Below are 72,089 nucleotides of genomic sequence, written 5' to 3' on the forward strand. Positions count from 1 at the left end.
AGCTTTAGTACTTGCTTATTGAATTTATTATTTAATTTTTTAATTGATAATTGTAGTAAACAAATATATCAACACATTAATAATGCTCAATTATCATAAAATCTATATGTCAATGAGATCAAATTATATTAGAGTAAGAACCATTCATATTATAAATTTCAATAGCTTGATTATTTAAAAAAATAATTTTTTTTAGAAGAACATCTCCATCAAACCTCTTAACTTTTGGATAAATAATTTTATAATAAATATCAAGCATATAATATTTAATATATCTTGAAATTTTTGTTAATAATAATTCTCACAATTTCTTTCATTAAATATAAAATGAAAGTAAAATAAAATGACATAAGTACTTTAAGAGCATATATAAAATTATCTTGTTGAAAATAAGTAAATTCTATGATAATCATATCTTCAAGCTATTATCTATACATATGTAAAAGACTACATATATAATAAAAATAAGAATTTCATTTAGTGTTTTATAACTTATGCAACGTGTCAACTTAGAGGAACTAAAAATATATAACTCTTATATTTTACTAAAAAAATTAAAAACTTAAGAAGCCGTGGCCCTTGCTAGTCTCTCCTTCTCCACCCCTCATTGTAAGCTCATTCTAATTACCTCTAAACATTTCCTAGTCATTATTAAACTTAGTAAAAGATTGGGAATTTAAGAATTTAGATGTTAGACTACCATTAACACTCATTTATGTTAACGCATGGATATACTGGACATAACTTATGAATAATGCGATTTTTTTTTAAATTATGCTATATACTCATGTTGATTTGATCATTCAATTAATTTAAACGGGTTAATTTAAACTTGCTCATATGATTTTTTTTTTGATAAAAAAGTTGAACCCATTTAGATTGATTGAATGATAATTGAGTCAATTTTCTTGTTTGAAAAAAATGTAAAAAAATAGAAATCTAAAATTGTTTGGATGTGGAGTGACGGTAATAAAATAAGAATAAGAATAAAGTGAACGTTTGTTCTTTGCCCTATGTGTTTGCCTTCAATTTCTTTAATACATGCCTCTCAAGCAACAGCTTTTTTCCACTTCCACCGACACGCATGTTTGTGTTTGGACAAAAGTGGCAATATAATACACCCACAGTTTCATCCATCAAATCCAGTTTAAAATATGTTATTTCCAAATCACAATATAAAATATTTTTAAAAAATTTTATTTGATCTAAAATATAGGGTGTTAAATAATTTTTATAATTATTTTTTCAATACTTTTACTGTATTTATTACTATTTTTGAAAAAAATAATACATTAAGACATTTATATAGAATATTAATGAGGATATAATTGAAAATATGTAAAAAAATTTAAGAAATTAATTAAGATTTCACCTAAAATTTTTTAGAACTGTAAATTAATTACCAACATTATGCATTGTTTGAAGTAATAAATAAATATTAAAAAAACAAAAACTATTAGTATCAACCTCAGACATGCTTTTAACTAACTACACAAACTGAAGCTTAAAAAGGCCATAAAACAAAACATGTTTTTATAAAGCAAAAGTGAAAATTAAAGACAATGAAAAGGAGGAAAAAGCAACAAAAGAGGACAAATAAGGATCAAAATGTGATCATGGCTCTATTATTAAGTTTTAGCTTTGACTTGTGATTTGGTCTTCACGGGTCGCCAAACATGGTGGGACAATATTATTCCTTTTTCCTTTTTTTTTATTCATATCGCAACGCCACTTAGTTTTGTCTCTCCTCTTCAAACATTTAATTCCCTTTTACTTTAATTCCTTTTAATTAACTTTCTCATTAACTTTTTCTTGTACATAATGAGTTCAGTCCCGAGATCCACCAAAGCCATAGTATATCTTTAGGCGTAACAAATATTTATAAAAGTACTTATAAATTATATATCAATAAAGTCCTCAATCCTTATATTGATGGTAGAATTTGATTTCATAATTTTATGAGTTATGTCAACTGGATCAATCTTTGTTGACATCTTGCTCATAAACTGATCTATTTCTACAAGATAAGCAACAAACTAACGAGTAACAATTGCCATAAGCAAATAATAATTAGCAGCTAATGATGATTAGATAGAATGAAAGAGGGTTTCATTTGAAACGAAGTCGAATGTTTGAACATTGTGTGAATAAGAATAATCAAGTAAGAAGAGGTTCCCTTAATTAAATCCCACAATAATATTGTTTGAACCTAACTTAATAGTACCACATACAAGATAGTTTGTAAGTGCAAGGAGGAGGAGGAATTCAAGTAGAGAAAGTGAAATTAAACTTGGAAATATTGTTCATGATAGTCCGCGACACGAAGCTCCATGAGTGATTAAAAATTTCCGTAAACTTTTTTTTTTTTTTGGGAATCTATGAACTTTTTTGACCTTACATATGAGCTCGAGTATTATACTGTGCGTGTTATGTATATATATATATATATATATAAAATATATAAATATATGAGCTTAAGTATGCATACACATATTTTTTTGTTGGAAAAAAAAAAAGTGTGTCTGTGTGTCTGTGTGTGTTGGCCAGAAAGCCTGAGTGTCCATTCAATGAACTTTAGTGATTGACTGATAGCTTCATGTAATCATTAACTTGCTGAAATTACTCACGTCACCTTTAAGTCAAAGCAAACCGATATTTTTTTTTAAATTTGAATTAGTTTAAGTACACCCATCAATGAGTTTTTTATGTAACATAATAATAATAATTTAATTTAATTTAATGGTTATTAATAATTTGTCATATAATACTTAAAAAACATCAAATGTTAAATTTTTGGAGGGTACATCATAAATAAAGAACGTTTTGATCATGTTAATTGTTTTAATTTTTTTTAAAAAAATGTCTTGATAATTTTTAAATATTAATGAAATCAAATGGTTATAATTAAAATACTCATTGAATGAATGAATGTATTTAGGACACTCACTGAATATAAATCCTATATTTTTGTGAATAAGAATTAGGTAGATTTTCCCTTTAAATCATGTATGTTTTGTCCACGGGAATGACTCTACTAAGAATAAAGTAGAGGTTATGAAGAAAAAAAAAAAAGGAAAATATCATCTTAGGATCCCTAGGGAGTTTTTATATCTAAGAAGTAGATTAAAAATATGAAATTTCACTACACTCCCTTAATGCATGTATAAAAATAAATTTTATGATAAAAGACCTAATTAACCTTAAAGTTTAATAATTTAATGGGTTGTTGTTGATTATGTATGGTTAGTTATCAAAACCTAATTGGTTGCTTGTTAAAGCATGACCAACACTTGTATAATTAAACATTAATATTAGTTATAGTCCCTTGTTAATCTCGATTGGATTATTGTTAACTACGTACGATTATTTGTCAAAACTTGAGTAAATGTTTACTTATGTAGAACCAACATATGTATAATTAAACATATGCTATTAGTTATGATCACTTGTTAATTCCAAATGTGTTGTTATTAATTATATAAGGTCATTTATCAAAACTTGAATGGATGTTTTTTTTATATAGGACCAACACTTGTACAATTGAACATGTGTTATCAGTTTTTGCAACTTGTTCATTTTGAAACGTTTTTTATTGATTAAGTATGGTTACTTGTCAAAATCTAAATAGATGCTTGTTTATGCATCCATAAAATCTTAGGAGTAATTAATTCTTTTTTCACAAAACCTTTTTTTTTGTCATATAGGTATTTAGAGGATGTAGTGAAATATCATATTTTTAAGGTCCTTCTTATAATCTCCACAACAATTATCTTGTTGATAACACTCATTATCATGGTAATAAAGGCCTTAAGACCACACTAACCATTACCATGACAAATAGAAATACCTAAGGGTGTAATGTCCCTTTTTTCCCTTTTTAAGAAAGCATGTTAGTGACGGCTAACAACATAGAGGGCACAACACCCTCTTTGTGCCATGCTTCATGATGAACGACAAAGTTATGATGGCATTAATGCTGTTATGACAGTATCAAAGGTCCAACTTTTGGGTACATCATTTCACTATCCAATTGTCCTATTAGGGCAGCTCAAGTGCCCACATGAAACTCTTCCCAAGCTTTAATTATTGACCTTAGTTTCAACCCAATATACTAACTTATGAAAAAGTTGGACACCCAAGGCCAAAAGTTCACTTTCATAATTCAAAATAACCCAAGTGCCCATTTTCATAAATATAAGCCAATGATCACACAAGAGCCTCAAACCTCACTCAAAGAATCCAAGCAAACAAAAATCATTCAAAATAATCAACAAATTCAATATAACACATAATTTAACCTCTCAAGTTTTGTCAACATAATTTACCAAGGAAGTCAAATTCCACAATATGGTATGATCCTATCATACTTCTCAATCAATCACATGCCCATAATATCATAATCATACTTAACTCATTAAGAGCATAATATCAAAATGCTCTAGCCTCAACCTAAGCCCAAAAGCTTGCTGCACAAAATATGCTAGAAAAACATACAATCACAATCTATTATAGTTGGCAATATATATATATATATATATATATATAGCCTCTTTTTGTTTTGTGTAGAGGCATTACAATGATTTACCTAATTGCATGCCTCAAGCTTTTTTCCCTTACCACTATAAAAAGTAGTAAATCATTTAACAATGAAAGTGAAATAAACATCTCAGTAACTAATGAATTCTTAAATTATAATGTATACTAACAAAGTATTTAAGGTTGTATAGCAATACATCACGTTTAAACTCATATTATCACGTATATAAGCATGCATGATCATAATAAGACTAAGTCTCTGTTATTGAACTAGCCCAAACTCCAATATTTGAGGGGTGACCTAGCTAAAGACCACCTCACCCAAAGACCATGGACTTTCCTAGTAATTGAATTCTTATAGGGTGTTATATGTAGCCAGTGCTACAAACCTACTCCTAAAGGAGTATCATTGGATAAACTAGAATCACACCTAACTCCTATCAAAGTTGGTGCCACAATTAAGCAACATTAGGTGCTACTCCTATGTTGTCCATGCCACGTGGACTTATATATATACTCTCCAATTCTATGGTAGACTTTCACCCATTCCATTTTGTATTCGTGTCACACATATAATCATGCTCTTTTCAATACTAAATTCATGTTTATCACGATATTCAATTCATACTCATATCATGCCTATAACATGTTCATAGCCATAGTTTATATTTCCATAACAATCATGCTTTCTAAACATCATGCTATTAACATTAGCACATTTTATACCCACTTTCACACATAATCAATCATAAATGCTACATAGGATTTTCGAAACATATTTATTAACTCATTAATCAATAAATGCTTAAATAAAATATAGGAGGGAATTTAAATTTTTGATTACCTTCACCCCTTAGTCAATCAAAGAGGAATTCCCAATTACTCCTCAACTTGAGCTTCCAACTATGATCAAGCAAAATTAGTTGTTAATCTACAATTAACATTACTCAACACATCAATATCTAACCATAGAAATTAATCCATAACTACCCAAGGCCTCACATAGTGTCTAAAACTCATTTCATTAACTAGTTTCAATTCCTATTAGCTTCATTAGACTCCCAAGAGTTTGTCTAAACCAAATCATAAGAATGCTATTTTTTTCCTCTATTCAACTTGCTTATGGTAGTTTTTATCATGGTGTGTTGTGATGGTTACTCACTATGAAATCCACCCATATTCTATCTCATTTTTATTTTTCATTATCTAATTTCAGTGACTAAGGAGAGTTTAATCATGTAGCTTCAATTTTTCCTCCTCTAAGACTAAGCACAGCCTAAATCCTTCTTTGTTATGTGTGTAGCCTTATAGAAACATTTTTAAAAGACAATTGTATCAATAATCTTCTAATCAGAGTCAAGGTGAGTGATAGAGTTGCTCAAATATGGAATTCCAATTCCAAGTAGGTTTATCTATCAAAGCTCGTGCCTATCACATACTTGATTAGATTTTTTTTTTTTGTATGTTGATCCATAATTCCTTAAAAAGCTTAGTATGATCACCTTGATCTCTCTTTTATTGAGAATTAAAAGCTCAAATTTACAAATGAGAAAGGAAGAAGTTGGAAATAAAGTTATTGTCTCTTAACAACAACTTAATGCTACAAATAAAAAGTTTAGCTCTTAATTCAAATCTAATCTAAATTAATGAAAAATATATATAATTATAGTTTGAATATGATAAACTGATATCAAATTTTTGATACAATCTTAAAATTTTAACTTATGCTTAACTAATAATGGGTAAAACTTCAATAATTTTATTATTTTTTGACCAAAAGTAAACCCTTTAATATTTATATAGTTAAATAGAATTAGAGTGAAAAATGAAATTCCTCATGTGAAATAAAATTGCTGATCTTTATAATTAATTCAAATAATATGAATCGCTAAATAATAAATACAGTTATCTTATAAATTATGTGTTTAACTTACTATCTCAAAAGCTATAACCTTATGAAAAAATTATATATAATGATGGATAGATACCAACCATGACTCATGCCTCTTCTTTGAAGACATAGCTTCTAGATTTTCCTTTCCTTTATTGCTACAAACTCTTCATAGTTTATTATTCCATCCTGTGTACACATGATAAATTTTAATTTTTCATTCATACTAAAGCCAATATTTACATATTTATTTATTCATATTTTCTTAATAAGTTATAGTGTTCATAAGTTGTGAAAATTGTTACACAACTTATTTTTATATATTTTGTCCATCTATTTAACACTCAATTATAGCACGGGCCACATATTAGTTTTTTAAAAAAATTACATGTGTATTCTTGTATTTTTATTATTATTAAACTCCGTAATCAAAACAAGATATAACAGCAGGATTCTACACCAATAACAACATAAGTAATATTATGTATCTGACAATCAAAATTATTGAGTAATTTACTAGAATGGACACCGTTACAAGTTTGGGCACGAATAAAATATTTGCTTCATTAATTCAAAAAATGTTGGGGCACGAATATACTTAGCACGAGGTATTTGAGAACAATTTTATAAAATCATATATGAAATTAAATTTTAGTCCCAACACCTTCCAAGATTTAAGGATTATTAATTTTTGAAATGACCAGTAAAATAATTAATTAATTTAGTAGTTGGAATATATCATTTAAGATCACATATTATAAGTTGATGCGAAATTGAGATTCCAAACTTCCAATTAGATAAAAGTCACGAGTTTTAAATAATTTGGATATCCTATATACCAAAACGTTTATGAATGCAAGATAACTTTTATTAAAAAAAAAAAAAGTAAATGTAACTAATGCTTAAACTTTGAACAATTAATTAAAGAATTTTGAACAACACCGTGAAGAAAATGAACAATTAATTAGTAAGAAAATTTTGCCTAATTTTGCTTTATTTTGTTAGGCAATATTTTATATAAAGATTCATTGAAATTGTCATACAAATATATAATATTAGCTCAAGCGTTGACAATGGGGTGAGATATGGTAGAAAATAATCATAAAAAAATATTGCAAGCTTTTTGGCCAAAGGAATATTCTTCACCAATTGTGGAGACTTGATTTTCTTTGAAATACAAAAATTAAAGAACATACTTCAAATAAAATCATTTTATACTTATTAATATCTAATTAGTATTATTAGGCTTTGTAATTATTGATATCTTAATTATTGTTGATTTATTATTTACAATAAATTTTTAAATGTTCAAAATTGTTTTAAATATAAATTTACTGGGGCATATTCTTGAATTATGCGGGTGTCATGCTATTTAATTTAATAACTGAATTATATAATTAAATGATTTCTTAGAAGTGAATATTTTGACGATAAGCATACTTCCATGCAACGAATAGACAACTTAGTTTTGAACAATTAAATGATGAAATAAGTAAAATTATTAAAATTATCATAAATTCAAACATCACAAACTTAATGCCTATATATATAAACCAAGTCAATAATTTTAAAAAAAGCTAGGAAAATAGCTTGTGAATAATGATAAACAATAATGAATGGGGAAAATATATCTTACTAATATATACAATTAATATATTCAAGTGATTGACTTCGTTATAATAATCACAACAATTTTTCTCAATCAAGCAATAAATCACAAAACTTTGAAATATCAAAATTATCCGGAGACATGTTTATGTGGTCATTGGACTTTGCAACTGTTAATTAGATTTGATATAATTAACTCCTGTTCATTATTGATATAGTCATACAATGGCCATGTGACCAAATAACATGTAAGATTCCTGTAACTGACAGGTTGTTGGTTCAATCTTGTCAATAACTTTAGGTCGTTAGTGCCTACCCCTTTAATAAAAAAAATATTGATATAGTCAAGATTACATTTAGACAATTTAGATTGATTTATTATTATTATTATTAAAAAAAAAAATATACTCCCTTTATTAAAAAATATAAGGCATTTTTAACTAAAATTTACTCCAATAAAGTAGTTATTTACTTTCCAATTAACCCTATCTTTTTATATTTATTCTTATTAAACACCTTATAATAAATATAAAGTCATTATCAATAGGGATACTTTTTAAAAAAATAATGATTACACCTCAAAAAATTAAAATATCTTATATTTTTTAACGGAAGAAGCAGTTTTTAGTCTCTGTACTGCTAACATGTTTTGATATTATTCCTTTTTTTTTTATTACCCTTACTCCTTTAAGTTTTATCCATTTGCAACATTACTTTTTATTGTCACTGACAAAGTCTGTTAATTTTGTTATTGACCTGATAAAATTATCATAAGTTAGATATTACATGAGCAAAGAAATTATTAACCTTCCTGTCTTTGAGCGATAGCAGTCGTGCCTTTCACTTTTTCAAACTTCATTCATGATAAATAATAAAGAATCAATTCATAATGAAGATAATCATTGCCTCTCTTTCACAGTATTTTATTATATTATTTTTGTCCTTACAAAAATAGTGTGAATTAGATTTTGTATGCTGGGTTTGTCTTTTTGTTCCTAAGCTAATGCATGTGTGATGTCGGATGCGTCTGTTTTAAAAATTTTATTCTCTCAACTTGCTCGTCTAAAAATTAAAACATTAGCAATAAATTTGGTCTGTTATTATATTCTCTGTCAAAGCTTTTTTTTAATTTTATATTGGAGAAAATACAATTATCAATTTTTTTATTTTTATTAATTTTTAATTTTTTAATATTTTCAATCTATATAATTTTAATAAGATTGTGTGATATTTATTACTCAAATCTCTATAATTTCAGTATTTTCAGTTCTTATACAAATTAAAAAAATTATAAAAACTATAAAAATTAAAAATAAAATTTGAAAAATTGTAGACATCAATTATTATATTTTATTTTGATAGTGTTTTCAATGCTCTAAAATAATAAGCCTGTGAAAGCATGTGTGCTGGATTTTGTACAGATTTTTATTAATTCAAGAACTATCGTACTGACACAATCCATCGACAACTTGTGCTCAGATATTTTTTTAAAAAGATAACAATAAAATTATTTTAAATTATATAAATGATAGTTTGATCATTTAAAATATTATAATTTCACTGAAGCATCTAAAATTTATTTTGTTATTAATAAATTAATATAAATAATTAAATTATTCTTATTTTTTCATAAGTTTTGTTTAAAAAATTATAAATTACATGTTAAATTCCTAATATTATTAAAAGTATTGAAAAAACAAGTGCCAATCATAAATTTTGTTTAAAAAATCATAATTTTTTTAAAATCGCAAGAATGCAAAAATAAATCACAAGTTCACATTTTAAATTTTTGATATTGTTACAGTGATGGAAATAACAAATGCCAATTACAAGTTTTGTTTAAAGAATCATAACTTTTTTTTAAATCACAAAATACAACAATAAATCACAAGTTTACATTTTAAATTTTTGATATTGCTAAAGTGTTGGAAATAACAAGTGCCAATCACAAATTTTGTTTAAAAATTATAATTTTCTTTTTAAAATCACAAGAATACAACAACAAATCAAAGTTCACATGTCAAGGGCATTCTGATCATTTATATCAATTCATTATGATAAAAAAGTCTATGGAGACTTCAGTGAAATTATGACATTTCAAATAACCAATTGTTATTTATATAATTCAAAAAGATTTTATTATCATTTTCCCTTTCTTTTAAGTATGGATAAATTCTTCCTTCCATTTCAAAAATATAAACACTCAAATATATGTCAATAAAATTAAGTGAGATTTTTTATTAAATATTAAAAAATATTGGTCCAAACGTAAATCAATAAACATAATATTTAAACAAAACATTCGGGATTAAAAAAAGTTAATATTAGGATACAATTGGTATTATGTTTCATTTTCAGCTCCCTTATAAAATAAATTTTTAAATGGATTTATGTATTCAGTTTAGACTATAGACTTATGTAACAAGTCATGATTTTATTTTACTTTTATTAAGTTTTACTTTTGAAATTCTTGATGAGCTTTTTTTTCCTTAATTAAATACAAGTTTTTGGTGAAATTGTTTTCACTGAAAGAAATGCATTCATAATCCAAACAGATTACAATGAGTTTGTAGGTCTAACCTAATTGCTTTCATCATCTTTGTCCTTTTGAGAAAGAGATGAAGGATGATTAAAGGTATAAAAGTTACATTTAAATTATGAAAAAAAAATTGTCTAAAACATTAGTGTAAGAATTAGCCTCTATATCAACATGGGTGAATAAGCACACTCCAATCTCTGATTAAGAAGGTGTGTTTCATTTGAAAGATTCTTGAAGGGCTGTGACTCATCAGAACCTTTAGTGATCAACAAAATAGTTTCAATGCAATTGCAAAAAATATCCCTTGTGTGCAAAACCTTGTCCAACATAGGTTAAGGCTCTGAATAATGGCAATAACTTTGCAATGACATGAGGGACATTGACAATCTTACAATTGAATCTCGTATCCCAATTCCCATAGCTATCCCAAATGGCCTCACCACAACCATCACTCCCATTACTCAATATAGAGCCATCCACATCAAGATGAAAAGCTTCAAATATGCTCCTAGAGTTGACATACAAACTTGTGTTCTTGTATGAAAGAGAGGGAGCAAGATAATGAAGATCTAAATCCAAGCAAGCTCTAAGAAAGCTAAAACACTCATTATGATGATCATGATTACTATCAATATTAAGGGCTTTCTTACATCTATCCACCTAATGTCCCAACAAACAACCCATTTCATCTTCTTCATATACCACTTACTGCTTCGTGTTTCAAGTTCTACTTTATCCAATCCAGACTAACCAAGGTAGTAAAAGTATTCCAACATTCCCCTTTGACTACCACTCTCTACCTATTTCACGCATTTGAACAATCTCAGATGAGGTGCATTGAATCTTCAATTGCCTCACAATTAAAGGGACAAGTCGTCTTAGTCATCAATCCTCTCTTCTTTCTCAACTCATAAGTATGCTCTCTCTCATGAGTAAACAGCAACATAAATGATTTTTTTTTCTTTTTTTTTGGATGAGCCACTTCCACGCCATCTTCCAGATACTATCTGCTCTCCTACTTGCACCTGCAAATAAAAAGAAATAGACAAATTTTAACAGTAAAAATTTCATCAGTGGATGGTTTTCAAAAGTGTTTATCTTCTCTTATCTCTTCTAGGTAGATAGGCATGGGTTAGATAAGAGACAATATTATGTTGAAGCCAAGAACTAGGTTTCTTAAACATCCAATTGCCCCCATTGTAAGAGTATGACCAATCTCAAATAAAATTAGAAAATTTAAAGGTTATATATGACAAAAAATATGGTTGACAATATTTAACCATATTATTATTATAAATATCAAATTTATAGTCATTTGTATCAACATTTTAATAAAATTATCAAAATCATTAAGTTTGCGACAATAATTGTCTCATCAAACCAACATAAGCTTTCATTATTAACTAAAATCATTTGTAAATTGTCACACACAAATATATAACAATAAATAAAAACCAACCATAATATAAATAAAAATACAAAATAACATAATTTTAGGTTATAATTTTTTTAAAAATGAAAACCAGTTCTTGACCAATTTCCACTAGTTTTCACCTATTCTTGACCAATTCACATTTTTCCGGTTTTAGGGGGTTGACCAGACCGAACAATAGGTCGGATTGGTTGGATTGGCTGATTCGATCCTCTTTTGACAACTTGGCATTGATAGAAAAATTATAAATTATTTATTAATAAGATAATGATATTAATTAATAATGAAATTTAAATATGTTTTTATGAAATATAAGATTGATTCTCATCAACTTGATCAACTTATAATGGTTGATTGACACAAGAAAATACAATATACACGTGAGCTTTAACCAAGAGTCATGGGTAGAGACAAATTGCATAACTATCCCTAGTTGCTTATAGAAAGACCTTAATATTAATTATTGCCACATTTTTACACTATTGATTATAACATCAATCTTTATGGAAATAAATTATTCAATTAAACATCGCCTCAATTTTGAATACAGTCAACATTTTATCATATATGAGGTTTCGTTTTCTTATTTCTTGGCTGAGGAGGAGAAAACAAGAAGGAAAAATAGTTATTAATTTTAGATAGACAATAATAACTTGGTCATTTGTAAAAATATTTATATATAATCAAATTTAATATTTTAACATATTATATGTATAATAATTTCTATAATATATTATTGATTGAATAAAACATAATTACAAATTATTTTACCCAATACTGACCAAAAACTATTTTATCTAATTTATAATTTTATTTATTAAATTAGTAAATGTATACTAATCTTAAAATTTTGAAACTACAACCAAAAATACTATTTTCCTCTCACTTTTCTCTCTCTCCCTCACTTCTCTCTTCTACTAAGCATAGCATTAGTGTTTTGTCCATCCAAATGCTTATAACATATTTAGTCGAGAAAAGTTTGAAGATTAATTTTTGTTGTTGAAGGAGGATACACTTGGTCTTATCTAAAAAATAAAATAAATAAGTAGTTTTTTTAAGTTGTTATTTTTGCTTAAATGTATTTTTTAAAAAATTCTTAGGTAGGTAAGAACATTTTATTAGAATAATGTCGTCCTTTAATTTATTCATTAAAATAACTTATCCCCTCATTTAATTAATTCAGATAAATATTATTAATTTAGTTAACATGAAAATGACTAAATTGGTTAAGCAAATAATTAAGCGAAATGACATTACTCTAATCAAAACAAGGGAAAAAAACCTATTATTGTTACTAAAAATAATATTTCCATTAAGTCATTTTTTGGTCAAATTGTGCATATCTCTAAAGACTGATTCATACTTTGAGACAACTCTAATTTTTTAATAAAAATTTGCAAAATTAAATCCCAAAAACATGAAATAGCACACTTCACTTCAGATTATGTGTCAGTATTTATCGTTGAATCATTGCAAATTAAGGTGCAAGGTTACTGTTAAGATTCTCAATATTTAAAATCATTTTAGTCATAATTATAATTAGAGTTTTCTCGACCAGAATTATAACTAGAATTTGACCAATACGATGAAGTTGTTGTAACAGATATTTTATCAAACTATTTTTACATTTAAAAAAATAAATCCACATGATTTTGTAAATAATAAATCAATATGTCTTTGTAAAATATAAATTTTTGAATTTGGTGTAACTGAAAATGAGACAAAATAATTGACAGTTATTTTTATCCAAAAAAAAAAGAACTGACTGTTATTTAGACAAAAAAACACCCCAACCTATGTTATCTAAAAAACTATTTTTGATGTTAATAATATAAATTTGAATTATTACTATTAAATTTTTTAAAAATTATTGATCATTAATTAGTTTATCTGATCATATATACATTATTCTTAAGAAACAAATATGAGCCCATTCCAAATTTAATTAAAAAAACATGTTCAATTTTTAATTTAATATATGTTAATACAAACACACACACTCACTAAATTACTACCCCTTTAATTCTATTTATAAGTCATTTCTAACATATTTCATCAAAATCAAAGAACACTTTGAAATTCATTAGCTTTATCTTAAAATTTAATAAATTTTTAATTTTATTTTTATTAAATATATAATTTTAAATATTATATTTTTTATTTTTAATATTTAATAGAGGGTATAAAAATTTAATAAGATGATTTATAAATGAAATAAAAAATATTTTTTCTTTTAACTTTGTAAATAAGATAAGAGGGTGTAATATATACCAAAGCGTTGAAATGTCAGTGGCGCCGTTGCATTGCGTAACACTTTTGTTAATCGATTAATTATGATTTAATTAATTTTCAAAGTTTGAATCGAATCCAATTGACGTCGTAATAAGACAGATGAAAATGAGACATAAATAAATAAACATCGATTTCAATTTTTTACTTTTTATTTTATTTTTTGCTGCATTTGATCTGAATGGATGAAGACGAGGCAAAGCCTCGCTTCATTATATTCCTCCTTTCACAACGGTATAAGCATAATGTAACCCTCAGAACTACACACGCATTCTAGTCGCTTTCACATGGCTTGCAGGATTTGGGGCCCACAACCCGTGTTTTTCTTCTACTTGAGGCCCGAATTTTAGCTTCAGCAACACAGGCGTACGTACTGTCGAAACAGAGTCATAGGAAGGAATAGAGTTTCATTTATGTGCGATTGGAAAATTGAATTCGGGGACTTCGTTGAATTATTCAATTATTTGATAGCTATTTATTTCATGGTTTGAAGCTTGATCGCATCGCGTCTTTTGTCGAGTCAATTCGTTGTTGCAGTCACATGCTTCGATTGAGAATTTTGGAAGTCGATGCTTTGTGGTATCCGCATGCTTGGACATTGCTGTGATTGGCTTAGAGTATATACGGATTGAAGTTGATAGACTTTTCAGTTTAATTTGAGCTTCCTTGATTGTTCTTTATGGTGATCGATTTTGATTCCAAGGTGATCTTTTTGTTTTTTCCCCCGTGTTTTGCTTCAACGGGTCTTGTGATCTGGGTTTCGGTCTGAAGCGGAGTTCCGCGAAACTGAAACGTTTGGGTTTCTGTGAAATTTGATATAGCTTGTTGTAAGAGTTCAGACATTGGTTTCGGTTGGTAGAGTTTGGTACTAGCAGCTTTCATCTTCACCTGAAGTTTTCTACTTAGGTTTAGGCGTTTAGCTTGAGGCCTAAATTTTGCACTCGAGTTTGATTTTTGAAATTCTCAACTCTGGTATGATATGTGAGAGTGACGTCAGAGTTTCCAGAAAGAACGCCATTGTTGAGTATTGTTATTGCTACGATGTCGGTGGCGTCACCAGCTCCTGCGGCCGCCACAGGCCCACCATCACCACCAACACCCTCCACCAACAGTAGTGCAGTGCCGCCCCCCACCGCTCCGCCACCACAATCCTCTTCACCGGCACCACCAGGCAATCCCACTTCGCCGCCGCCTTCGGCACCTCCGCCATCTTCAACCCCTCCCACACAGTCTCCACCTCCGGTGACTCCGTCAGCACCTCCTCCTGTTGTGCCATCGCCTCCGCCGGCACAGTCACCGCCACCTCAGGCATCACCACCCCCTTCATCTGTCACTACACCCCCATTGTCACCTTCTTCAGCTCCTCCTCCTCCTCCACAATCAGTTGCACCTGCGTTACAACCACCACCTCCGCCTAATGCTACCCCGCCTACTTTTCCTGTACTTTCACCTCCACCACCACAAGCACAGGCTCCACCGCCATCTAATTCATCCCAACGACCGCAATCACCTCCTCCAGCAAATTCATCCCAACCACCGCCATCTAACCCATCTCCGGTGCCTTCGCCGCCTACACCATCGGCAAACCCGCCAAGAAACTCACCTCCACCTCGTACACCATCGTCAAACCCTCCCCAAAACTCCCCTCCGCCGCCTTCACCATCGTCAAAACCTCCAGCAAACTCACCACCACCGACATCAAGCCCCCCGCGAAATTCAACTTCACCGCCATCATCTGTGCCACCCCGAGGGACATCTCCATCACCAGCATCAGCACCGCCTGTAAATTCACCTACCCCGGCGGCTAGCCCACCTAGTTCTCAATCAAGTCCATCTCCCTCAAAGTCTACCCCAAATTCATCTCCGCCGCCCCCCATAATTCGAATGGCTCCACCTCCGTCCTCACTTTTGTCACCACCGACTTCTCAAAATTCCTCCCCGCCATCAGAAAGTGGAACAGAGAGTTCAAACGCCAGTCCAAGTGGTGGCAATACTGGTGTTGCAGTGGCTATTGGTGTAGCGGGGGGAATTATAGTGATAACCTTAATTGGAATTCTTATCTGGTACCTGATAAGGAGGCGAAAGAAACGGGGGCCTGAGAGTGGTGGTTATATCATGCCATCCACTTCTGGCTCACTACCCGAGTCAGGTAAACTTGTAAACTTTAAGATCATTATTTCTTTAATATGCTTTCTTGGTGGCTCCTACCATCCTTTCTTTATCTGGTCTTTCTTGATTTGGTAGTTAGGTGATATGGAAATATAATACGAACAGCCCCTCAATAATTGTTCTGTTTTATCATATACTTGAATTGTGAGGCAAGCATCTAAAATAAAGTCTTTTCAGGCTTTAAAACCATTCAATTAACTCAATGCTATAACGTTGTCCAGATTCGTCGTTTTTTAAGACACATTCTTCAGCTCCTTTTGTACAAAGTGGTTCTGGTAGTGACACTGTGTACTCACCATCTGAGCCGGGGGGACTAGGCAACTCGAGGGCATGGTTTACGTATGAAGAACTAGTCAAAGCTACAAATGGTTTTGCGCCTCAAAATCTTTTGGGTGAGGGTGGATTTGGTTCTGTATATAAAGGATGCCTACCTGACGGGAGAGAGGTAGCAGTCAAAGCGCTAAAAATTGGTGGAGGACAGGGTGAGAGGGAATTCAAAGCTGAAGTGGAGATTATTAGTCGCATTCATCATCGCCATTTAGTCTCTTTGGTGGGATACTGCATTTTAGACAGCAGAAGGCTGCTCGTCTATGACTATGTCCCCAACAAAACCCTCTATCATCATCTTCATGGTAACACTACTGATGAGTTGTAAAGGCTGGCTCTAGATGTTATGATTAACTTTAACCTGTGTTAGTTGAAATTTGCAGGGGAAGGTATGCCAGTGGTGAGCTGGGAAAAACGTGTGAGAATTGCTGCTGGTGCAGCTCGAGGAATTGCTTATCTCCATGAAGATTGTAACACACCAATCCCTAGCTTAATATTATTTTTGATTCGCCTTCAACCCTTCATGCATGTACTCTTCCGAACTGTAATTGCCAATCAAGTATTTGGAATTCTCTGGTTGCATTTATTAAATCAGATACTTTGAAACCATTAAAAAATTGGGTGAATGGTCAATTAAGCATTTGACTGTGGTTTCTACCATATATGTAGTGGATAAGTTATATGTATTAGAAAACATAATTGAATTTGCAGTAATCAATGTATAAATCTAAACTTTCTACAGTGAATTATAGGGCAACAGATAGTAATATATCTTCTCTTGCAGTACCGGAAAAGGAAACTTATCTTATGAATAACCCATTAATCTTTTCTGGTCTGCTCATTGAAGCACAATATTAAGTCTATTATGATTTCTTTCTGATACATAAAAGGGAAAAAAAGGAGTGTGAGAGGGGCAACAAAATTATTTATGGAACTATGCGTGGACTCATTCAAACTGTATAAACCAAAGTGTAGTTTTTTGTCCTGCATCTTTGAGAAGACATTCTTTGTTCTTGACTAGAGCTAGCTACTTATGCTGTTGATTGTTATGCATATTTCAGGCAATCCTCGGATTATTCATAGGGATATCAAGTCCTCAAACATTCTTTTAGATTACAACTTTGATGCTCAAGTTTGTTCTACTCTTACTCTTTCAGAGTTTGATATTGTTTGTTTAGTTTCTATTTTGATCTTTTTTTTTTCCAAGGCCAAGTTTCTATTTTGATCCTACTCTTCCTACTTTTAATGTTCCAGGTCTCAGATTTCGGGCTAGCCAAATTAACCCTTGATGCAGATTCACACATAAGCACTCGTGTCATGGGAACATTTGGGTGAGTAATCTTTGATTGGTCTACCATCTTCACTTTCTGGGTTGCTTTTCATTTTGAGAGAGGGAGTGGGTCACTGAATTTTAACTGTTGCATTGATATTAGGTTTCTTGTTTGAAAACGCTATATTAATTATGCCAATTTTTTCCTCTTAAAGATATGTTGCACCTGAATATGCATCAAGTGGCAGATTGACTGAGAAGTCTGATGTATTTTCTTTTGGGGTTGTACTTCTGGAGCTCATTACTGGACGGAAGCCTGTAGATGCTTCTCAACCGATCGGGGATGAGAGCCTAGTTGAATGGGTAAACATAGATGCCAGTCTTGTTGTGATGTCTCTTACTACTGCTGCAATCTTTGCAACTCCTGTTTTTGGAAGCCGTTAATTTATACTTTTTGTAATTTTGCTCTCTTTTCTGAATCTCTTATTTTTATCACAATCAGTTTTGCATAGAAGGATGTAAAAATGTTCATGATTTTGTGAACCCATTCTTAGAACCATAGTTGCATAGTTCTTCAACTTTTGCCATATTTATTTAGCTGATGGGTTTGATTTGTGCATGACACACTATATATGTAAGGATACAACAACAACAAGCTTTATCTCACTAGGTGGATTATATATGCAAGGATCCTGAAATAAATAGCTCAAATAATTGTGGGCATTCCATGGAGGCAAAAAAAAAAAAAACAAAAACGAAAACAAAAAAAGAAAAAAAAAAAAGAAAAAGAAAGAAAGAATCTTTTCGTATTTATGGATTTTTGCTGCTATCTGTATAACTTTTTTTGTTGGCCTATTCTAAGGGAATGCCTTGAATTTCTGGCAGTGGATTTTGAACATTGTATAACTTCATTTATTTGGTATTGGAACACTTTTTTGTACTAGGCCTCAAAAGTATCTGAAAAAATCATATTGGCACACAAAGGAGGCTTTAGCTCTCTAAGGAGCAAAGTTCCTCATGCCATCCCATGTCATACTGTCATGGGAGCCAAAATCTTATGAAAAGCATGCACGCCATTTTTCCTTGCCTCACATTGTTTTTTTCATCTCTTGTCCATGTGTCATTATCATTGTGCTCTTAGATATCGTGTAGGATAATCTTTTACTTGGCTGTTGATTGTGCAAAATAGCAGTGCGATTCATGTATCTGACCCACCTAGTGGGACAAGGTTTTTGTTGTAATCTTTTACTTATTAGAAATAATATCCACATTTGCATTTTTATGATGATCAAATACTGATTTTTTTTTTTTTTTTGGATGCCAGTTCGAACTCGTGCATTGTAGTTAAAGAACACTCGAGTTAACCACAAAGACATGAAGTAACTGGCAATACTGAAATTGTTTGAAACAAGAAATTTTCTGCATGTTTATCTTGTTTTCTCATCAGAGTTTAATGTTTTGGTCTTAGCCTAGGGCTAGTATACATAGTTGGATCCATGTGAGACAGTTAAGGGTGCTTGATAATTCAACAAGATATTGTCATATTGTTCTTCATTCAAACCTTACGAGAAAGAAGGGAAAGGAGGGCAGTCACTATAAAACTTTGCTATTATTTTTTACTGGTGGAAGGAGGGAAATTGGCAGTTTGTACAAATAAATAAATTTTGCTTGCACGTCAGTTGAAGAGCTGGATGTGATTATTGCAACTACAAAGGCTTGGAAAAGTCAACTTCTTTACCTTGACAATGTTATCACTCAGCTTTTCCTGATCAATGATGGCACCATATTTTTCAGGCTCGACCTTTGCTGAGTCATGCAATTGAAAACAAGGACTTCGAAGGATTAACAGATCCTAAGCTTGAAAAGAACTATGTTGAAAGTGAGATGTTAAGCATGATTGAAATTGCTGCAACTTGTGTGCGACATTCGGCTGCCAAAAGACCTCGAATGGGACAGGTAATAAATTTCATTGATAGAAAATCTTTAAAACATTTCAACGAATATCAGCATAAATTCACAGTGAGTTTTATTAAAATGACATGAAAAGAGACACAAAATAACATCAGCGGATCATCTTTTTTTCCCACTTTGACCTGAAATGGTTCCTCTTTCTTAAAATGTTGTGTTTCTCAGGTTGTTAGAGCTTTTGATAGCTTAGTAAATTCAGATTTAAACAACGGGATGAGGCCAGGGGAAAGCGAGGCATTTAACTCTGCACAACAATCTGCAGAAATAAGAATGTTTCGGAGGATGGCATTTGGGAGTCAAGATTACAGCACAGACTTTTTTAGTCAGACAAGTTTGAATTCAACATAGAAGGCTATGTACATACTACAGAGTTTATTCATTTTGGACCAGTCTATCTTGTCAAGAAAAGCCAAGGTTAGACCCCCAGCTGAGTTATGTTTGTTGCAGTGGCTCAGGCTGATGTGCACCGATGCATTTGCTTCCCTGGAACTGACTGCATCAGGTTCAAAAACCTTGATTCTTGTGATATTCCATTCATTCCCCCATAGCATCAGCCGTTCTTCTGTAGCATTCTATTTTTATCTTTTGTAATTAAATTTTGTGCAAGGTGTTCCTGACACTCATGATAAGCTAATATAAGTATATATTTTTATATATATTAATTGATTTTTTTACATAAAATGAATGTGTTGCTCGTGGATACATTTTACTTTTTCTCAGAGGTTTTATATGAGAAGCGAGAACCAAGTTACTGCATTTTTTATTCATGATACCACGCTTGGATTTGGACTCGGCAACTATATTTAGTACAAGTACTTAGTGCTTGTATCATTTGAGCTGTTAAAATTCAAATCAATAGTTTTGAATTCATATTTCACTTGAGATTAATAAATAAGTGAATTGTTTTAAATAGTTGATCTGAATTTTAACAATTCAAATGGTACTACGTGTATTAAGTACAGTAATCGAATTCAAATTCACTACATTTTGAAAGAGGAGGGAGAGGACCTTGCAGTGACATTGGCATCGGTGCACCAACAATAACTAACAACTCACGTGTGTGTGTGTGTGTGTGTGTGTGTGTGTGTGTGTGTGTGTGTGTGTGTGTGTGTTGTCTTAGTTTTTTATTTTTTTAATTCTGAAAAAGGATATGAACAAACTGCTGGAGATAAAGTAAACAAAGTTATTTCTGGACAACCTGGACTAACAAAAGCGTAGGTACAGACTGCGTGTTGAAGGAAATCAAATCTGAGGTGACTTTTACTGTTAACATGTGTGTGCACAGGCAGAAATGTTGGTGCAAATCGGAACCTCACCCAGATCCTTGAGAGTCAGGATGATTAAACCCAGTTTAGAAAAGGGTGTTATATGATAAACTTGGTAAGTTTTAACTCGTGCCACTGTTTTATGTAGTTTTAAGGCAGTTTGGGTAGCAGATTGTGTAGCCTTTAATCCTGGATGAGCATACGAACATGAAGCAAGCTAAACTAAAAGGCATTTTGATTTGCTTGACTTTCTAATGATAACGGGTTTGGCTACAGAATTTGAGCATAGCCAATGGCCTGACTTCCTTCCTTCCACTTCTCATTCCCTGAACTTCATCTGTAATTGGATTCTCATTGTTTGGTCTTTTCTTCTGGAATTTAACTTTTTGATGCCCTGCTTCTTCTGTCTCTTAGCATTAATACTGACTGATGCCTTGCTTAGTTTAGTTAAGAACATTAGTTTTAATTGACACAGATGGTTCTTTTAAAGCTGTCTTGGGTTGATTTCTTAATTATTGATTTTAATTTTGGAATTAGGATATTGAATGAGTACTTATATTTACCATAGTTTCGAAACTACTTAGCTATCCATATATTGAATGAATCTAGCTTGTCTTTTCATGGAAAGCAATTCAGACCGTTTATTATCCTGAAAGTTTGAGCCACCAAAGTGAAATGGGTACGTTTCAACATACATAAAATGCTAATAATTTGTATCAGCAAGAAGGAAGGGTTCATGACAGAAGCTGAACTCATTAGGAGGAAACGTACCTACTATAATGAACTTTTTTTATTTTTTTAAAAGGAACAATTAATTATTCAGTTTCTATATTTATATTTTTAACTTGATTATAACTCAATTATAAACTTTAATTTGTATACCCAAGTCATTTTAATTTTAACTCAGTTGTAACTCAATTTTTAAATTTCATCTGATCCTTGTAATTTTAGCTATTTAGAACATTAGCTTCTAACTTTATTCTTTATACTTTTATTTTCTAAAATATAGGAGGTAGGTACTAACGCCTTAAATAAATAAAATTATAAAGATTAAATTATAATAGTTAAATTTTAAGAATTAAGTTTTAACTGAATCAAAATTATAGAAATTGAATTATATCGAATCAAAGCTCAATGATTGAATTTTAATTAAATTAAAACATCAGCAACAAGATTTATTATATTTACTCAACTGCACCTAGTGAACTTCGTTTTTATATTTACTCAAAAAGTGGTAGAAACCTCAAGAGTTCGAAGCCTTTAAGAATCCATTGGGCCTCATTATAAGGGATGTTTAGGTTTATTGGAACCCTTCACAAAAAGGGTTGGGTTAAAGTTGATCTTGATGGATCTGTAAATGAAAATGGTAAAGCCACGTGTGGCGGCCTCATTCGTTATTGCAATGTCAGTTGGGTCAACGGTTTGCTAAAAAAAGACTCAAAATTTAATTCTTGTGCCTTGGATTTCGGTTGGAATCTTGATGCAGAGAGCGAGTGAAGTCATGCCGTGTGGCGTGTAGCGGCTCTAACAAGTTGAAGCCCATTTCCTAGTAACATTCTAGCCACCAACCTTTAAAGAATTTATGTGAATTTGAACAAGACAAAGAAGCATCATCGCTCGCAAATTGGCCTGGTTCATTTGAATATGATTTTGGAGAGGCATATTAATGGAATCACTTTAAGGAAAATTAGGATTATCTTAGTATAATTAAGATTTAGATTATTTTAAAACAAATTACAATAATTTAACTGGGATTTTTTTTTTGCCACAGTTTAATTAGGATTGAGAAGAGGGCTTTACGCATGGCCCTAACGTCTCTTTAATAAAGATTCAATATTTAATCTCTCTTCCTTCCTCTTCTTTCTCTCTCTCCCCCGCTTCCCCTGTTTTAACATTATTTATAAAAATATAAATTATTAACATTTACTATTAAAATTTTATCTAAATAATACATCATGGGAGAGTTATATTGTTTAGGCTTAATAATAATAGGTAAAATCACTCTCAGTTTCACGCAATAAATTTAAATGCAAAAAAGTTTTGTAAAATCACAAAATTACTTTGTAGTGTGTTTGAATTAATGGGAATTTAGATTTGAATCAAATCCTGCATCTAGATAAACAAAATTTTATGGATTCATATACAAATTTATCTTTTATTGCATTTCATTTGTAATTTCAAATTTTTTCCTATACTCTAGTCATTTAAAATTTCAATTACTTCAAACATATTTTTTTTTGTTTTTAATATTAATGTCTCTATGATTCTTACATCTTTTCTTAATCTCTCATTGATGGAAAAATATATGCAAACTCATTACTCTCAATTTTTTGTTTTCATTTTGAATCCCAATTGATCTCTCTTCTTCATTTAATTTTTTTTAAATTATCCAAATAAATAATTTTGAATATATGAATTTTATGTAAAATTTGAAATATGAGATTTTAAATTTAAAATTTAAATTTAAATCAATGAATCTAAACATTACTTGTTTTTCATTGAAGTTATTAATTTACTATTTTAGAGTTGTCAATTATGATTGGATAGTTACTAGTAGAGTTGCTTTTGACAACTTAGCAAGTAATTACCAATCCAATAGTAATTAATGATTTTAGTAAAAAAATAAAACGACATTTTAAAATAATTTAATGATTTTATGAGACTTTTTTATTTAAATTTCTTGCGTGGCACTCAAGTGTAATTTGCTTGTAACAATACTTTGACTAAATAATATTGAATATTGGATATTATATTAAAAAAAATTGATCTAAATAACGAGAAAGTTTGGAGAGACATGTCTGTAACAAGTCATATAGCATAGCATCCACGAAACTACAAGTTGATTGAGTGATGTTTGCAGCTTATTTGAGTCACAAGCCACCGTTTGCTTTCACTGCACTGCCTTCAATCATTTGGAACTCAGCTATTCATCTTACTTTGCTTTTCCTCATTCGCTCTCGATTGCTTCGTCTCCTTCGTCACCTCCTCGCAAAACAAGGAACCTCCATGGATTGATTTCTTTATACTCTCATCACTCATGGCTTCTTCTTATTCCTCTTCCCCCTCCTCGGAATCGCCGCCTCGCTGTTGCAGCCATGGAGGATCTGAACACTCTCGCTGCTGATTGCGTCGTGATCTGCTGCTGCTGTCAGTGCCTGATCCTGCAGATCCTGGTCTTCGCTCTGCTCAGGCTTCCCGCCAAATTGGCGAAGAGAACCAGAGAATTTGCCAAGAGGAAGTTGAATCAAAGGAGAAGGACATCATCATCGAGGGAGATCGGTTCGTTTGGTGATGAGATGGTGAGAATTAAGGAGGAAGAGTACTGTGTTAGGGCTGAAGCAGAGAGAATAGAGAGGGGTTTTGGAGACGACGATGAAGATGAAGATGAAGATGAAGGAGGACGTGATTGTGAGAGGTGTATAGAGGAAGCAGAGGTGATGATGGAGTTATATGAGAAAGGAGAATTAGGGTTTGGGAGCTTCGGGGGGGGAGGAAGGCAAGGGGAAGTAGAGTCTTGTTGTTCAGTTCCCGCCATTAATGCGAGTACTGTGAGTCTGAATCAGATCGAGGATGAAGAAGATGGAGGTGATCATTTTGTAAAATACAAAATAATCCAAATGGCAGGTTCATTTCCCAACACATAAATCAGTATACTGTGCTTCTTTTTTAAAATAAAATTAACCGAAATAAGGTTATTGATTGATAGAAAACTTAGCCGGAAATCAATTGAATGAAATGAAATAGCTTAAATATTTTTTATGTACATTTATCAAAATACCCTTATTAAAAAAATTTCTCCTCGTGGTCATTGTGGTAAGGGCATTTTGGTAAAAGTAGTTCCAAACTTGTTTAGAATTAGGGAGAATGACAATTAAGGACCTGCTAAGAACATTAATTCTAATTACGGACCGTGAAATTTTGAAATTCGAGTTAAGGACATGGTCCTTAATTGTGATAAAAAAAATAAAATTTGTGAGGTGAGATTCATTATTGCCACTTGAGAATTCACTAACCCAATTTGAGAAAATTTATAACGTATATTGTGAAAACATGAAACCCCACTTGGAAATGGAATGTTTAAAAAAGTGCAACTTGGGAATTCACTAATTAGACTTGAAAAAATTTTTAATGTATATTGTGAAAACATGAAACTTCACTTGAGAATCGATTGTTTAATAAAAAACACTAATTTGGATAAGTCACTTTTTATTAATGATTCTCAAGTGGGGTTTCATTTTTTCACAATATACATTAGAAACTTTTCAAGTCTAGTTAGTGAATTCTCAATTGACACTTTTTGTTAAACATTCCATTTTCAAGTGGGGTTTCATGTTTTCACAATATACGTTAATAATTTTTTCAAGTTGGGTTAGTGAATTCTCAAGTCGCGTCAGTGAATCCCACCTCACAAATTTTATTTTTTTTATCACAATTAAGGACCATGGTCCTTAACTCGGATTTTAAAATTTCACGGTCCGTAATTGGGATTAATGTTCTTAACAAGTTTTTAATTGTCATTCTCCCTTAGAATTAAAATCCATGGAACTTGAAAGTTATTTTTGGATTTTGGATTTCATGAAATTTTTTAATTTGACATTACATTCTTTGTATGAGAACTCTTAGCAATTGTTTCAAAAATATAATATATTAGAGGGACTCTCAATTAGTGTTGCCATAGGTTTAGTAAATTATTGGGAGTGTTTATTTTCTTTTTTTTTTACCTAAATATTATTGGACAATATTTGAAATAAGCATGATTTATTACAATTTATGCTAATATATTCTAATTAGAGGTCTCAAATTTAAGCCCTAAATGTATAATAATGATTAAATTCTAAATAAGGGGTATGCTCTCCCTTTAAGGAAGTGCCTACAAGTTGCCAATTGAATTAGTTTATATCAAATACTTGAGATATTGAAAACAAAAAAACAAGAATTTGTACTAATAATACTAGATATAGATGCATACATGAATATTTATAAAAAAATCCAACCTCTCTTTAAATTTCATCAAAACTATACGTTTTAATCTGATTTCAAAATATGTAATCCGTTTGTTGACTGAAATATTTTTATGAAAAAAATACGTAGGAGTATTTGATTGAAGGTAATTTCATCAACGTAAAAAAAAGGTAATTTCATGAAAAAAATACTTAGAATTAAAAAATAATATAAATAAAACTCTTTAAGTTTTTGAAATAAAACTTATTTTTTTGTTTCATTTTTCATTTTTTTCTCTTTATAATAATGTTTTGTATAATATTTTTGTTAAAGAGTATAATAATTTATTTATCATAAAAAACTTACGGCCACGTAATGACTTGGGTTTGGGTTGACCAAATGCATCGTCAAGTAACAACACGTTAAGAGAAGTCCAAATTTCTGCCAAAAAGAGAAGTCCAGCGGAATCTAATCCCAACGGTTAATAAAAAATTAATTTTAACTTGAAAAAGATCTTTTATAATTTGCTATATCTTTTTTTGTAATTTTTTTTTTTTTCTGTCTTTTTTTAATGATCTGGTAATCAAAATTAATTTTTATTAATAATAGAAATTACATTACATCCTTATTAAAACTTAAAAGTAGAGGGGAAATAACAATTTAAAATCTTAAACACTTATTGACTTATAATTTAAAAGCTAAGTTATACTAAAATTTTTGTTTTGTTTTTTCTGTCTAACTTTTTTTTTTTAGAGCTTAAAAGAGCTGCATTTATAAACACAGTTATACTAAAATTGCTCAATTTTCAAGCCCAAACCTTAGTTTAAATGGAAGGCCTATCAAGCTTGACTCGTATTTGTAACTCTAAGCGAAACCATGTCAAGAGTAGTCATTTGCTTGCCAGAAATGGAGGGAATGAAATGAATTAAAAAATGAAAACAAAAACAAGTTAAATTATCAAATATCTTATAATAAGTATGATAAAACTCAATGTCATGTATTACAAATATGAAAATCACTACACTTATCATGAATCATAACTCTCAACTTCATAAAATAAATTACCCTTTCTTCTCGTAACATTGTAGACTTATCTTCACTCGACATCTTAATTATTTTATTTTTATCTTATTTCTTTAATATACTCTATTTATTGTTGATCAAAAAATACATATTCTATTTATTTTCAATATTCCAGCAAGGAAATGGCCTAGTTTTAACATTGTATCTAGAAAAGATAGCTAAGTTTAAATATTAAAAAAGAAATCATTGCCATGTATTTAAGGTAAATTCTTGCACATGTATTTGAAAGATATTAAAAGCTGACCTATCAATAGAAGCAGCCTACATACTACTACCTCCATCTTAATTTATAGGATACTTGTAAAGGAATTTTTTTATTTTAAAATATAAGATACTTTATGTAGATTAAGGTTTCATTAAATGTACTAATTCTAATATTACCCTTTCTCTCTCTATAATTAATTTTCATCCTTTTTCTTTTTAATATATTAAATCATGATATTTTTTAAAGTTTATATTTTTGTTTTAAAGGAATAACTTTGTTAAGTGTATTTAATTATGTTTATTGACATGTGAAATTTTATCTATAACTCTCTTATAATTTGAGACGAATTAAGTATTTTTTTTTCTGCATAATTTAGTTTACTCAAGTTTTCCAGTATCATGGCTATCGACTTTTTTTTCTTTGTGGGCTGTTTTCATGTCCTGAAACATTTATTGGATATGTTTTTCTGTATCATATTAGTATTGTAGTATGTCATCTCTTAAAAGTTCATCTAAACTGATATGGAGGATGTGAAATGTGGAACGAGCCTTCTTGCTCAACATCAGTTAATTGATTCTATATATTGTCATTAATTGTTTTGTACAGTCAAAATGTTTTTGATGTCTCTATTTGTGGCTTTAACTTTGCTTCTTTGTGCCATTATGCAATGCTTGAATTATTTAATAAGAGGGAAAGCATGAGTGAGTATTACTTTTGTTGTTTTGGTGATGTGATTTTAAGAATGAAAAATAATAATAAAATTTCTCTAAATTATATAAATGATAATCTGATTTTTTTTTAAATATCATAATTTCACTAAAGTTTTTAAAGATTTCTGTATCAATAAATTATAAATTAAAAAAATAATTTATCCTGATTGACAAGATATAATTTTTATTCAATTCTTGTAATTATTTGAATAAAAGTTATTATTCTTTAAATAAAAAATTATAATTGAGGTTTATTATTTTAAAAAATTATTTTTTAATAATAAAAATTACACTTGATAAGTTGTAATTTTTTATTCAACATTTTCTATTCACAGAATAAAAGTGTTATTTCTTAAATAAAAATTGTGATTGAGACTTATTATTTTGAGATAGAAATTATACTTGATAAGTTATGATTTTTTATTCAATTTTTATAATTTATATAACAAAAATTGTTATTTTTTAAATAAAACTCGTGATTGGGGCTTGCGATTTTCAATAAGGATAAAATGGTCTTTCATTTTAAAATTTTTTGACACAAAAATCCCTATAAACTTTAATAGAATTATAACATTTTAAAGAATTAGATTATTATTTACATAATTTAAAAGATTTTATTATCATTTTTTTTTAAGGTTGCTTTATTCCTTCAGAAATATATTACAGGGCTAAGTTTGTTAAAAAGCTGCTATTTTTTGTTTCTCTTCAAGACAAGTTAGCCTTCTCATTTGGTTGTGGTGTATATTTACTGGCTTTGGGCTATACATATCATTTTTAATTATATGTTGTGGTTGTTGTGTGTGAAAAGCTTTTGGTTTTTAATTACTGACTTTAATGAATCTATCTAAGACAATGGAGTTATATTGAGTATTTTAGTTTTTTCCATGTGGTATGAAACTCTTAAATCTTAATTATTTTTAAATATGAAAGTAATATTATGCTTTATTGTAACACCTGTAAACTATAGATTTCACATGCTATACATGGGGAATATATGTTTCAAAATTGGGTTGAGGGTCTACAATATCCCTCAATTAAGCAAAAAAGGTCAAGATTGCCCCTATCATCAACAAAGGATCATTTATATTTTTCAACGGCTAAGGTTTTCGATTCCATAACCATGTCATCTATTCTGTCAAATTTTACCATTGTTGGGGCTCACATTTGAATTTTTTTAATTTTTTAGTGGGTCCTACCATTTTTTTATGCGAGTTAAGGGTGTAAAATACTCCTCAACTAAGTGAAAAGGGTCAAGATCGTCCTTAGAGTTAAGAAAGAATTATTTATATCCTTCAAGCATTAAAATTTTTTATTCCATCATTCTATTGTCTATGTCATCGAATTTCACTTTTAGTGGGGCCCATATTTAAATTTTTTTTTATATTTTTAGTAAGTCCCACCATTTTTTTTATATTCTTAGTATATCTCCTAAGGGCTCTAGCCACACCTCCAAGCGTGTCTTTTTTCAAGCTTATAAAAATTTAAACTTCGTACTATAGCTCTCTGATGGCTCTAAGCTCAATTTTTCTACCATAATTCCTAACCTTATTCTTAAATTTGCCATTGCTAAATGGTGCTAGAACTCCATCAACTATTGCAAGAACATGCTTTAGTGCGCTATTCAACCTAACCATTCACAATAATAACAAGATTGCAATCGGCATGTTGGGAGCTCTAGCACTGCTATTCCACTTACTTCAATCCAAGAATGAGCAAACGAGAGAGGGAGTGAAAGGGGGGAGGAGAGAGGGGTATTTTTTTTAACATTATAAAAATATTAAAAAAATGATGGAACTAACTAAAAATGTTAAAAAATTTAAATGTAGGCCCTACTAGTAGTGAAAATTGAAAGAATAAGGGTAAGTTGATGGAATCAAAAATCTTAGTGGTTGAGAGATATAAATGATCATTTCATAACTTTAAGGGTGACTCTGATTCTTTTCGCTTAGTAGATAGGCATTTTAGACTCTTAACTTAAAAAAATATAATAAAAAATATTAAGTAGGTCTCACTATTATATTTTATTAATAAAAAATTGTTTAAAAAATTAATGTGGGCCCCTTAATAGATAATTAATGCCAGGGGCATGTAGGATGCAAAATTCTAAGATTGAAGGATAAAATTGACCTCAAGTTGAGTTTAAGGTCATTTATAAATTTTTGTATATAGTTCAAGGATATAAATAACCCTTAACCCTTCAAAATTTTGGGCCAAACATCTCCTAAAGTATGTTGCAAATTTTTTGTAAAAAAACATTTCTTAAAGATTAAAGCACCTTATGTATGAGTCTACATTAATCCATTAATGAAATGAAATTAAATACTTAATATTTAAAATATAGAATTGAAATTAAAAATTTTTTATATTCAACTACTGTTCTTATTCAGATTAAAAAAACTACTATTCTTATTATTTATTTAATAAATGCATAGGCAGCATTCTACTTATTAAAAAAAGCTAATTGACGTAATGCTTAATTCTTTATTATCTTCACTAATAAAGAATAGCATATCAAACAAATATAGATGTAATCACTCTGTCTCAAGTAGAAGAACTAGTCATTATATTGGAATTAGCAAAATCAAATATCACAAAATTCACTTATATAACTATTTCGTTTTGTTATAAAATATATTTTTGTGTTTCACATAAACATTGGGAAAATTGCATGATTTAATGTTAGTAATTTTTGTAATATCATTTCTAATTAAATTGATAATCACTTTTTTAATTTCCCTTTTTCTTCATATTTAAAGAATTAAAGAATTTTATTTTTATTTTATTTCTTTCATTTTCATTAGCCTTGTAAATGCAATGATATGATTAGATGTCTATAATGATATTTATTCCATCTTTTTATAACATTTATTTTTAAAAATATTTTGATTTTTAAGTATAATATAAGTGGGAAGTAAATGCATATCATTAAATAATAACATATTTGTACATCTCTCAAAAATATAAACTACATTATATTACAAGATATTACATTTCTTATTAGCTTTATATGTCTAGTTCACCACTTCAACATAACATTCACAAATTACACCAAATTCTCTCTCTCCCTCCCCCCCCCCTCCGGGTGCACGCATGAATTGTGATTATCTTGGAGAGGGAAATTGATAAATATAAAAAATAAAAGTCGCCACTAAAATTTTTAAAAAAATCTTAAAAAATTATAAACAAAAAAAGGATGGCCTACAAAGAAAAGTTTGAGAGTCAATTGTGTTTGAAAAAAATGTTAAATAGTTACTCTAAATTAATTGCATAAAATTAAATTGACTTTTTAATAATATTTTAATTACTCTTTATAATCACATGCAAAAAGAAAATAAAAATAAAAAATTAATGAAAATAAATTATTTATTCACATGGGAGAATTTACCTAAAATAAAAATTTAGGGCATATATACCTTATAATGAGAATCAAAATTTACATAATTTGAGTTATTATTATTTATTTAAATTTTTAAATTCTTTAAATTAATTTTTTTATGAAAAGGATGTCATTTCAAATTATATAATTATATTTATTTTTTAAATAAAAACCTATTCCAAGGAAGTACCTTTGGATAAGAGAAAAATAATTAATATTAAAACCTCCAGTAATTTAGTTTCACTCACATTTTATTAATTAATACTCTAAATACACATGGTAATTTGGTATCACTCATGGCAAACCTTGAAAAAAATTTCAAGTTGATTTTTTTAGAAAATAATTTAATTGTAAAATTTAACACAAGATTTGATACCTATAGTGACTTGGTATGATTCACAGCATTTCGGTTAATATTTCAAGGATCCATAGTAACTTAGTATCACTCATAACATAACCTAAAATGTACCAATAATTTTATTTTTACCTATAATGATTTAGTATCATTCATGATATCTTAATTAATATTTTTAGAAATTCACAGTGAATTAACATCATTCATAACATAACTTAATATATGTCAATAATTTTATTATTTTCTTAAAAAAACAATGCACGAATTGCTTTTTTTATTGGACAATTGTAGTGATTTGGTATCACTTACAATGTATTAAATATTCACAATAATTTAATATTACTCATGAACTTCTAAAATTATAAAGGACATGGTATTGAAACATAAAATGTTAAGCGGGTGTTGATTATAAAAAAGAATTGCATAGAATGAAACATCATAATATTCCTACAAGAACAATAAACCAATAAAATAGTACAAGTGCTCATAATGTGCCAAAGCATTCGCCATACATGGAAAGTGGTAGCCAAATCCAATGAAAATAAAATATGAAGCACAAGAAATATTTTATATTGGCAACACATGTAATTATTTTGAATAAGGGAAGCGAAAGAAATGAAGGAAGCCTGAAACATCAAATCAAGACCAAAGCATCTGGTGATCAAGTACACAGCTATTGTTACAACACTTGGTGAGGACAAGAATTCAAAAGCATGCAATCCTAACCTGAGGAAGCTTCTCTTTATTTTTGAACCAATCATGCCCACAAACCCAAGGAAATACGAAAGCAGTATTTAAAAAAAAAAAAAAAGGATCACTCACTTATCAAAACCTCACTAACATACTCCGGCGTGTCCTCCAGATTTTTTTTCCTTCAGAAGCTCCTCTTCTCTCCCTTTTATAGGCACAACTAGGATTTTCTTTCATCAATGATTGAATCAGATTATAATCCCATCATATTATAATATTTTATGGCCCTCATTTGACTTCCATTTTGAATTTATCAATCTCCATTATAAACATATCAAGACAATTAATTTCGAGATGTCAGAAAAAGGAAAATTCTCCTTTTAAAATTATTATATATACTTTCTATGATATAATCATAGAAAACATTTTATTATTCAATTCTCATTAAATAAATATATCTACTTAAATTAGTAAGTATCTAAAAATTCAACTTATAATTTATTTATATAAATATATATTATTTTAAGTATTTTAATTTTTCTGGATGTTCCATGGCATCATATGTATGGGTATGCGTGTGGTTGTCCCTGTGCTTGCGTGCGTGCATGAGACTAAACATTTGAAAGCTTTAACGGTGCTAACAACTATGGATGAAACACATGCAAATCAATTCCTATAATTTGATCAAATGGGATCATGACAAAATTGTAAATACCATTGAAAGTGAGAAACTTCTTGCCAAATATGTCGTACATTCTTAAAAAATACCTTTCATTTTTCATGGGAGGGAATAAGAGACAACAGCAATATGAAGCAACATTGAAAGGGCCTCTAGAGAGACGCAACTTGCGGAAGGATCCTCAAAAGGGCAATTCTCAGCCTGCACATTATTCACATCAAAGTAGTACTAACAATCAAACTGAGAATTATGATCTAATAAAAGTAAAAATTGTCATCCTCAACTGGAGGAAAAGGAGTGCTGATATGATATTGGTATCCAGCATCTTTCATATTATGGACTAGTTTGCTGATTATTTCATATATCTCCGCAATTTGGCCATGGCACTTATCCTTGGCTGTAAACTCATATCTTGTATTTCTTACTTCAATCCAACTACAACCTGCTTCTTTCTTTAAGCCTCTCTCTTCCATGATGCTTTTAATTCTGTTGGCATCATTCCATCTTCCTGATGCTGCATATATGTTTGACAACATAACATATCTAGCCGTGTTTTCAGGTTCCAACTTGAACAGAGCATCTGCAGCCCTCCTTGCGAGGTCTAAATTCTCATGGACTCGACAAGCACCCAATAGTGCTCCCCACATGGCAATGTGATCCATACCATCAGGTGTTCTCTCGATTAAATCCAATGCTTCCTTGAGCTTATTTTTCCTCCCAAGTAAATCAATCAATATAGCATAGTGATCAAGTCTAGGCTTCACGCCGTACTGCTTTTCCATCATGTCTAGCAACTCTAGTCCTTCATTATCTAAACCTGCATGGTTACAAGCAGATAGCAAACCAAGAAATGTCACATAATTAGGCTTTGCATTGGCTTTTATCATCCTTTTAAAGAGGGCCAGTGATTCCTCACCACGGCCATTCTGTGCAAACCCAGTTATTAATGTGTTCCAAGAGATTGTGTCCCTCATAGGAGTCATCCTGAACAAATTTTCAGCTGATTTCATGTCCCCGCACTTGCTGTACATGTCAATTAAAGCATTGGATATATACAAATTAGACAAGTAGCCATTATTGCTGTTTCTGACAATGTGACCATGAATCTGTTTACCTCTTTCAACAAGTGCCATGTCTGCACAAGCACCCAAGACACTGACATTAGTTGGAGCACTAGGCCATATCCCTTGCTCCATCATTTGCACAAAAAGATCCAAAGCTTCCTCAAAACGCCCATTTCGTGCAAAACCCTTGATCAAAGCAGTCCAAGACACGGTATTTTTCACCGGCATTTCGTTAAATGTCCTACACGCCTCTTCCAATCTAGAAGCTCGAGTGTAAGAGTCAATCATCGAAGTCCAAGACACAATATCTTTCTCTGGCATTCGACAAAATATGGAACTAGAGATGTTGGGTAAGCCACATTTTCCATAAGCATCGATTAAAGCATTGTTAAGGATTACGTTCACCTCCAGACCAATTATAACTGCCACCCCATGGACTTGACGCAACCAATGAAGGGAAGCTAAAGAGGCACAACTGCCAAATATACTAACGAGGGTAAACTCGTCTAATAGTAAACAATCATAATCCTTCTGCATCTTCCAGAAAATCTTAATTGATTCTTTGTGAAACGCGTGATGTGTCAGACCAGCGATCAATGAATTATAACTAATAAGGTTTGGTTCATGCATTTTATCAAACAGTGAGTGAGCCTTGTTAAACAGACCCATTTTACAGTAGAAAGAGAGCATCATATTCCACGAACGTGTGGTCTTGTGGGAGAGATCGTCGAAGGCCTTTTGGGCACTCTCCACACAGCTGCACTTAGTGTACATGTCTATGAGACGATTGGCGAGGAAAGAATCGAGAAGAAGTGCGGTTTTGATAAGGCAAGAATGCAAGGCCTTGCCAAGTTTCAGATTTCTGATCGTAATGCATTCAGAAATGAGAAATGCGTACTTCTTAACATCATGGAGCATGATCAGAGGAAGTCAAAGATATGGAGGGGCAATCAGGAAGCTTCTGTTAATGAATAATAAAGTGAAGTGAGGTGCAAAACACAAGAACAATTACCTCACTTGAATTGATTCCCTGTTTTTAAGAGACAGAACGATAGTCTCTGCTTTACCCAGCCTCCTTTTACCCTCTGATTTGTCCAACGCTACAGCAATAATGAAAATTCAAAATGGTTTGCATTTAAATTTAATCTTTAGTGTGCCAACTATATATCAACAGTTTGAGAGTTCTACACTTGCAGCTGAATATGATAAAGGACGGCTAAGGTGATTCATGCTTGTGAACATAGCAAATGTGAACGACAACACTTGTGACCAAACCTTTTCTGGGTCAGAGAGCCATCATTTACTAGATTTTTCCACACACGATAGTACAATCATATTGACCAAACCTGAGATTTCACCGATGATGATACTTTATCTTATTGGTTCATGCAAAGAGTAACAAGGTACAAGAGATGCTCAAACAGTGACAAAAATGCTCTGCGTATCATCAAATTACCTATGCGATGCAGTAAATAAAATACATTTTTGCTCATCTGGGTGCAACACGACATCCCATAGAAGTACCAGAGGAAGAAGGAGACCGGTAAGCTCGAGACTTTACTTATAAGCTTGTAACATTTATTTAAAAAAAAAAAAACAATGAAAAAGAAAAGGAACACCGGGACAATAATAAGAGAAAGTTGGAAATATAGGCCCTTCTGGGCTGGCTCAGCCTGGCCTTTTTTTAAGAAGGAAGGGCCTGCTAAGAAAAATAAATGACTTTTTCAGCCGGCCCAATGTTTCAAGTTAAGTTTAGCTTTTTAACTAAGTCTATTCAATTAAATAAGTCAGGTTTATTTTTATAAAACCTAACCTACAAACTAAACAAATCAACTTATTTATATATACATTATTATGTAATAAATTACACATGCATTAGTTTGATCATTTGATTTTTAATTAATTCATTTTTTATTTTCAGTTTTGCTTTCAATTGAATTGGATTTACATATTGATTTTAATGTTATTATTTTATTATTATCAAGGAATCCTCTTAATTATTATATATTATAATTAATAAATTATATTTATATATATTAATGGTCTAAAATGTTCAATATTAATATATAAGTCTATTTAAAATATTTATTTTTAAATAATTTTTTAAATAGGCTTTTAAATTAAGTCATACTTTAACTAAGCTCAAACTCATACATAGTTTAAAAAATTAAACAAGGCTAACCAGTGAATCGACGGACTGGCCATGTGTTTATTGTTTTTTCGGATGGGAAGTTGACTCAGGAAGAAACTAGATAGACCCATTTAACCCCATGGGTCAGGCAGGTTGAACAGGTCAATATTTCTTCCTCCTCGATGTCCCAAATCGAAGTTGCTTTGGGTTTAAAAAATTGAAAAAAAAAATCAAATAACAATGAGATAAATGCCTAAGCCTAAATGATGTGTGTCTGTTCCCTTAGTGCCCATTTATATTTCAATTAGGTATAATTAATTATAAAAATAATTAATGAATATGATTACTTTTAATCATAATTAATTATGTGATAACGTAATATGTTTAAATATTAAAATTGAGTTCAGCAATACAAATTACCATAAAAGACATTGTTTTTCAAAATTAAATTATTAATAAAGTTGTATTTAATATTAATAAATTTATTAAAATTTATTTAAGAAGTAAAATATATTGTTTAATAGTAAAATTGAATCTATAAGCAACCTCTCAGAGTTTATATCAAAACCTGATTCTAACTCAATAATCAATTATTATACAAAATTAAATTATTGATAAATTTATGTATAATACTATTAAATTTGTTAAATTTTATTTAATATCATTATGAATTATTGACAAATTAATAAGGTAAAATGAGGACAAAAGCAACTCTAAATAGTTTTTTTTAAATCAATTTTAGCATGTTTAATCGATTACGGCAATTATATGTTGTTTGGCTAATTTTGTTTTAAAAATCAATTAAACACCAAAAAATCGATTCTGGACGCAAAACAAACAAGCATTTAGGGTTCGTTTAAATTTTAATTGAGTATAATAGATTATAAAAATAATTAATTAAGTGATAGATTTTAATTATAATTGATTATGTTATAACACAATTTATTTGAATACTGTTTTTTTAAAATTAATTTTAATTATATAAATTATTATATAATTTAATTTTTAAATATTAAATATTAATTTTTTAAATATATAAATTTTAAATTTTATTAAAAAAAGAAAGTTTAATTTTATTTTTATTAAATTATGTATTTTTTTTATAATTTTTTTCAGCCTGTTTTTATAATTTTTTTTAACATTTTTGATAAACTTTTATTAAAAAGCTGATCGAAGTTGCTTGCGAGAAAACGTGCATGGGTTCAGAATCGATTTTCATCTTTTTCTTTGACTAATTTACTGAAAAAATTGATTTTGGGAGAAAAAAATCCAAACACACACTTAGTCTTCCGTCTTCCTTCGCTATCCCTCCTCGAATCCAACATCAAGGACGGCACCAATGACCTGGCCGGAGGAGGCGGGGTAGCAGCAGGGGTAACCATGCGAAGAAAGATAACTAGGCATAGTCGAAGAAGAAATTCTGGGCCTAGCGCTGGTAATGGAAGATCGAATCAGAGGAAGTATTCGGAATCTGCCTGAAGCCATCTTGAGAAGGCTTCAGATCTAGAGGGAGAACTATTGGCGCCGTTTAGACATGAGAAGGAATCCTGGAAAGCCTTTTGAGTATATTAGGGTTTTGCTTGAGAAGCGGGGGTGTGGCCGTGTTTTGGGAAGCGAGTGATGTCGTTTAAGGGTTGGGACTCCAATGATCCAATCTCACCTGCGCTTTTGTGGGAAGCTCTCTCAGTCTCAATTGGCATTCTAAAATAAGATTAAAAAAAAAAAAACTTCTAAAATGTTGTGGATTTGAAACAAGGGTACCTTCTCTGGCCCATCATTCATTCCATTTTCATTTACAAATGACGAGATTACAATTATTTTCTTTTTTTTTTCCATTTTGTGCATGAATTAATAAAGACCACCTAGCTGTCAAGAAGAAAGTAAAATAACATTTAAGGGATTGTGTTATTAATATTAAAAGAACATAAAACATTATGAAGTTATTAAGTATGACTAGAAGCCAAATTAAAAATAATGTTAAATATAAAATGAGAAAAATATTTCTTACTTTTATATCTATTATCAAGTCTAGTATTACACAAATATATACTCACTCTGTTCAAAAAATATAAGACATTGTTAATCGAATCTCATTTCTCAATAAAGTTATTATCTAATTTCTAACTAATCGTATCTTTTCATATTTATCTCTATAGATGAATGTATTGAAAATTAATATGTTTTTATTTAAATTATTTTATTTTATTATGACCGATTTCACTCCCGGTTAAACCCCTAACCTCAACTGATTCAACGATCGATTCAATTTTTAATACTTTTTAAAAAGAACCTTATACAGACATAAGCATCTAACCTACACACATGCACAAGTCTACTTGAGCAAAACTTAGTTCAACCTAACTTATTTTCAACCACAACTACTAGTATAAGAATCAAGTTAGAGAATTATCCCTATAAATATTCTTTAAGACTAGAGGCATGCTCTTATCATAGTCAATCCCCAATCATCCAAATCCAACTTACTTCAATTTGTTTATAAAAAAATAAAAATAAGTGCATTAGATTAAGTCATTCAATTAACCCATAGTCAAATTAACGGCCTTCCAAATTAAACATTACTATTTATTAATTACCCTATCCCAAGGACCAAATCCAAGTCAAGTCAACACAACTAACTTCAAAAACAAATTTGACCCAGCTAATCCCGGATATTAAGAAAACCAACTAATCATTCCACGTCACAACATGACAATAATCAATTACCCTCTTCCCCTAAATCTCTTAAGTGCTAACTATATTTAACCCCACAAATCCATCATCCACTTCTTCGTCATAATCTGTCCTCAATCCTCAAAATGATTTTCAACCTATCCAGTTCATATATAAATTAAACTAGACATTTTGCAGCATAAAAAGAGACTAATAATTTGGCATTCATTCATACATATGTGACTTCATTGTCTTAATTAGTCTTAAAGATAATTTTCTCATAGTGAAGAAGGACACCAAATTTGACGTGAAAAAATCAAGCAACTTGGAGCCTCACAATATCATTCACGGAAGAAAAACCTAACTTTGTGTTTCAGAGAAGAACAGAGAGAGGGAGATTGTCTCTCTTTTTTTCTGTGATATTCACGTTGCAGAATCGATCATGACGAGGCTGCAAACCGATCAGGTGGAGCAGCTGAGAGAGATATTCAAGCACTTCGACATGGACGCCGACGGCAGTCTAACCCTCCTTGAACTCGCCGCCCTTCTCCGGTCGCTCGGAATCAAGCCCGGCGGCGACCAGCTTCACACGCTCCTGTCCAACATAGACGAGAACGGCAACGGCTACGTCGAGTTCGACGAGCTGACCAAGGCCATCCTCCCGGACTTGCATGGCGAGGAGATCCTCATGAATCAGGAGCAAATGCTCGAGGTTTTCCGGTCGTTTGACCGCGACGGCAACGGCTACATCACCGCCGCCGAGCTCGCCGGCTCCATGGCCAAGATGGGCCACCCCTTAACGTACCAAGAGCTCGCTGATATGATGAACGAGGCCGACACCAACGGCGACGGCGTCATCAGCTTCAACGAGTTCGCAAACATCATGGCCAGATCCGCCGCAGATTTTCTTGGCCTCAAGGTTATCTAGGAGCTTAATTAATTCTCGTTATACAGGCTAATTAAGGGTTTCATTAACTTTTGTGTATATCTTCTTCTGCCTCCTCTTTTTCCTTATTTTTTTTTTCTATGTTCATTAGGATTAAAGATTGAAAAAGAATATAACTTTTCTGATCAAGTTGATGATCTCTTATTGTAAATTAATGCAACATGTAAATAGATTTGATGCATATTTACTCAATTTATAAGAATGTAGATTTCGGAATCTCTATGGAAAGCAAGAAATGAAAACTGACTTTTCTGCGTAGCTTTTATTTCTTTTTTAATTTCTCAGTTTCTGGAAGAACATGCCTTTGTGTAAAGCAGAAACTTTTGTGTGCATTATTTATATTTATATGAAATTAACATGACAGATTTTGCAGATGCAACCTGATTAAATTTATGTATGTATATGTTGCGTAGACAAGCATTAACGATTTGATTCATGAACGTGGATTAATGCCGCTGATAAACTACATATACATGAACTCATGCTGGTACATTATCAGGTACTAGAGAAGATATGAATCTGACTTCTTCTTCTTGTTTTTCTTTTTTTTTTTTTTTTAATTTCCCCAACTTGGAAGAACCTTTTTTCCCCCCCCTTCTCTGAATTTAACGTGATGCATTATATATTTACTTTAACTAGTTTGCAAATGAGCTTCATGGAAGCAGATTAGGGTTTAATTTGTCTGCTACTACTTCCTCTTTCAATATATATATATATATATATGATCAAACCGACATTATAAAATATTATTTATCATTCAGATTACGCAACTTGTAGATTATATACATAACTCAATTTGGGGTTTGGAATTGACAGAAGAAATGAATCTGACCTGTACGTAACATGCATTATTGAATTACTATTATCATTGTTTATATTATATCAACTTTACATAAATTCATTTTTTGGCCTGTGCGCGCGCGCGCGTTTAAGATGCAGAAAAATGGAAGGAATGATGGAGCAATTTTAAATAATAATGAGACTTGAAATACCTCAGAAACAAGGGAACTCTGTTCTATTTCCTATAAATAGGATAAAAGCAACTCTAACAAATCCTACCCAAAAAAAACAAAAAAGCACTCTTGCTTCTCTATACTCTAATATCTTCTACGATACAAAAAGCTAAAAGAGAAAGCGAACCACTATGCAACCTCATATGGCCAAAGAACAAATATACAGAGAGATTTATTCTTCTTTTGAACTTCACAACCAAATGGTGGTTCCAAGAACCATCTTCAGGGGAAGCAAACATGCTTTTTTTCTGGCCGAGAGGAACCAATTGAACAACTCCAAAAGGATGGGCAAACAAGGTGGAAATTCCAGGCTGATATGAACAAGCTAGCAACAACTTTTTAAGAATCAAACAAGAAACCTCAAATTAGATCATCTATGGTTAGAAGTTCTGTTCTTATTGTGGTTAGCCTTCTTAGCTTCTAAGCGTGCTGTTGGACCAATGGTTACTCGCCCCAGTGACCCCTGTCTCACCATGGCACAAAATTCTGGATCTTTTGCCTTCCCCTCGTACCTTAACCATTGTATCACTTCATGGTACATGGGAAAGAACCTCATCTGAAGTGCTGAGTAGGAGAAGTAAGGTATTAGGGTTGAGATCACCACAAAGAAAGTCACAAGCCAAAACATGGGAGATGGGGCGAGCGTTTCAACGAAGACTTCATAGGCATTCTTGGAAAAACCCGGTGGCATTGCTCCGTATATCATGAGGAAAAGGTACCAGAAAGCAATGGTGCCCCAGATGAAAATATGTTGAATCAAGGTGAAGTAACTTATGGCAAGTGCCATCTGCAAGTTCACGACCCAAACAACGCAGGTATACATGGTTGCTCCGAGTATATCCCTCCCGGCTGTTCTTCCGTCCCTATCAAAGGCCTGAAGCTCCATCGCTTTTGTGCAGAAGAAGAAAATTATGATTGCACTTATGAATCCATTCAGCATCCAGGTAAGTATACGGCGCCAGCTAAAGAGGACATTCTGCACTCCTTGTTGATATAACTGAGGAAACTGCACGGTGAATAGAACTGATAAGCATCCGATCATCATGAAGCAATAACCAGGAATCACATCAGTTGTCAAAGGGCAAAAGATTGAAATCATTCTTCTTCGCGCGGTAGCTGTGTTTTAAGCAATATGCTACAATGTTGTCACAAGTCAACCAAAATTCATGTCAAGTACCGCACTTTGCAATAAATATTGAACATTTAATGTCAACTGAAAGTTGCAGGACATAACGATGATTGTTAAACATGAGATATTGATTCAAGAAAAAGAATGTACCAGTATGACCAAGTCAAGTAACAAGTAAAAGATATGTAGTAATTTTTATAATATGAATTTAAAATCTTTTAGAAAATATTAAGCAACTGGCCAAATCAAATGTGCCCGTACTGTCTCCTTATAGGGAATTTTGTGTGCGGAATTCCTCTGATCTCCAATTAACAAGCATACTGGCTCCTGAGATTCTTCATTACAAAAAACAAGAACGCATATAAGAAGTAGCTTTACCTTAAGACAGTACCGGGCAGAAACATCCTGGTCAAATACGCCAAGAGCAATGACAGGGAGAGATGAGAAGAAAACGTTGTAGAGAGACAAAAACCAGTCATTGTAAGCTGGAATTCCGGAGAATGATGCATACACTTCATACAAGAAGAGAGTGAATCCAAAAGTGACGTTCTTGTAGAAAAAATAGCATATCTGCCAGCAGAAGAATGGCTTAGTCAATATAATCAACAAAGAAGGATCTGTTATCTTTTAAAACTAGAAAGTTGTGATGCAGGTATAAAAACAGCCATACCATTGATGAGATCCTCCGGTAACACCAATGTCCATGCACAAGGAGTAACCGCTCCAAGTACCTGAACTGGGCAATTGCAATATCGCTAGACATAACAGCCTGGCCATGGATTAAAAGAACAGAAGGGGAAGAAGGAGGAAATAAAAGCTATAAGACACCAGAATATGGAAGAACAAATCAATTAGATGAAACATGTAAAATTTTAAAATTACCTGAATTCCTTAAACAGTCAAACATAAACAAAATGAAATGAAACATATCACAATTTTATGATCACCTGCATTCCTTCTACACCGCTAATTCCAACCCCTATATCTGCTTCTTGAAGCATTCCCACATCATTGGCTCCATCACCAATGGCTAGTGTTGTTTTTCCAGTTCCAGATTTAACAAGTCTAGTAACCTTTCAGAAAGGAATCAATCAAAATTATTTCATATAGTTTCAAGAACTATTCAAAAAAGAAAAAAGAACCATAAAATAATAGGCCACAATGTCAAAAGAGGGTGATAATTACAGATTAGACGAAAACATACCAGTGCTTTCTGCTTTGGTGATGACCGACAGCAGATAACTGATGCACAATTAAGTGCAAGCTCCAGAAATATGTTCTTCATGTCATCCTCAAGAGCATATGTAAGTGATTTTCCATCAATGATCAGAGCAAATGCTTGCTGAGAAGTCCCTCTGGAAACAGCAAGTTGTGCAGTAGCTTCAGATATCTGACGTTGGATATTTTCCCTTGATGCCTGACGAATGAATCAGCATAAAGACATCAGGACTCTAATTTTTTTCCCAGCAATTTCTCTCTAAAGCATTAATCAACTCCTTTTCCGTGCCACAAAAAAGAGACAATTTTGAAGTGGGAAAAGAGGAAAGGAAGACAACAGCATAGAATATATTGCAGCATACAGTTGAAGCATGGTCAGCAGCATCTAACTCAAGGAATACAACCATGCATTGTCTTCTTAACTTCCATGCACATTTTGAAACAATATCACAAAAAGGAAGGCTAGGCAAATGGAGTTATTGAAATTCTTATGTCTCTTTGTCAAGTTGTTTTATTGACAAAACCGGAAAGGAAGAATCCATGTGATATAACCTCATTTTTTCTAGCGATGTAACACATGTTCAGCTCCTTGTGATTGAATCTAATTAGGATCTTAACATTCAAGACTCAAGAGAACCACTTTGTTTAGAATGCTCACTGAAAATACAAAATACTCATCATGCAAAGTACATTACTGTAGACATAATTAGATGAAGGGCTAAAATCAATATTACCTTGGCAATAGCAATCTTTTCTCCAGCCTTTTCTAATGCTTTAATATCTGGAGTATCCAGATGAATTATAATTTGCTTCATTCCTTGTCTAAGCAAACTACAAGCATAACTGAAATTGCATGCTTCTGTCAGATATCTGAAAATGTAATTCTCATGGAGAAGCCAACATGAAAAGGTCATAATATCAATTTAATACCCAATATTGATGGCGGTCTCCATTTTATCCCCAGTCAAAACCCAAATCTTGATTCCTGCCTGAGCAAGTTTGTCAATGCAATCAGGAACCTAACAGAATATGAGAAACATCAATAAGCCATAATCAAGTCCATTGATATCCATCAATTTAAAACACAAAACATTACTTTTAACCCACCCCATTTTGGAGTTTGTCCTCTACAGCAGTGGCACCAAGAAGGATTAGATTCTTCTCAATCTTATCTGATACTTCATCAATCAGTGTCTCTCGATCTGCACAAACTGAATTCTTGGCCAGAGAAAATTTTTCATCAAAGTCCCTGTATGTTTCTTCATCAAGTTCACGATAAGCCAATATCAAGGTCCTTAGACCTGCATCAGCATACTCTTGCACGTGTTCAAGGGTTTTCTCTTCAAACGCCCGCCCATTCTTGGCAGCCCTTTCAAACATGACACTTCATGGAAGTATAGAGCAGGTCAACATGGTGAAAAGTAAAGGTAAGGACTTTAAATAAAAATCCTCAAAAGCTGGAGGCCATTTATCACAAACCTGTCAGCACCTTTACAGAATAGAAAAATTTTGCCACCTTCATCTTTCACTATCACTGACATTCGCTTCCTAGAGCTATTGAATTCTAAAACATTGAGAAGCTCATACATCCTGCAAAATTGAAACGTTATCACTATGCATTAGTTGACACGGAGACATTAAATCCCCACATACAGTATCTGAAATTAATAATCTAATCGGGAGCATAGCATTTCTGAAGTCACTAGTTAAGCATTATTAGCCATGAAGGAAGCAGGTCCTCAATCCCAAACAAGAAAACAAGACAATTAAAAAAAAAAAAACAAGCAGCAGCTGTAGCAAAGAATAGGTGACATCACAACACCTTCTAGATATTACAAAACAACATCAAACCATCAAGTAAACTTCAAGATAAGACACTGGGATTCACTGGTGTTAGTCAAGTGCGCAACGCACTTGTTCTGTGAGCATCAGCTGCAATCTATTTAATCAGAGCAGTAAGAAGAGAAAAATGTCTATATTAAACTCTACACGCCCATACAGTAAGTGGCTAGATGAGTAACAGAATGGATGTGGCTATCCCATGCTGCTCTTGTTACAAATTTGTGAGAAGAGAAAACATTATTCTCATCGTAACTTATTATGAAATAAAATTAAAAAAAAAAACTCCACTTGTTCATTGGCTATGAAAAATACAGCAATCATTTTTCACATAAAAATAAAATGCAGCAACCAAAATCACTTTTTAACTAAGAAACCAGCAAATGAAAAAACTGACCTTTCAACTTTTTCACCAGAAACAGGGTCCAACTCATACATTGATAAACTTGTCTGAGTTCTTTTGTAGAATTCAAAGCCAAGTTCTTTTGCTGCAATCACAAAGGCTGCTTCATCTGGGGACTCAGCTTCATACGAGATATTTCCAGTGTCTTCATCCACTTCAGGGATGGCTGTATGACAGGTCGCCAATAAGTGAAAAAACTTCTGGATAACATCTGCATGAGGCTCATTAACCCACTTTCCATCCATTATCCTTTCATCTGTAAAATTAAACCCTTTGATGGGGGCTTTTGTAACAGTATAGTCCCTGATATCATCTGATCCACTATCTTGCTCAAGAATCTTTGATGAACCATTTTTTTTATTCATAGCTTTTTCCACCTCAGTAACACCACGGCCATAAGCTACCCCAGCAATAGAACATTTGATGAATTCCATCGAGTTGCAGGTCAAAGTACCAGTTTTATCAGAAAGTATTGTATCAACTTGGCCAAGTTCTTCATTCAAATTTGAAGTACGGGCATGGGCTGGTTTGTCTGCTTCCTCATAGTACATATGGATATCTTGATTGATAAAGATGCTCTGAAGGACTTTAACAATTTCTATTGATACATACAAGGAGATTGGAATAAAGAAGCCATATAACATTAAGGCTGTCAAACAATGAAAAATTGCAGCAGATAGTGATCTTTTCGGATCAAAGAAAATTGTAGAATCATCTGGTCTAAGATACCATCTTTTCATCAACCCATTTTCCAAGTCATCTTTAGTTATAATTGCAAAGAAAATAGATCCAACAGATGCCATTAGAAAAAGAATACAAAACAAGAAATAGATTATTTTATCCATCTTCTTCTCAACCTTGCTTCTCTTTGAAGGGGGATCAGTAGAATTTTGAATAACCTTCGTGTCATGACCAGTGAAAATGACAGCTCCAAATATAAAGTCTGTATTGCGGAGTTTAGAATCTCTCAAGAGAAGTTGCTGATGGGAAAGGGGATATTGTTTCTCTTCAAACTCAATGCTTCCAACAAAAGAGTACAAGTTGGCATTTGGGTCTTCACATTTAACTGTAGCTTTAAAATCACAGAAGTTGAGATCCTCATGCATGGAAGAAGTTACCTCCAACCCTTGTTTCAGCTTTAAATTCGTCTCCCCATCCAAGTTCATGGTCTCAACATAGCAGATTGCATCCTCATAACTGGATGAAAGCAAAAGCAGGTCTGCTGGAAAGAATTCGTCCTTCTCCACCTTCACTATATCTCCCACTCTCAGATTCTTCCATGCAGTATATTCAAATACACCACCACCTTTATGCACTTTAACCAGTCTATTGTTCACCTCAATGTCCTGAAAAGAATTCCAATAGCAAAACTTTATTTTGACTTGACATCCTGCAATAAAGGGCAACAATTCTTTTCTTGGCTTCTTAGCCCACTTTTTGCTACCAAATAGACTATCATATATATTACATGAGCATTTTGGCATTTTTAGCATATACAATAACTTTGGCCTCTAATTTAATTCCATGCAGATATTAAATTGAAACAAAACATGATAATCATAACAAGATTTGCGCAACCTAAAATTTAAGAAATGGTGTAGCATATTATGGATACAAGGACTTCATTTTGGACATTCCCTCTTCTGAATATCGTCAATTTTTACAGGTCACCAAGAACCTTGAAATCCATTAATAAATTAATTATTGGAATCTGAGAAATAGCATTAGCAAATACTGAAACTGTATGAACAAAGAACATAGTAATTGCACTTTATCCTGTTTGCAGTTCATCCCATTAACACATACCAGGAATCTAGACGAAAAGCTAGATTCTTTCACAAGTTGTCTTCCATGAATCACGAATCATGAATAATGCCTTTTCCGTCCACAATCTTGATAAGGCGATCATCAAGGAGGATCAATCGATATCTATAATTAGACTCTTCCATAAAGAAAACGTGAAAAAGGATCGCATAACAACAAATCTTTTCATGTCTTAGGAAGACCCCTCTAGCCCCATAAATTACTCAGACCTTCAGAGAATTATAAAGACAATTAAAAAATAAAATAAAAACTGCAAACCGAATATGAGGCAAGGATAATTAATAGTATTCATTTTGGTTCGAGAAGTCAAGTTCATAAAATGAATATCATAGTAATGGGATTGGCAAAATACAGTACCTGCTTCTTCCTCCGCCAATCTTCAATACCTTCTTTAATCATTGTTGCCCCAATAACGATGATCAGGGGAACGATGGCGCTAACAGCTATGAAGGGAGCAAGTGGGGTGAAGGCTAAGGTTCCAGTAACCAAGAAATAGAAATTAGCTACCCTCCTGAATTGCTCAAACAGTGATTTGGGCAAGAAAGTAGCAAGAGTATATTTTGTAGACCTGACAGAGTTGTCAGTATAATCCCGAATTTCAGCCTCAAGGATATCTGGTTCATTGCAGAAGACCACCCTGGAATAACCCCGTCCCCCAATCTGTGAATAGTCTTCGTCAAATGATTGTCTCCCGCATGCGAATGAGTAGATCTTGCTGAAGCGGAGCTTCCTTCGTTTTCCACCTTTCATTTTTTCTCCACGTCACCAAATTAATCCAATATCAACGAGGCAGAGGAACCAGTAAGATGAAGTTCCAATTGCTTGCCCTTTTTGAGGAGATTATCTCCAACAACAACTACGACGCTCCCAAATTTCAAAGCAAACCCACCAACCAGAATACTTGAATTAAAGTACCTATTTTTCGCAGGCCAAAATCCTCAATGTACAGCCTCTTAGTAACCACCTAGAATCACATACAAGCAGACGAAACTTCAGAACACAAATGCCCAGAAAGAAAAGAAGAAAAGCTGTATAGGCTATGGATGCAGAACCCCAGAAATTTTCCAAGCCAGAAGATCAAAAGATGAGTAATTTAATAAACCAGCTATGGATGAGCAAAAATAGTAAAAAAACTAAGAGAATAATCCTGATCAACAAAAGATGACGCAAGTGTAGACAAAACAAGCGATACGTACAACCAAAAACAGAAAAAACCAGGCCTGCAAAATTCTCTGTTAACCTCTCGTTGACAACAATGTGGAATCTGCTTCCCAAAGGAGAAAAACACACAGCAGGCACACCTCACAGAGTCTAGAAGACGAAAATTTTATCTCAATAACAGAAAGTTCTGTGAAGCACAGTGTAAAGCCAAATACAAGGACCGACTAAATCGGAGATGTGAAAGAATCTGCAACGATGGCGCAAGAGATGTGAAGCTTTGAATGAAGTCGTGAATTGGATCTCGCATTCCGACTTCAAAGAAAACGCGCATTTCATTTCAAGCGTGACAACTCAAACTGGACTGGTTTTCCCAGAGGTAGACGGCGACAACGAACAAACTCACACGCAGGAGACTGAGAATACGGATAATTTAATTTTTCTTTGCGAGGATAATTTCGGAAATTGCCATACACAGAGTTGCAGAAGAGCGACGGAAGATGTTACATAAGTAAGTGAGTAGGGTAAGGTATTACTTTCTCCAATTCGCGGGAAAGCTATGGAAACGGAAGTCGTCAAGGGGATGACTCACTGGGAAGACTATCTCTCCAAGAAACTTCGCACACTAAAGTAAAGAAGAAGAAGAAGGAAGGGAAAAACAAAAAACAAAAGAAGAAAAGAGTATCATCACTTTTTTCCCCCTAATCTGTATCTAACTAAATAAAAAATGATTAAAAATCCAAAAAAATACTGTGGGTTATTCAGATTTTGTCTTCTTCTGAGGGGGAAAAATTGCAACCTTGATCAAGATCACATCACAGTGAGCATAAAACTCCAGAAGCAGAATTGGACATGCAAGAGTGACAAGCGAAGAAGACGAAAAGTTCGTGGAAACTAATGAAAAAATCGATAATTGTTAGTAATTTGATAAATTGGTTCTATTCCCATTTAAATTATAAGATACTTTTAATCATATTTTACCAACTAATAAAAGTAATTATTTCTTTACTCACATTAATTAATAATTAATATAAGGATAAATTTTAAACACTAATATAAGGATAAATTTTAAACACAAGAGAGCACAATATTTAACAAATAAATTGAATTGAATATTGGTTCAATTTTTTTTTTTTAAAAAGAGTGATTGAATATTGATGGACGAGAGATGCGCCGTCATGGCGGGGAAAGATTGTTCCATTGAAGAAGGCATTGAAATGGAGACCGACAAGTCAATAACTCAAATTAATCTACCCTCAAAGACGGGTCAGTTGGATTAACAGGACTAGGTACAGTGAAAGAAATTAATTTCCCGTAATAAATTAATTTTGAAATTCTTGAGAGAAATGTTTATCCATATTGCTCAACCATGTCTCGTACGGAATACCTTTCAAAAGGAAGATTAGAAGACATCTCTAAACAATCAAAAAAAAAAAAATTTTTTTAGTTAGAAAGAATTGATCCTTACTCCCTCCAAACAACTTTCAAAAGGGTTTTAGTAAATAATTTACAATTTTCAAAATATATTAGTTGAAATTTTAATTTTTTAAAAAATATGTATATCTTTTTAACTTTACTCTCATTAACAACTCTATATAAATACTTTGATAATAATAACTAAAATTCTAATATATTTTTTAAAAAATAATAATAAATAAAATAGGGGCATAATAAAAAAAATTATAAAAATTACTCAATGTCTTATATTTTAAATCAAGTAAAACTTTTAAAAAATATCTTATATTGTGATTCTAAAGGGGTAACCTATAAGGTCATGGTTCAAATTTAGTTGTCAATGCAAAGAATTTATTAGTAGGTGATTTATTAATATTTTTGTAATTTTTTTAGTTTAGATGCAATATTCTGGTCCTTGTGAGTTTGTCCTGGATTCAATTCAATTAAACTTTACTTTATAAAAAAATTCTAATTAATCCGAACCAACTTTTGGGTTGACTATGGCAGAATTTACGAGGTTCGGCTGATTGCATGACAGGCACGAAGGCACGAAGCGATAATTATGCATAAAAAATAAAATTGCAGTCAAAACTCTTATCTGAGAAAATTTGAAGATAAATTTGTAGGAGTGAGGTAGAATAAAATTTAGAAAATTTTCTCAGAATAATGACAAAGTTAGGGTCATGAAAAATAAAATTTTCTATATTTTGTTTAAGTATTTTTATAAAGATAATGATAAATATAATAAATCGATAAGGGATGTTTTGAAAAAATTTGCCTAAAATTAGCCGACCATCCCCACGGAACCAACTCAAGAAGTACATGCATTTAGAGTAAGGAATTCGGGCTGGCCAAATCTATTTAGGGCTATGCCCGAATAAGCCCGACTTGAATAGGTCCGAATCCGAATAGGCCCAACTCTTTGAAAAGTTTGAATAGTCAAGTTCGACCTAAATTTCTTCAGGTTTCGGGCGGCTTAAATATCCGAATTTTTATTTTTAAAATCATTTTTAATTAATTTTTTACTTTAAAATTAATTATTTTATTTTATAAAAAATATAAAATATGTTTTTTTGATACTTAAATGATGTATAGAACTCAAATATATGATATTTTAGTATAAAATAACCTAAAACTTAATTAATTAATTAATATTTATCATATTTAATATATTTTGTAAAAATAAAATTTTTTTATAACCTAAAACTTAATTAATTAATATTTATCATATTTAATATATTTTGTAAAAATAAAACTTTTTTATTCAGGTATTCTGGTCAAGCTCGAACTCGATCGGGGGCTTGGCCTGAATTTTCTTAGGCTCAAATAGACCCAAACATAAAAAAATTATATTTTTTTTAGTTTAATTTTAATTTTTTTCAAGCGAATTTGGGCTAACCCATCAAATTCAGTTTGAATTATCGACTTTAATGCATTCATGTTATGCTATCAATTAAGTGATCAACTGATCAAAAGTAAATATCCTTCGTGTCAGAAAAAGAATAAAAACTGATGAAGTTGAATTCAAAATATAAGATATTTTTTAATTATATTATAATAATAAGAAATAATTAGAAATAGGTTATGTCAATGAAATGGTTGAAGAAATTATCATTATTTTTTAAGATTACTCTATGATTAAAACCATTCTATCTTAATTATTTTTAAATTTTTTATATAATCTCTCTTCACTGTAGGATTAATAAGAACATCTGTAAAAAGTAAAAATTTAACAATATTGATTTTTTTGTTTAGTGATACGTTTGAAAAATACTAGTCGATATAAAAAATATCTTATATTTTGAATCAAAGAAAGTGTTCACTATCCCTTCCTACAAGTTATTAGCCTGCTCAAATAAAAACATCTTTTTCAATAAGTTTAAAAATATCTTATATTTTAAAATGAAGTACATACTTTTGCTAATCATCATTATAATGAATGAAATTTCTTCTTTTTTTGTGAAAATGAAATTTAATTATTGTCAACTAAATAGGTGTCTTGATTCCTATTTTCGTTTTTCATTTTTTATACATATTTATTTAATATTTGATATCATTAGATTAAATTCAGCATTTTTCAAACTCAGTTAAAAGTAGCATTTTTTTATTACTAGCAAACATTGATCTTAGTAAAAGAGGTTATGGCCATTTAAGCATATGATTTGGAATTTGAGTCCATATAAATGTAAAAAATATTTTTGGAAGAGCTATTTTAATGGGGCTCACAAAGAGCAAGTATGATCTAATTAGATAGCCATATCAAAATAATCAAAGTATCAATTTTTATATGTTTAACATAATTTTTTTATCCTTTACTTTTGATCTAGCTTAAGAAAAATTAAGTTCTTCTCACTCAACTCAAATCATAGTGATATTATTTTCTATTTCAACGAGTTTTATGTTGGTATTTGAATTATGATGTCTAATAATACAATTTATTCATCTTAACTCTTAAGTCATGGAGAATAAAAGCAAGCTAAGATGACAACAAAAGTATATATTTCAGCTCATCAAAATTCAAAAGTAGAACCTATTCATTTTACAATTACCAATCAAATCATTCTTTAATTTGCCACCAAGAACTTATGAAATAAAAGATGAAATAAAGACCTAAGCCACCCAGAGAAATCCAATTATTTTTTCTTTCTTTCTTTAATCACATATTACTCGTCTAAAAAATATCTCAAATTCTTTTACTGATAATTATTAGAATGGAATAAAATTTGGTTATTCATTATTATCAACTAATCAATTTTGACTGAAGAAAATCGAGTGTTTTCCACTAAATTAATTCAATTACTAGTGATAATATTTTAAAATTTAACAAGTTTTATTTTGGTGTATTTATACGTACTTGTATTACTTTGTCTAATAATGCAATTCATTTATAATTTACCTTCAGTCTTAAGTTATTAAGGAGAAAAGCAAAGTGACAACAAAAAGTATATTTGCATATTCTTAAAGTTGATGTGAGGTGTTTGGTTGTGAGAAGCAACGAATGAAAATTGATTGAAATTGCAAGAAAGTTATGTTGTTAGAATCTCAAATGGATTCGGCGGAATGTTATACATCACAAATTGGGACCTTATTTTTTTAGATTGGTCCAAATTTGGTTACTAAAGCATTGTTTTTATTGTTTCCACATGTTCGAAATACAATTAAATACTAAATAAGAATATATTTGTTAACAAAGATTTAAATATTGATTTGTCACATAGTGATAAGCAAACGCATTCTGCTAAAATTAATCCTTGTTGAAGTTACTAAAGTGAACTAAACAAAATTATCAAATACTTGAATCAATTGGCATGAGGTTTAGATTAACCAACAGTCTTAGCTCTTGAGTTTGAGTTTTGAAAATATAACAATGTTAAAATTTTGTGATAGAGCTTACTACTTGAAGGGTTTTTCTTGCTCGATCTAAATTAGTTTAGATCCCATTAATTCTTCTCAACTCAACATAGAATAGGCCAATAACATTAGGTGTCACATCTGTGATGATTAAAAAAAAATGTAAACTGAGCTTATATATTTTGCTTCATGCGTTATATAGAATTTAAATTATAAAGAAAATTTAGTGTTGATTGGTTGGTTAATTAAAATTCCTCACAAAAATGTGAATTATAAGTTTTGAGTGAGCTTCTTAAAGGTTTAATTGATGTACTGTATAAGGATAGATTGGGTTTGACTTGCCGACAGTTAGTTTCAATCTAATTTTATTTGGGCTTTGCCCCTCTATGTGTCAAAAAAAAAATTAAAATAATTTTTTATATAGCTAATGAAAAATAAAATGCATCATTAATTTATATCCTTTTGTAACATTGACATTGACATTGACTGGTATATTGATATTTTTATAGAAGAAAACTTAGTCTTGTTAAACTCCGTGAAATTATAATCAAAAGTTCAAAACAAGCCTGTAAGCAAAGAAGGATTGTAAATTACTTATATAGATAATATACTAATAAATTCTCATATTCATTGTCACGGAATTTGAACTCATGTTCCTATAGAGGTTGAGATATGTCTATATTAACTAAAAAGATAATAAAGCTTTTAGTCTATTAAATTTGTGGTGCTCATCAATTTGATTCCTTAAGTTTAATTTATGTCAATTTGACCCCTTATGTTTTCTTAAATTATTTTGTAAACTCTTTAAATTTTAAAACATAAATTGACTCTCAAAATAATCTAATGTATAAAGTATATTGATTATCTGACATGTATATATAGTTAAATGAGAACAAATTAATCCTTAAGTGATTTTAATTTTTATTAATATAATCCTTTACAATGTGTTTTGTTCTCTTATTTTTAAAATTCTAGAGTATATTTTTTTCTGACATAAATAACTATACTTCTTTTCATTAATTTAGATGGCTACCATCAATATTCTGCTATCCAAGTTAGCCAATTTTAAACAATGTAAAGTTTGTTTTAAACAATAAAAATTAAATTGATAATCAAAGTAAATTTAAGGAGTTAAATTGATAAAAATTAAACTTAAGGGATTAAGTTGATAATTGAAATAAACTTGAGCAACTAAAAGTTGCATTATCTCCTAACTAAATCAATTAAGTTACAAACAATATCAAAGAAATACATGTTTTGATTAATTATACTTAAATTGAACATGTTAATTTATCTTTTTAAAAAAAATATTAAATTAAATATTTTGTTCCACATCTAATTAAACAGAGTTTTCATCTAAAATTGTAATTAATAAGCTCACGATATGTTGACCTTAATATGCTTTAATGCTGGTGTGCTTCACTTGTGTAATGCTTTTTTAGTTGAAATATAATTTTACTCTTAAATTATAGATTCAAAAATATCCAGAATCTTAAACTCATTTTTAATGTAATATTTTCTTTCAACTTTTTAAATCAATACAATATCATCCACGTTATTAATTAAAAATTAACTTTCACCATTAGTTAAAACAAATAACACAAGGAAAATAATAACCAATGTTAACTAATGTTAGAAATTTTACAAATAATTTAACAAGTACTTATGAATAGATTTAACACATTAGATAATATATAAGTAACATTATGGACTTAACAAGTAATATAAAGGAACTAACAAGTAATGTCAGCAATAAGACAAAAAAGATTAACAAATAATGTTAACAATTTTATAAATAAAATTAATAATTTAACAAATCATGATAGATGAATTTAACACAAGTTAGATAAGATATAACAAGTTCCCAACATAATCAAAATAAGATAGCCAAGGACAACAACATTTTAACAACGACATTGCTTCAACAATTTTCAAACACAAATTGAATTAGATTACCAAAAACTATACAAACATTTCAATTACTCTCTCCATTTAAAAATGTAAAGTATTTTCTGAGGAGTTAGATGTTCAAAAAATGTTAGGTATTTTTAGTTTTTTGAGGTGTAATTATTGTCTTTTTTTAAAAGTGCCCCTATTGATAATAACTTTACATTTATTATAGGGTATTTAATAAAAGTAAATATGAAAAGATAGGATTAATGAAAAAGTAGGTAACTACTTTATTGAGGGATAAAATTCGATTAAAAATACCTTACATTTTTAAATAGAGGGAACATTTGTTAGATATGTGCCAAAGGGTTAGGTGAACTAACACTTCAATTATCCCCACGTAATGAATAATAGCCCCACTAATGCAAAATTTAACTTGAGAGTACTGATTGGAGGAAAAGATTATAGACAATCATTGAAAATTAGAAAAAAAAATCATAAATGTTTATATTAAAATTTTACGTTTAAAAACTTTTCTAAATGATATATATGAGGACAAAACATATATTTATGCAGAAGTGTTTTGTCATAAGGTTAATTATTTAAATTTTCCATTTCCATATGAATTTTATGACTTTATATAAAGAAAATTTTGAAAAGTTGGATCAGTTAGGGACTTGGGTTTTATGAAAATCATATTCAACTAATTTGGTTCTGTTGGGATCACATGACTTGTGCATATTATTTTTCTTTTGAGGGACATTAAAATAAAATAAATGACTATATATGGAACAATTTAATCTACAATCTCGCTGAAATATAAATTTGTAATCCATAGTATAGTGCAAGCAAAGGAGACAAATCACATATATTTGTAATCTCAATAAGTAACAAGCACATATTGGTACTTGCTATTTTGCTTCTTCAAGTATTTTTTTCAATCTTATAAAATTACATATATATTTTATTTAAATAACGCTTTTATAGTAATTGAAGAGATATAGACATTTTAAAGATAGGAACCCTGCTAATATATTTAAAAAAATTGTATAATTTTTAAAAATAAAACTATATCGCGTGCTGATAATGTTTCACAACTTAATTAGCCTGCATATTTAATTAATATTTAATTCCCTCGGGTCCTAAATGTAAGATCCATTTTGAGAGTTTTTGTATAGCCTTAAATACTACAAGGTTCAACTCGTTCTTGTTTTCATATTCTTTTCTATAATAGTCCTATTTATTGTACATTTTTATTTCTAATAATTTATTAAAAATAAAAATGTACAATAAATAAATAATTTACTTATTTTTTTGTAGGAATTAGTTAAGAGGAACTTATATGTAAGAGATTAGAATGGCTTACACTTTTTTCATTTTTTGAGAAACTATCACTTTTAAATTTTATTTTTTTATAAATAAAATCACTCATTCAAATAAATATTTATTATACATTTTTTAAATTATCTTTCATAATGTACATTAATAAAAAATAATTAATGCATGATTATGTTAATTAATATAAGATATTTTAATTTATTTTTTATTTTTAAACATAATTATTATAATTAACTGAATTTTTTAAATTGTGTGAAATATTTTTTCACTTATATATGAAAATAGAGGGAGTATATATATATATATATATATTATAGAATTTTATAATTCAAAAAAAATAATAGTTAGCCTTTTATCAACTAATTCTGTCGGTCAACGACATTAGGCCACGTGTAACTAGGAGAGCGGCCCCACATTGATTGAGAGAATCGGAGAGGGAGAGTCATAGTTAATATGGCATCTGTGTCGGTGCCTTGTCGTGCTGGCATCATTGACCAACCAACGCTGTGGTTGTAGAGTAATGGCCAACTAAAGCCCTCCACGTCAACATATGACAAACTTAACCTCATTTAATATTTTTTTTAAAATTATCTAAATTAATTTCGCAGTTATTCTCATCCCCCTTGTCTCTCTCAGTCTCATGTTTAATACTCTAATTAAAAGAAGTGTATTTTTTAAAAAAAAAAACCACAAACATTTTTACACCAATAATATTGCCTCTGAGTTGAATATCATATATGTTTTGATTTAGAGTTTATAACTTTTAATTTAGTATCTAGAGTCTAATATTATTTAATTTTGTATCTAAAATTTATTTTATCTTTAAGTACTATTTTAAATAAAATAAAATATTTAAACTAATTAAAAACCTTATTGTCATCTTTTCGATAGATTATGATTTGATTTAATTTTGATTTATTATTATTTTATTATTTTAAAGCTCTATAAATAGAATAAATATTTTCATTTATATTTAATTTTAAATATTTAATAATAAGAGTTCATGTTTTCTCAACCTCCTCTCTCTTCTCCTTTCTCTCTCTTCCCCTCTTCCTCTATTTATTTCACATCAATTGCTGGAAAAGCCTCCTTGTGTTGATTTTCTGTGTGATATCCACAAAATATCTTAAGATAGATAAGCCATAAGCCAAATTTCAAAGCGTCACCATCCATGTTTACATTCACCCCAGGCCATTCCAAAATCGCAAATCATCTCATGAGATCATTGGGATAAATTTATTGATTTTTTGGCTTTCTTAAATTGCACTAATAAGGTTCAATTAACCCTCTCCTTAATTACTGTAACTTTTTAGTATATTTTGGAGGTTTAACTTGATTGCTTTATTTATTGTTTTGAGCATTTATCACATTTGATTACTTTTTTAGTCTCATTTACACAAGGAAAAAAAAAAGAAAAGGAAAAGAAGGGAAAAGAGAAGGAGGGCAAAAAAAAAGCCACTCTCAAAAAGAAATCTATTAATTGTCTCCCAAGTGGTTAGGTCGTAGGTGCAATGATTTACTACTTCACGAGCGAGGTCTCTGACTCAAGTCTAGGATGGTCCAACTACGTCAAGGAAAAGAATAGAAGAAGAATCTGACTCCTTCATGCCTGCTCCACTTGGCTTAGGGGGATACAACTCGGTAGAGCTTCGCTCTTACAATTGAGTCGTTAGAATTATATGTTGGATGTATGTCCATATCTTACAAAAACAAGTCATTTATGGATATCATCAGGAAGATTGTGTTTGTCCGGTGCAATCTCTTTTTCATTGAACAAGGATCAAGATCAAATGAGCATTCGTTCTCTTTCTACCAAAGGAAGATATATTTCTAACCTTGCAATAAGTAATGATCAAGTTCAAGTAAGAAACAAAATCTTTAGTTCAAATCCTTCTAATAAAAAAAAAAAGTGGGATTCCTTATTATTCAAGGCTTAAGCGAATCCTATGTATAGGTCATTTTAATTGGATATATCCTGCAATTCGCCACTAGAATTTGGATTTATTGGCATAGCACAATTCTTTCTTTATTTTGTTTCTCAATTTATTTAATTTATTTTATTATTATTTTTCATTAATTTGCACCTACTTAGCATTTTAGGATCACGCATATTCCCCCATACACATTTTTTGACCTTGTATCCAGGCTAACTCTTATCCTAAATTAGTTAAAGTTTATAACGGTTTTTTGAAAAAGTTTTTACCCTTTGAGATCATAGAAAAGACTTCACTCAAGTTGTTTTTTATTTAATAAATGTGATTCTTATTGAGTTTTTAAGTTTCTGAAGGATTATACTTGTTAAATTGGGTCTTTACTTTTTTTATAAGGACAACTTAGGAACCTTTATCCTTTACGATATAATCATTCTAAGCTTGCACATTAGTCAACCAAACTCTTGCATAACCATTCATGACCTATATAGTAATCAAGCTTTCCTTGAACAAGAACTTAACTCTCTTAAACCCTAGCTTGATCTTATGGAATCCCAAATGATAAAAAAAAAAAACAATAACCACACCAACCAAACTTCCATTGATGACCTTACTAAGGCTTTAACAATTCTTACTAAGAAACTTGATGGCATTAACCAAAAGATTATATGCAACATCCTAAAAATTAACCTTTTATTCAATTGAAATAATCAAGGGTAATCAAGTAAATTAATATAGTGTGTAGTTACAAAGAATTAATGAATGTTTGGGTTGTGGTTTTAGTCCTAAGATTGAGTTCGAAATGAAGTTAGGACATCTGAATCTCAAGAAGAGAGAAAAACAAAGAAAAGTTGTTCTATGCCACAAATCATTGCATGTGCATGGGATGCCATAGCACATAAGTCATTAGATAGCAAAGGCCACCTCTTTGTACCATATGTCATGATAGGTATTGTGGCGTGTGCATATGTGATAGGCATCGCGGTGCATGGTAGAGTTCTAACAATAATAAGAGCGAGAATTAGCTTGAAAAACAAAAAATAGACAAAGATTTTGAATATGTAATTACCATGGTTTTTTTAAATGCTACTAAATAGGGATGTAATTAATAAGATTTTTTAATTAAGATAACTTATTGAATAAATGTAAATGTGGAATAAATATGTAATTTTAAATATCATTAATTAACTTAATCAATTTTGAAATCTCAATAAATAATTAGCTTGGAGTTATATTTATGACAGCATGGACTAATTTATAAGCACGACATGTTACTCATGCCTGCTTTGCATTCATTTATGCAAGCCAGCCAAATCATCAATTTCATTCTTTCTCACAACATCATCGATTCTATTTTCAATTTCAATTTTCACAACTTGTATATTTATGCAACACCAATGTAATGTAAATAAAAATAATATTAAATAATACTCCATTCCTATTATAAAACACCTTTTTAGAATAATTCTTTTGTCCTTAATATAAGACACATGGAAGATTATTTTTTATCATTTTTTAATTTTACCCATATTGTAATTTAATTTTATAGCTCATCATATATCTCTCTTCCTATTTTTAACAGGGGTAACATTGAAAAAATATATTCACTTTAAAACATATTTAATGAGTTAACTGTCATTGTTTAGTTCCAGTCAAATAGTTAAAAATGTCTTAAAATAAGAATAAGGCAGAATAAAATGCAAAAATAAGCTATAAAAAATCAATGATCCTTTCAAAGTTTTTCTTTCTTATTTTTTTTTTGGCCAAATTATTCTAAGAAGGTTAAGTAAGCATTAAAATCCTCTCGCGGCCAACCAATTAATTAATTCATGCGAGTTTAATACACATTAAATGGAAATGTCATGACGATGCATGGTTGGTATATGCACTCCATCCACACCATTTATTATTCAACAACCCCCACTTTGTTTAGCCTATGAGTTGGACATTTATAACATTAATTAATTAATAATTACTCCCTCCATCTCTATATATAAAGTATTTTTAATTAAATCTTACATACTAATAAATATTTATTATTTAATTGAACTTACATAAAAACACAATAATTTTTTAATTTATCCCTAATAATGTCATGATAGTGATAAAGAAAATGTATAATTGATGATCTATTTCATTTTTCAAAACAAGAGTAAAATTGTATAATTATTTAAAAATATAATTGCCGCCCCTATATTTAAGGACAAAATAAATTTTTTAAAAATATTTTATATATAAAAACAGAGGGAGTAATTTATTGACATTAATACTCCTTTCCTAATACAAAGAGCATCTTCTAATTTTTTTTTATTTTTAATATATTCCCTCTGGACCACACAATATAGAATATCTTCTAAAAATCTTACTTAATTTAAAATATAGAATATTGGATAATTTTTATAGTTGTTTTTTTAACTATACCGCTCCTTTATTTATTACTATTTTTAAAAAAATGATGAATTTAAATTTTAATTGTCATTATCAAAATATTTATATAAGATATTTAATGAGGATAAAATTTAAAAAATGTAAATTTTTTAAAAAAATTAATCAAGATTTCAACTAACATTTTTTTAAAGATGTGAATTAATTATCAATGTCTTATATTTTGGTTTAGAGGGAGTAAGTCACAAAAGAGGGTAATTAATTAATATTTTCTAATTTTACTCCTATTACAAATTATTAGAGGAGAATTTAATTTTAATTTAATATCCTCATGCTGCTCCTTGACTTTTGCGCTCCTCAGTTTAATATGAGAAAAGTTGATTTTTTTTTAATTTCATGATATTTTAATGAGTTAATCGTCATTTTTTTAATTTTGGTGAATTAATTGAAAGTAACTTATAATATGAATTAGAAGAAATACTAATTAATACTCCCTCCCTCCCAGTTTATAAGAAACATTTGAAGGTAAGTTAATATTTAAAAATATAAGATATTTTGACAAAAATAATGTTTCATTAATTATACTAATTTCAATATTACCTTTCTTTCTTTATTATATTCTCTCTTTCTTCCTATTTAATGTTTCATAGAAAAAAATTATATTAAACAAATATTCCCTCCGTCTCAAATTATAAGATATTTTTAGATAAAATCTCACATACTAATAAATCTTGTTAAATACATTTAACAACCTTATTTTTTTAAAATAAAAATATAAACTTTCAAAAATACCCATTATTTAATATATTAAAAAAAGAAGAGATTGAGATTAATTATAGAGAGAAAAAGGATAATATTGAAATTGATGCATTTAATGAAACCTTAATCTATCCAAAGTATCTTATATTTTAGGACAAAAAAACTCCTTCAAAAATATCCTATAATTTGGGATGGAGGGAGTAGTGTTACCCTTCATCTCTCTATAATTAATTTTTATCTTTTTTTTAATATATTAAATGATGGGTATTTTTAAAAGTTTATATTTTTATTTTGAAAAGATAAGATTGTTAATTGTATTTAATAAAATTTATTAGTATATGAGATTTTGTCTAAAAGTATCTTATAATTTGAGATGGAGGGAGTACTATTTACAAGCCATAAATAAAATGTTAATATGTAATTTGAACTCTAACTTATAGGTTTAGAGGCAATTTAAATCCTAAACTTTTAAAAGATACATTATAAACTTTAAATAATTAAAATTAAAGTAATTTCACCCCACTATTAAATTTCAACAAAAGGTTGTTAATTTTTTAAAAATTAGGGCTTAACATGTGATTTTCACCAAATTTCACTTTCCCTCTCTCTCCTGCCTCATTTTTTAAAAATAACACATTAAGCCTCATTTTGACAGACGTTTTTTAAATTTAACAGTAGGGGCAAAATTGCCTAAATTTTAATTGTTCAAAATTTAAAATATACCTTTTAAAAGTTTAGGGTTTAAATCACCTTGGACTTATAATTCAAGGTTTAAATTACATATTAACCAAAATAATATGGTTGAACTTGAACTTCATATAATTACATACTAATTAAGTAAAATAGTGGACATGTTGTCTTATCTTTTTTTTTCCCCCTTGAGTGAATGAGATATAATGTCAAAGGAAAATGAGATTTAAGAATTTTTTAAGAATATTATTTACAATTAAGGATCATAAATTTTTTTATATTTTAACAAAGGACTATAATCCTTAGCTAAATTTAAATTCTTTTGAGTTATTTTTTTCAATGCTCACCAATAACATTTTTAGTATACTTTTTAAAAATATTCCAGTGTTCATTTGTAATTCTTGCAAATATGAGTATTGAAAAAATTTATCAAAAAATTCATTTTTGATTAAGGATCTTATTCCATTTTTAGAAATTTACAAAATTTTAAAAAATAATTAAAGGAATTAAATTTATTAAATATGTGGCACTAACTTATAAAAAATAGTAATAATAATAAGAAATCTGATTAAGTTTTAAAATATATCAAATATTGTTAGAGTCATCTTTAAACTTATTTTATCTAAAAGAAAATTTTAAAAATTTCAAATAATAAATGGAAATAAAATTGAGTTTAGATTCTAATATCCTCCTCCATGTATCCCACAAATAAAACCCATAACTCAAGCAATTAGAAATATGAGACAATAGTAATCATTAAATATAAAAATTCTCATTGGTTAATAAAATGGAGATCTCAAGATTATAAATCTAAAGTCAAATTAAGTCTTGCAAAAAGGAAAGACAAAGTTCACAAACACGCGAAAGCAAGGGATTATCACATAAGGGGTTACATTAATGCAAGAAATCTAGAACAAGAAAATTTTTGAAAAATTAAAAGGCGTGCACCATGGTGTGTTCGCCTCTGTGACACGCACTGCGGCTTGTGACGCCATGCGCCGCGGCACAAATGCATGAATTTTGACAGTGAGTTCTGCTGTCAATTTGACAGCTTTAAGGCCAACTTTCGACGCGCCCCAAGTCTCGGTCCGAATGACGTGAATTAGGAGTCTAGGAAAGCTCTTTCCAGGATCTCACTAGTGGCATTAATCTCAAGCTCAAATTATTTTTAAAACAAAGATTGGACACCCTTTTTAAAACTTACTCCTTTACCTCAACTTTCAAAAATTTCAAGTGTCTTAATTCAAAATTAAAGACTAATGGCCACCGACACCAAAAGACCACATACAACTCAACAAAATTAACTCATGCAAAGCACCCAAAACATAAGAATATTCTCATATCAAATTTTCACTACTCAACCCCTTGAGCTTAAAAATATAGTAAGGGGGAGTTTGTCACAATCTCACCAAGACTTCCCTGAATATCACATATTATTCACTACCTTCACTTGCATTAGTATTTTGGCCTTATCATCATAACACAATATGATCAACTCTCTCCCTAAGGCCCAAAATACCCTAACAATTTACATTCACATAATGCAAGTAAGTAACGAAAAGAAAAATCTTAATTGGCAATCGAAATTGTCATACACATAAATTACCCAAAATAAAGAGGCCTATTACAAATAAATCGTGATTCTAAGCCTTGAGTTGTTTTCCTCTATCTACATTTCTTGAGCTATTCTCTTAAATATTGAAGATAACGGGATGAGTACAACTACTCAGTAACCAAAGTTCGACTAACCCATACTAATGCATAACAATTAATTTAAATGTAAGTGGCAGTAAGTATTATTTATAACCCATGAGCAACATTTGAAATAAGAATTCACAACTTAACTAACATAATGGCATTCACTTGGAAAGACAATGCCTTTAGCATTTTTCATATAAATAGAATACAAGTCATTGACAAGCCTAATGGCAAAAATTATTACCCAAATTAAACATATCCACATTATGGACTCAATATAGACATCAAGTGCCTTTTCTCACTATATGCATGATCACACTTCCCTTATATCCTCCTTATTCCTCTGACATGAAACAGTGGACTATAACTCAATGGGATAGTCTATATTCCTTGACTTCTCTAGCCTAAACACTTATGAGGAGATTACCCGGCCAAGGTGTACCCAACTCGCTTATGAATCACAGTCTCCCCCATTTCTCACACCATAGGGTGTCATACACCTTAGACTAACTTCCTCATTGAATCAGTGGATAGCTAGCTAGGTTCAAATCTCTCGTTAAACTAATGGGACAGTCCCTCATTGAACAAGTGGGACGATATAGATAGAATCAATCTAAGCACTCCATCACATGGATGGGGCCTTACCATGTGGATTTCTCATCTATTCCACTTTTTAGGCGAACTCCTACCTTTCAAGATCATGCAATAGACATTTATGCCATAACTCATACATATACAATTCATAGGACTTTACATTATCATTTTTCATTGAACTTTATCATTACACAATCATTGGGCTTTTCAAACACATTTCATGAAACTTCAGAATCAAATAAGTCGTTAAACTTCCAAATTACAATCATTGTACCTCACACTTTTAAAATCATTAAACTTCATCATTACATAATCATTAAACTTTTCAAACAAATTTCATGAGACTTCAAAACCAAATAATTTGTGGAACATCACAATCATTGTACCTCACACCTTTAAAATCATTGAACTTTTCTATTTTCAAACATCATTAAACTCCTCATAAACGAAGATTCATTTTACTTCTCAATTTGTAAAAATCATTGCACTCTCAAAAAACATTAATATGAAAATCCACCACTATTATTTTCAAGGAAAATTTGCATCATAAGGCATAAAACTCACAAATTGATCTAGTAGATTTTCTTCACAAATTACACCACACTTGCATTTTCTCTAGTTTATACATTTCAATAATAATTCATAAATCAACAAACTAATTGACACACACAAGCATAAGATAGAATTTTCTCAGTTACCTCAAACCTTTGAGAGGTCAAAGGTTTCACCCCTCAACTATTCGCTCCTGAAGCTTTCCAAAGGCTTGAATGGTGCCAATGGTAATTACACTACAAGCATTTACCATGTAAGATATCAATATCTATTTCAAGCTATTTTTCATTAACGTTTCATCATTTCTTAACACTCAAGATTTGCTCTAAGCTCATATAGAAATACCCATAAGGCTTCTTAGCTTCCTTTAACTATCATTAATAACACTGAGCTCTTAAATGGGCATTAATGAAGTCACATTATTCTCAACCACTAAATTTATGGGAATTTTAGACATTTAATATCCTCCAACCACCAATCATCATAAATTTATAAATATCAAGTTTACTTAGCTCAATCTATCCCTATTAACTCTATTTAAGTTAATGGGTTCAGACCCATAACCTCTAGGAACCGAAAATCACTATTAGAAATCAAACTCTAACTTCTACCATCAAGAAAATGGAAGAAAAGACAAAGATTTAAGCTATAAAGTTTACCTTGAGTGTTTATGAGCTCCAAATTACTCCCAACAATCAATCTCTTCAAGCCCTAGCACAGCTTTTTCACTCCTCCTTTATTCTCTTTTGTTTTCTCTTCATTTTCACTTCAGATTTATGATTTAATATTGCAAAATTCTGGCCATACACTACAGCATATGGCACAGAGAGCTCCTTCCAGGCGTGTTGGCAAGTATGCGTCGCGGCGGACCAACCTCATGCTGCAGCGTGTGGCACAGATCCACTCCCTTCAGAAATTCTTCCTTTTCCATCCTCGGGTAACCCGATTCTCTTTCAGACCCGCGTTTGGTACTGAAATAGAGATCAAACACGTTCGTTAAGCCTCTCTGGCTACACACTTCAAAGATTCACTTTACTAATCTATTTTAAGCTTAATTAATTTGGATTTAAAATTAAGAATGTTACATAGACTTTATAAATTTAACGAGCCCTAACTGACTTTCACCGAGAGCTCTTTGTTGCCTAAGTTAATGTGTGACTATTTTTAAGCTAAAGTATAACAGGTAACTTGAGATTTTTTCACATGTGTGTAAACTATATTTGGTATGGTGATTTTGTACGAGTATGGCTCATGTATCATTTTATCTATTTGAGTATGATACCTGTATAGAGACTAAATATGTGCATGTGATAAATTGTGAAGAAATTGTAAAGAATGTAACTAAGAAATTTAATGATTTACTTCAATCTTGCTTAGTATGATTGTCACTTATAGTCATGATTCAATAAGATACTAGGTTCCTTTTAAAGCCTGCATGTAAGATATGGTTGTTACATGTGAATGACATGCATTGGTGAGAGGTTTAAGACATGAGCTATTGATGTTAATATATATATGATTCAATGATCACATGGTTTACCTCTACTTTGAGCATAGTAGTTGGCCTTATATAAGGCCTCATTCCTCAATACTTGCCCAGCCAGGTTTGTAAAGGGGGAATATAGGATAGTGACACCTCCTAGTTAGGTACTTTAAGGAGGGAAACTATAGTTTAGGGCTTAGACTTTATACCTTTGGCAGGGTATATCTTGAACTTTGGAGATGCTTTGGTCAATCCGGCATGTGGGCTAGACTATGGATAAGTCTATGGTTTTGATTAATGGTATAAGGTTAGACGGAGCAATAAAGGGTTGCCTATTTTACATATGATCATGCGTTACATCTAATGGTAATGAATTGTGTCTTTTAAGCTTTTATGCTAATAACTAAATGATCTTAATGGAAATGCATGTATACCTATATGATGGTAAAATCTTGAGTTATTGAGACGTTAATACTCACCCTTTTCTTTAATATTTTTAGGTGAACTAAGTGGAACAAAGGGAAAGCGACTAAGCTTGGCTTGAGTAATCATTGAATCCTACTTTAAATTAGTTTGTAGAATAATCATTTGTCAATTTAGAACTTCTTTGTCATTTGGGATTACTTTGTTAATTTTTCTTTAGATTGATTTACCTAAAGTAAATGTTTTATTATAAAACTTTTATGCCAAGACTTTTACCAAGAAAGACTTATTTGGGTATTTGTTATGGGACGATATGGCACGTGTATCTGCTAACTTTAATAAACCTACATATACTTTATGACAAAAATATATATTAACCTGAAACTTTTGTAACCTTGGCAACAATCTTTAACTAATTTAATTCTTTCTACCAAGGTTAATTTACAAGTATCTATTCATTAGTTGAATCTTTTTATAATAATAGTAGCTCCTTGAAATTTAGATTAACTTTTTCTATCAGGGTTACCTCTTAAAAGAATAAAAATAAAAATAAAGTTAAGAATTGGTTTTAAACTTTTATACCATGGTAATTATTTTTATTGTTTTAAATATTTTTATTACCACAATATTTGGTTAAGTTTTTAATTAGTAAAGTAGTTAGGGTGTTACATTAATCATAATGAAAACTTTAGAAAGTCCTTAGATATTAGTATTTGCCCAAATGTTAATTGGAAAAAGGCACTCTTAAAATTGCTATACAACACGTCAGTTCCCTAGATTCTTACTGCCAGCCTCACTTTTAAATATAACATGCTCTCTCTAATTCTATTTATAAGTCATTTATAGCATGTTTTATTAAAATTAAAGAAAACCTTAAATTTCATTAACTTTATCTTAAAATTTAACAAGTTTTTACCTTTACTCCTAATAAATATTCTTAAATCTCATTATTGGTATTTTTATTGAGAGAACAATAGAAAGATTCCAAAAGGACCAATCAATTCAAATTAGATTCCAAATATCAAATTTTAAGAATTTATAACTCATTCTCTCAATGCAACTCTGTTATGATGAATTTGCAACTTGTATTTTAGATTTTAATAAAAAAATAATTTTTTTAATTCTTCAACCATGTTGAAATTTAAAAAATAAATTACAAATTCATCACGAAATAATTGTAAAATTGAGAAACTGAGTTACAAAATTTTAAAATTTAGCATTTGGGACCTAACTTAAATTAATTGGTCAATATGGGACCTCTTTGTCACTCTTCAATTTTTTTTCAAAGCATTTAATAAGGGTAAAATGTGAAGAGGGGCATTGAAAATTGATAAGTGCCCTGTAAAATTGAGAATCAATTTTTTTCTCTCTCTATTTTATAAATAAGACCAGAGGAGTAATTCATAAAGTTCAACTTTTTCCTATTTACTTCTTCCAAATCACACATTTTTTAAAAATCTTACTTAGTTCAAGATATAGAATATTGAAGAAATTGTATAATTATTTTTTCAACTATGCCCCTAGCTCATTTATTATTCTTTTTTAAAAAATAATGCATCAAAATTTTAATTATCATTATTAAAGCATTTATATTGGATATTTAATGAGGATAGAATTGAAAAAATATAATTTTTTTTAAGAAATTAATGTTTCAACTAACACTTAACAAATTAACTCATTATTCAATTTTAATAAAGTAGTTGAAAATGCCTTATTTTATACTCCATCAAGACCAAAATATAAAATATTGATAATTAATTTACAGTTTTAAAAAACTATTAGCTAAAGGCCTGAAGTCTTAATTTCTTAAAAAAATTACATCTTTTTGATTCTACTCTCATTAAATACTCTATATACTTGCATTAATATTAATAATCAAAGTTTTAATTATTTTTTTCAAAAATAATAATAAATGAAGTAAGGATGTAGTAAAAAAATAATTATAAAAGTTAATTAATATTTAATATTTTGAATTAAATAATACTTTTAAAAATATTTTATATTATGATTAAAACTTCAAAGGGAGTAGTTATTTTAATTGAAAGCACGAAGACTTTTCAACCTTTGTCCCTAGTATATAGTGAAAGAAAAATTGAAAAGGAAAAATGAAGCACCGGTCAACCAATGAAACAACAAGATGATTATATCATTAAAACCACACATCTTACCAACCATCTGACAATCCTTTTCAAAGAAGATAGATCAATGGGAGAACAAGTTGCTGTATCTTATTGGTCCTTCTTCAAAGAAGATAGACCAATGGGAGAACAAGTTTCTGTATCTCATTGGTTCTTGGTTTGTTTTGATTTTTAGATAGCAGTGGATGAAACAGACAATTAACATTTCCTCCCACATTTGAACAAAATTATTCAATTACTCAAAAATATTTTATATATTTTAAAATAAAATAAAATTTTAAAAATATTTTATTTATAAGAATAGAGAATATATGACCATCAATTTATTCAAAAGAATAACTAGCATATATAAGATCAAGAAGAGTATATGCCTCAATTCATTACCTTGGTTTTAATATTGGAAGAAAATCAATGAAGGGCATATGAAATAATTTAATATTTGATAAGGATATGGATGGATCAGATACTTGTTAAAACAAGAATTTCATTTGTTAATTGTTAATGTTTATTTGTTAGCAGTCTTTTTATACAATTAATTACTTCCAGAGGCTTTTAATCATATTCTTTCTTTAATCTTTCAAAGAAGGATTATCCACCAATTACATTTTTTTCAAATGGAAAAATTTCAATGAAAGCCCCTTGCTAGACTTAATTTCAGTCAAAGCTTCTAAAATTTTGAAATTTTATAGCACATGTTGGGGATTGAAATGAAATTAAAGAGCTGACTAAAATGATCTTATTGTCCCTGATGAAATTAGGTGTGTGAACAACTCGTGTATATGCAAATGAACACTACTATGTAAATGAACAATTGTTATAGGTGAAATTTGCAGCCCTTATTAACCGCATTACACTATTATGAATTTGCCATTCTCATTCTATTTACATTAGTTGTTCATGCATCTAGTTTCATTTATTTATATTTATAGTAGTGTTATGCTATTAATGAGAATTATATATTCCAACTAAGTCAATTGTTTATTTTTCATATATCAATTGTTAATTTCACCACACGAGTTGATCATGTGCCCAACTTCACTAGCAATAATAAGATTATTTTAGTTAGTTCTTTAATTTCATTTTAATTCTCTAATAAGTTTTTATCATTGATTTTCTCACCACATAATTTCAATTGAGAACTTATTTTAAAAACTACTGAATTATATTCACTTACAGTTTTAAAATCTTGCAACCTTAAATGCATCTATTCATATCAAGCTTTAGGTAAAATTACCATTTTTTGATAGTCATGCCTTTTTTTTTAAGGTTAATCCACAATTTTAGTGGATCTTTTACTGTAAAGTCTTAGCTTTTAGCCCTTCATAAAGATGATGAAGAAGGAATATTATTACCTTGGTCTTATATTGACTACTTGCTTGATTTTCGGGTAAAATTGCATTTTCTAGACTTTTGGTGTCTAGATGAATTTTAGCATCTAACACCCATGATAGATAATCCTTTCCTGTAATATCAAGAGTCATAAATTCAAATTTGGTAAGATTTGCTATGATTCAAACTAAAATAATAATGACAATTAGAATTATGACAAAATTAATAAATAAAGCATATAAATAAATATTATAGTAAAAAAATAATTCATATGATAAAATAAATTATATTAAAAACATAAATTGATCAATATACACACATAAAAAAACACAAAATGTATAATATTTATATATAGTATTAATTTAATGGAGGAGTAAAATAATAATAAATAAATAATAAAGCAATGAATAATAATAGTAACAACAACAATAAAATAATCATGATGATGACATCAAATACATAAATTAAGAAAGAAAGCTAAGTATATCTATCTTCACAAAAATATATAACAACAAATAATAAAAATAAAGCAATGGATGTCAAATAAGACATGATTAAATTAAATCACTAATCGCATGATTATTTTTAAATGAATAAAATGGAAAAATTTAAAATTACTTTATAACTAAGAAAATGAAATGATAGGAAAATAAAACAATAAAATATGAGAACAACATAATCATGAATATTAATAAAACAATAATATAAAATATAATTATATATATAATATAAGAACACATTAATCTAACTAAAAGCTCATACCTTATTTTCAGAGCCAATTTATATTGATAACCTGTTGTAAAATATAGCTAATATGAAGAGTAGAGAAGGACAAGACAATATAAAAAATGGAAAGAAAATAATGGAGGAAAATTCTTATTTAGTAGTGTATATATGCTTTGGACATGACCTCTATTTATAAGCTTCCAACCATTCAAATTCTATCCTAATATTACAAAGATATAATGAAGCATATAATGGTGCATTATGTAACCTTTGAAGGTTATAAGTTATTAAAACTAAGAAATTCTTTCCATGTCATTCATGAGGACATTAAGGATAAAGGAATTCTAAAGGTTATGAGTTATGGACATCCATAACATAATATTTATAATAATATTAACTTTAAACTTTTATAACATTGGTAGTGATCTTTAACTAGTTTAATTCTTTCTACCAAGGTTAATTTGTAAATATCTATTCATTAATTGAATCTTTTTATAACAATGGTAGCTCTTTAAAATTTAAATTAACTTTTTCTACTAGGGTTACCTTTTAAAAGAATAAAAATAAAAATAAAGTTGAGAATTGGTTTTAAACTTTTATACCATGATAATTATTTCTA

General features: G+C 30.1%; 5 protein-coding genes across 7 annotated transcripts; 3 read left to right on the plus strand and 2 right to left on the minus strand.

Annotated features, from left to right (window-relative positions):
• Window positions 1–14,555: 14,555 nt before the first annotated feature.
• LOC129322337 (proline-rich receptor-like protein kinase PERK9) lies at window positions 14,556–20,683 on the plus strand. The gene is made up of 8 exons (XM_054968630.1): window positions 14,556–16,444; window positions 16,686–17,096; window positions 17,175–17,261; window positions 17,853–17,923; window positions 18,046–18,122; window positions 18,277–18,424; window positions 19,856–20,017; window positions 20,195–20,683. The coding sequence occupies exons 1-8, from the start codon at window positions 15,337–15,339 to the stop codon at window positions 20,375–20,377; spliced, it is 2,247 nt and encodes a 748-aa protein (XP_054824605.1). The 5' UTR covers window positions 14,556–15,336; the 3' UTR covers window positions 20,378–20,683.
• Window positions 20,684–24,119: 3,436 nt separating this feature from the next.
• Window positions 24,120–25,297, plus strand: LOC129284612 (uncharacterized). The gene has a single exon (XM_054920138.1). It carries the CDS (start codon window positions 24,390–24,392, stop codon window positions 24,936–24,938), a length of 549 nt encoding a protein of 182 aa, XP_054776113.1. The 5' UTR covers window positions 24,120–24,389; the 3' UTR covers window positions 24,939–25,297.
• An 8,115-nt stretch (window positions 25,298–33,412) lies between these two features.
• Window positions 33,413–35,908, minus strand: LOC129322576 (pentatricopeptide repeat-containing protein At2g20540-like). Its single transcript, XM_054968875.1, has 3 exons — window positions 35,854–35,908; window positions 35,410–35,497; window positions 33,413–35,259 (listed from the first exon to the last, which is right to left on the minus strand). Exons 1-3 carry the CDS (start codon window positions 35,906–35,908, stop codon window positions 33,588–33,590), a joined length of 1,815 nt encoding a protein of 604 aa, XP_054824850.1. The 3' UTR covers window positions 33,413–33,587.
• A 3,448-nt stretch (window positions 35,909–39,356) lies between these two features.
• LOC129284423 (probable calcium-binding protein CML15) lies at window positions 39,357–40,402 on the plus strand. The gene has a single exon (XM_054919904.1). It carries the CDS (start codon window positions 39,641–39,643, stop codon window positions 40,124–40,126), a length of 486 nt encoding a protein of 161 aa, XP_054775879.1. The 5' UTR covers window positions 39,357–39,640; the 3' UTR covers window positions 40,127–40,402.
• Window positions 40,403–41,088: 686 nt separating this feature from the next.
• On the minus strand, window positions 41,089–49,332 carry LOC129322217 (putative phospholipid-transporting ATPase 9). 3 transcript variants are annotated; one of them, XM_054968379.1, is made up of 12 exons: window positions 48,872–49,332; window positions 47,928–48,534; window positions 45,741–47,092; window positions 44,984–45,094; window positions 44,612–44,888; window positions 44,435–44,523; window positions 44,239–44,347; window positions 43,491–43,703; window positions 43,234–43,359; window positions 42,957–43,055; window positions 42,665–42,856; window positions 41,089–42,163 (listed from the first exon to the last, which is right to left on the minus strand). In XM_054968379.1, exons 2-12 carry the CDS (start codon window positions 48,318–48,320, stop codon window positions 41,528–41,530), a joined length of 3,597 nt encoding a protein of 1,198 aa, XP_054824354.1. In that variant the 5' UTR covers window positions 48,321–48,534; window positions 48,872–49,332; the 3' UTR covers window positions 41,089–41,527. The 3 variants fall into 3 exon arrangements, with proteins under 3 accessions (XP_054824354.1, XP_054824353.1, XP_054824352.1); XM_054968378.1 differs by having other exon boundaries at window positions 48,811–49,332; XM_054968377.1 differs by having other exon boundaries at window positions 48,767–49,332.
• Between the last annotated feature and the right edge of the window lie 22,757 nt (window positions 49,333–72,089).

This window comes from Prosopis cineraria, unplaced genomic scaffold, assembly GCF_029017545.1.
Source record: "Prosopis cineraria cultivar Desert tree isolate PC_DT_omini unplaced genomic scaffold, ASM2901754v1 PC10, whole genome shotgun sequence".
Lineage (NCBI taxonomy): Eukaryota > Viridiplantae > Streptophyta > Magnoliopsida > Fabales > Fabaceae > Prosopis > Prosopis cineraria.

Excerpts from the sequence above, each read along its gene's own strand:
- LOC129322337 (XM_054968630.1), top strand. The coding sequence starts at position 15,337 with ATGTCGGTGGCGTCACCAGCTCCTGCGGCCGCCACAGGCCCACCATCA. Across the intron at positions 17,262-17,852 it reads TGCTTATCTCCATGAAGATT|GCAATCCTCGGATTATTCAT; the intron begins GTAACACACCAA and ends TGCATATTTCAG. Across the intron at positions 17,924-18,045 it reads ATTACAACTTTGATGCTCAA|GTCTCAGATTTCGGGCTAGC; the intron begins GTTTGTTCTACT and ends TTAATGTTCCAG.
- LOC129284612 (XM_054920138.1), top strand. The coding sequence starts at position 24,390 with ATGGAGGATCTGAACACTCTCGCTGCTGATTGCGTCGTGATCTGCTGC.
- LOC129322576 (XM_054968875.1), bottom strand. The coding sequence starts at position 35,908 with ATGTCGTGTTGCACCCAGATGAGCAAAAATGTATTTTATTTACTGCAT. Across the intron at positions 35,498-35,853 it reads TTATTTACTGCATCGCATAG|CGTTGGACAAATCAGAGGGT; the intron begins GTAATTTGATGA and ends TTATTGCTGTAG. Across the intron at positions 35,260-35,409 it reads AGGGAATCAATTCAAGTGAG|AAATCTGAAACTTGGCAAGG; the intron begins GTAATTGTTCTT and ends CATTACGATCAG.
- LOC129284423 (XM_054919904.1), top strand. The coding sequence starts at position 39,641 with ATGACGAGGCTGCAAACCGATCAGGTGGAGCAGCTGAGAGAGATATTC.
- LOC129322217 (XM_054968379.1), bottom strand. The coding sequence starts at position 48,320 with ATGAAAGGTGGAAAACGAAGGAAGCTCCGCTTCAGCAAGATCTACTCA. Across the intron at positions 44,889-44,983 it reads TTCTGTAAAGGTGCTGACAG|TGTCATGTTTGAAAGGGCTG; the intron begins GTTTGTGATAAA and ends ACTTCCATGAAG. Across the intron at positions 42,857-42,956 it reads ACCGGAGGATCTCATCAATG|ATATGCTATTTTTTCTACAA; the intron begins GTATGGCTGTTT and ends TTCTGCTGGCAG.